The sequence below is a fragment of the Cololabis saira genome, chromosome 13 (assembly GCF_033807715.1).
Source record: "Cololabis saira isolate AMF1-May2022 chromosome 13, fColSai1.1, whole genome shotgun sequence".
NCBI classification, from domain to species: domain Eukaryota; kingdom Metazoa; phylum Chordata; class Actinopteri; order Beloniformes; family Belonidae; genus Cololabis; species Cololabis saira.
Genome location: NC_084599.1, coordinates 36,440,657 through 36,501,604, shown reverse-complemented (window position 1 = coordinate 36,501,604; position 60,948 = coordinate 36,440,657). Strand labels below are relative to the sequence as shown.

The window sequence follows — 60,948 nt, the reverse complement described above, 5'->3', positions numbered from 1 at the left end:
CTGAGGGATGAATAAAGGACAATCTAATCTAATCTAATCTAATCTAATTAAATGTAAGGCACATGTTTGTTTGTTGTTTTGTTTTGTTTTTGTTTCTTTTTATTCTTACGTGCGATGTGTTCTCTTGTTGTATATGTTGTCATTTAAAAGAGGACAGTGAACATCATGTATGTTTATCATTTTGTGATGATTTGTTTTGTTTCCCTCCCCTCCTTTAGTTTTTTGTTGGTGTTTTCTTCTTTAGGGATTGTCACAGCACATCATTGCTTGCATCCATCCATCCATCCATCCATCCATCCATCCATCCATCCATCCATCCATCCGTTTCAGGGTCACCGAGGTCTGCTGGAGCCTATCCCAGCTCTCTCTGGATAAGAGGCAGCAGTGCTGCCTCGACAGGTCACTGGTTCATCTCAGGGCCATGAAGACAAACTTCATCACACTCATTATTCTCACATTCAATTTAAAATCACTAATCTACCGAACATAAATGTTTTTGAATGCAGGAGGAAACTGTGGATGAAACTCCACACGGCACAATCACTAAAGCTAAACTAAACTACTGCTGCCTCCATTATTCCACCATAAAATTGTGGCATTAACTACTCAAGCCACTGGTCTAAATCAAAGCTTTGTTCACTAAATTAATTTTGTCATTTGGTGGAGTTTTATGTTTGTTTTTTTTACCACATGACAATCATCTGACTTCATGCTGCCTTCAAAAAACCTCCTTTTCCTCCATGTGCTTGAAAATGATCATAAAACTGAAGCTTGAATGAAGTGTGTGTGTGTGTGTGTGTGTGTGTGTGTGTGTGTGTGTGTGTGTGTGTGTGTGTGTGTGTGTGTGTGGAGACCCAGTCAATCATCACACAAAATGTCAATTCAAGCAGTTACAAACTTTAATTGTCAAAAGTTAACACCATCAAATATTAGTTTCTGAATTTATGATGTACAATTTACGTTTTGACCACATTTTTAAAAACCTTAATTTTTTATGTTTTCAAAGCTAACTGGTTAAGTAAGTTGTAAAATATATAGTTAATATAACGCCTAAATAAATGACAGTAAAGCTGTTTAAGTGGAGTACAACGTGGAGAAATACCGGTTGTCCTTCACATTGTTATGCCCACGTGAAAGCTGATGACTTTTGGTGATGAACTTTCATTTTTCCAGTTTTCGGTTTGTTTATTTACCTTTTTAAAGAACAGCATAATCTCATTTCATTGAGGATGCATTTAAATCTCCCATCAGTCTTCTACACTCGCTCCATCCTTCGCCAGGCGCCGGACGAGTCGCCAGTTTATCACCGGGACAGACAAGACAGACCATGCACACTCAAATCTATTTACTCATTTAAAAACATTAATACAAACATGAAAAAAAGCAACCGTTGTTAAAGTCACTGCAATGATGCACGGCTGAATGGAGGCTGGGAAAGTGCGTCGTTGCTAAATGCTGAAATGAAAACTCCTGGTTGAATATTTCTCAAATGTCTCCAACCTTTTCACACCCTGCAAGTCCTGCAGGTTTCTCGTTTATGAAGCTTCGACTCTAAAATCCCGCTGTAAATAAAAACTAAAAAATCAAATAGATAGACATAATACAGTAAATATCACTGGCCGGCAAAGCTGGGTAAGAAAATGTGCACAGTGGGACAGTTTTCAAACACATAAATGTGCACGCTGACTGTCTGACAATATGAAAAATAACTAAATGAAATAAAATAACAGATTACATTTCCCTTCGTGTTTCAAAGATTCAACATGAGAGTAGTTACAGGAGTATAGAGAGAGTGTGTAGACAAAATAGCACAAAGCAGTGAATCACACTGCCTCATTTAAAATGTTCAAATCCCAGCATGCATCCTTATGGGTCAAGAACGCAGTGGGATTGAAAGATTGCTTTGTAATCGATATTTACAGTTAAAACTTTATCTATTTATTTTATTTTTTTGCATCTGTGTCAAGTGTAGAGCCTTGGCGTTGACGGGCTCAGACGTCGGCGCTTGTGGACAGGTTTGAGAGACCTTGAACTTCTCTGTCCACGTTTTTCTAAATGCTTTCAAGGGTTGTCTTTGCAGAGGTCGTGATATTCCCCCCCGAACGTTCGTAGCTGATGGGAGGAGGAATACCTCTGAAAGCAGACGGCTGGAGATGAAGAGCTGCAGGAGTTTGCTGGACAGCTTGCATAGAGAACCGCTCCGGGAGTCCTCGCTCCAGCTCCACAAAGTCCCGCAAGATACGCTTCACTTCTCAGTAACTCTTCAGCTCATCGTCACAAGTATAAAGTTTTCATTGGGGATATATGAAGCACAGAATAATCATAAATGATCTAAGATAGTTCTGTCTGTAAAGACAGTTAACAGTCAAAAGGCGCATAAAGGAGCATAAAGAGGCATTCTCTTACAGTTAAAGTTTATCAAACCATCAATCACTGAATTACTTTGATTTGTGTGAACAAGAACATTAAAAATGTAATAGTATGATGTCAGGAATCTTCTCTCATCGCTTCAGACGTTTGGCTGAGGCAGTTCTCCGTTAAATCCCTCAGATCCTTAGTAAAGGTGAAGAGGTCACGTCCACAGGGTCGGGGTTATTTCCTCGGTGGTGCTGGTGTGTACGAGTGGAGGGGGGGGGGTGTCCGTGTGTGGAAACGTGAGGTCACACCTCGGTGCTGATGGCTCGGGTGTTGGTGTAGAAGTCGGGAGGCCGGCCCCGCTGGGCGTCCCTCAGCAGGGAGCCTCGGACGGCGGGCAGCGGCATGGCCAGCGCCCGGTTCTCGTAGTGCGTGGGCATGTAGGCCACACGCTCGCCGCCGTTGCGCATCTCATCGGACGTGCGGATGTAGAAGGGCGAGTCGTGGGGCGAGCAGCCGGGGCAGTAGCCGCGTCGGCCCTCCGGGGGCTTGGCCGGGTGGCAGGACTTGGGCGGCTCCGGCGGGGACAGGGACAGCGGGGTGATGATCGGGCCGTCCAGGCCGGACACGCTGCAGGCGTTGCAGGCGAAGTGTTGCTGGGAGATGGAGCCGTCGTCAGACCCATTCTTCTTACAGCAGTAGTACTGGAAAAAGAAAATGATCACAAATATGAATGGACTGAGCTGAGGAAGCAAACTTCACCTCAAACCAGGGCTGGGCGATATATGGAGATTTTAATATATATCGATATATTTTCAAACGCGATATGGTACGAGACAATATCATTTATATCGATATAGCTTATTCTGTGACGAATTGACTGTACATCAACGCTGACCCCTCGCGCTGGTAAAAAATTACCTTTGTGTGCTGAAACCTGACAGTGTTTTCCTGGCACAAAATCTGTAAAATGTACAGTAGTTGATTTGTTGTAATTAATTCAGATTTGCTCAAAGAGGTGCAATATCTGTTTACATGTTTTATTTGAGATTTGCACAAATGTTTTGTTATTTGCACAACTGTCAACCTCAGTGGAAAAGTCTGCCTATTACTGTCTACATTGTATTAATTGCACAGTGTTTTTTAATTTAATTGTTATGCAGGAAAGGGATATTTGTTTTATTTTATTCAAGAAGCATTTTATTCTATATATGCAGGCAGTTTATCTTTATTTCATTTGTTTTATACATTTTGATATTGCAGACCTCTGTTAATAAAGGTACCTGTGTGACATTTGGCACGAAGCTTTGTATTAAAACTGACTGTTTTTTTAAGGGTTTGCCTCAGAAAAAAATGAAGCTAACAGAGATGCTATGCTATAATGCTTTGGGGGAAACCCCAATTATGTCACAGAAAAAATATCGATATATATCGAGTATCACCATTCAGCTAGAAAATATCGAGATATGACTTTTGGTCCATATCGCCCAGCCTTACCTCAAACCATGTTTCCTTAAGCCAAGTGAAAGCCTCCTTTTGTCACACTAACAGTAAAGGGTTCCTATTATCTTGAGATTAAGGATGGGAATTGATAAAAAGTTTTATTCCAATTCCAATTTCGATTCTGCTTAACAATTCGGTCCTTTATCGACTCCCTTATCGATTCTCATTTGGAAAGAGGGTTAGGGTTGCATGCTGGGAGTGCAATTTTTTTTGCATGTTGGTAGTATTTCCTCCCTTTGACGAAATATCCACTTGGAAAGTATTGCAAGTTGCCCTGTTGTCGTCTTTTTGACTGAAATCCCATCACTTGGGTACCATGTAGTGATGTATGGATCAATACTGAAATATCGATACCTCCGATACCAGATCTGTATGCTCTTAAATCAGTTCTCAAATGAAAATAACGATGCTTTTCAGTCATTTGTGGTAATGTATATCATTAACAGAAATACAGTGGAAAGTAACTAAACTATTCAGATTTTGTCTAAATAACACGCTGCTGGTAGGAACTACGTTTTTATCATTTTTTGATTTTATAGTAGTTCTTATTTTTGTTTATTATTCTTAAACTATCTAAAATACACAATTTTTTTAGATTCACCGGCACATTAGGTGTATTTGCACAAGGTATCGGTATCAAACCGGTATCGCCGATACCAGCTTGAATTTTACTCAATATAGGATCGGAGAGGAAATTGGTGGTATTGATTGCTACGCAACATGCGTGATGTCATTCCTGCCCACTGGACTCGAAAAGAGAATGGTGTGCAAGATTTGCAGATTTCAAAGGACATGAAACACCAGGAACCAGTTCTGAACAAGAACCAGTTTTTTATTCCCATCTCTACTTAAGATACTGGATTTTTGTTTGATTTCTAAATATTTGGAAGATTTTTGGCTGTCTTTGAAAAAAAACATTAATTGAAACAGATATCCGGAGAAGGGCTGGGGTTCTTAATGTGTTTAGTTTTTCTTTTAGGTCCGTTGCTTAAACAGTCGATACTGAGTTTATTGTGAGTATTTATATATAATATATACACTTAGGGCTGGATTTACTAAGATCCTAAATAAAGAGTACTAAATTGCGTGTGCACTGAAAAAGTTTGCACGTGCTGTTGTTGTGTGTTTTGCGGGTGATCAACTAAGAATGCTTGCGCAATTGATAACAGGTGCAAACCGCAGTATTTAAATGAGGTGTTGCGTGTCTTACGGTTTGCGCCATGGAGAGTCTGGATGGAAAGCAGGATAGTCGCAAGCGCAAAATGAAATTTGACGAGTTGGAGTTAGAGATATTAGTGGAAGAGGCAAATAAACACATTCATGAACTACAGCAAAGAAATTTAAACATTACCAAAAGAAACGCAATATGGGAGAAAATCTGCGATAGAATAAATGCAGTTGGTAAAACAAAAAGAACGGCAGATGAGGTTAAAAGAAGGTAGCAAGATATAAGAAGAAGAACTAAAGAAAAAGTGGCCTTTAATAAAACTTGTGCAACCATTTTTAAAATAGCATGCAGCAGAATAAAGACTCTCTCTCTGCGTATTCTTTGATTTTGGCGATGTCGCCTCCTTGCCACAATAACAGCAGCCATCGGTGCGTAATGCTGGGCAGATTAGCACCTTCCTTTCAAACGTATTAAATACAGACGCAATCACAATCCCCGCAATAACTTTCAGGCTTGGTAAATCTCATTGAGGTGGTAAATGAACCTATTTGCATTTTCCCCTCCCAGTATTTAGTGCTTTCTGGCGGGTACGCCCCATATTGATTATTCATCAGGGCAAAAGTACTAAATGAACAGCGTGTGCTATTTTGCTCATTTGAGAGGCGCAGTCCTCTTTGCACGCTGTTAGTAGATCAGCTTGCACTTTGGTTTGCGGGTGATGTCAAGTTTGCACACGTTTTTACGCACGCAAACCTTTAGTAAATCAGGCCCTTAGTTGTCTATACAGTTGGAATAGTTTTGTTTAAAAGAAACATCTGTTTTTATTCTTTCTTTTATTTAATGAAAAGATGTAAAAAGAAAAAAAAAATCAAAATCCATAGCGTGTAAAATGGTTTTGTATGATAATGTCATCATTTTTTCCCCCCATGTGCTTCCTAAAGTGTTTTTTTCATGCTCCGTTAAACTTTGTCACCAGTTCTGATTGTTTCATGATTCAAGCTTTCTTATCTCTTTTGTTTTTGTTTTGTTTTCCCCCTTTTTTTGAACTTGTATTTTCTTGCAATATTAAACTATTTTTCCCTTTTCCGTGGTCCTCGTCGTTGCTTCACTTTTTCTCCTGTATCCTGACGGATCTGCCATCTAAATGAATCTGTGTTTTGGACAGTCTGGGCTTTGGTTTGAGTAACTGAAGCGGAGAAACTGCTGTGAGAACTAAACAAAACAACAGGCGACTGTTTGACGGAGACACGGATGTTGCACCTGGAGTCGACAGTAGCAGAGCACGGCGATGATACACAGAAGTATCACTGTGGCCAGTATTCCTCCGGTTATGACAACAGTTCCAGCTGTCATCCGACCAGCTCTCCATCAAACTCTGCCGCGGACACAGGGAGGGACATTCATGTGTAAAGATGTCTTTAATTATGTTACTGGATCTCACATAGAAAATATACATCATTAATGTCTAGTAACATTTTAAATGTTTTTTTTTTTAAATTTAATGCCATAAATCACAAGATTAATGGTAAAAACATATGAGGAAATTATTATAAATGTGCTCCAAAGCATTTGTCCTGTAGAATAAACCTGTTTGTGACTTTGTGTTTACTGGTGTTCGTTTACTTACGTTCAGCAAATTTGCTTAACACCTGAAAGTAGATAAATAAAGGTATTAAAATGACTAATAGACCAGATCGTGTTGTAGTTAAGCACTTATTACATTTTGTGAAAGTTAAATGACTCCAGACAATGAAAGTTGAAGTGGTTCTGAAAAAAGGGGGTAAAGCACTTGGTCCTAACACATTTTAAGGCACTTTTACAGCCATAATAACACAATAAATTCCAGGCGGATTTTTATTACATAGGTAATAAAAGGTCAAAAAAGTCAAAAAGACCTTTGCAAACTTACATCAGAAGAGTGTTTGAATATTGTAGGGGTGAACGGCGGTCAGAGCGGGTCAAGGGTCATGGTCTGGAGTTCACGCTGCCTGGTAACCGATGCTGATGAACATCTCTGAGGACAGGAGGAGGGAAGGAGAGAAAAGAGAATGATGATATGAAAGGCAGAAAGGAGGTAGTTGAATTTACAGGTTTTCTCCAGAAGATGGAGCCAAAAGAACAGAAAAATCTCCCTCACTTTATGTTTCAAAGACTAGAATAACTGACAGGAGAAGTAAATACATAAAAAGATAGTATTCAAATATAAATGTTTATTTTTACTAAAGCATAAAAACCTTCAACGCCTAAAAAGAAAAATAAAGCCCTTATTGTTGAGCGGTGTCTCTTTCTTCCACACAAGCACACGTCCAGCTCTGCAGGGCCGGGGCAGTAAACGTGATTTAGTAGCCAGGGCCTCCACTTAGTTGGTTTCACTGCAGTCTGCAGTTTGAGACGTCCGTGTGAAGTGAAATCTATTCTGATGAAAACATGTACATCCGCAAGATGGGGAGAACGCTGAAGGACAGTGGTTTAGATATAATTTAGAGTTAATAGAGTTAATTTCTACATTTACATCATAGACTTAAGTGATTGTGAATAAAAGGAAAGAGCTTACTGTTTATTTTTCCAAATATATTTGAAATATATTGGTACCCTTAAAATAATCATAAATTAGCAAAATATGTTTTCATTATTTTCATCATTTAAAATCAACCATTCAGCCCATTTTAAAGAATAAAAACCTGCCACAGTATAGTTTGACATCAATGTTTGCATCACACTGAGCAGAGAGCTTTCTGAAGAGCCCAGAAAGAGATTTATAGACAAGCATGTTGAAGGTAAAGGCTAAAAGATGCTCAGCGAGCAGCATCATGTATCTATGAATACAGTTGCACTTTGACGTGACAGTAACCGGCCTCCCAGCACGACATGAGACATGAGACCCAGAGTTATCAAAGATTTAATAAAATGCCAGACTCAAACCTAGTTGACAAGTTTCTGGGAGGATTTCTTAGACTCAAGACTATCGAGACACAGTGAAGCAGGACACACAGTCTGTAACAGCCAGAAACACGAAGCACCCACGAAGAGCTGCTGAGAAAGAAAATACTGGTCTATTCTTAAAGGCCATTTTTTATCCTGATGAACATATACAGGGGTCATCTGTTGCTTTCCTGCTGACAGAGGCAAACGTCTCCCTGAGAGCTAAAAACATCGCTTCCTGGCAGCAACTGTTACTAAAGATTGTGCAAGAAAATAAGATAAAAGTAGCATCATTTTTTTCCTGTGCCATTTTCATTTGTTTTATCAAAAGCAAAAGCTGATGGAATAAATAATGACATTACCTGTTAGTTAGTTAGTTTCAGTTGACGCTTGAATGGACTGATGTGTGTGTTTGTGTGAAAGCTTTCACGTGAGCTGTAATGGCACACAAAAACCACAAGTGTTTCTTGCTTAATGGTACAATAAGTACACATCAACACATAAATAAAACACAAATTCAGGATATTTGTGACTGCAGCTGGGTCCTGTCGCATTTATGGTACCGTAAAAGCGAGAAGAGAAGCCTTGTTGCTGAATTATAGTTATCAACTCAGCAAAATTCACTCACTTGAATCACTTTAGCAGAGTTTATTTAATCTTTTACATTTGCAGTATGTGATACCATGCAGGCAGAGTCAGAAATGTAAAATCTGATTATCAATTCCAGTGAAACATATACAGCCGTATTAATTTCCCTTCTTTATTTCGAAGGGACATACCGGTATATGGATAACTGCTGGATGCATACTGTACGTAAAAAGAAAAAAAAGGCTATTTGTAAATGACTGCATAATTCAAGAGACTTTTATTTTGAAATCGCACGACCAACGTAACCTTGAAAAACAACAACACAGAAATACAAAACAGATTTCAGCGTAACAGCAACTTTGTTGACATGAAAAACACTTGGTCTCTCATTTATAAACTGTACACTATATTATACAGTAAGTAAACCTTACACTTTCACACCTTTTTATTTACATTTGATGTATATATTTCTTAAACGTGTATATATATATATATATATATATATATATATATATATATATATATATATATATATATATATACACTGTATATGTTAGTGTTCAGTCGGTTGTGAACTGCAAGGATCTAATGGACTGCTAGTTTGCACACTTGGAAAGAGGAGGTATGAAATCCATTAGTGACATTTCAGTTATTATTGTAATGTAAAGTGTTATTGTAGTATTTACAATGTTTCTTGTGTTTAAGTTGGTCAATACAGACTAGCAACTTGTGAATTGGATGTGAATATTTGCTTTATAGTAGCCTGTTGCGTTGACGTGGGCATATTCTTCATTCACATTTGAGCATGTAGTTGATTTCTTGTATAAAACTATGCACCTTTGTTTATTTGTATCATACTTTTAGTTTCACGATGCTGGAAGAGCGGCAATAAACGTGATTGCACCCGTTTTCGAGACTTATCTTCTTTCCAAGGGCTGCTCTTTGGGAGTTATTGATTATGAATGATACTTTCCTTTTAGACACCGAGGCCATCGCACCAAAACAGCACCAGGACGTTTGCAGCGCCAGCTCTTACTTTGCAGAATCGACACCCTCCTTAACAGGGACGTTATGTGCATGTGTGTTGGTAACACTGAATGGCATTTTAACACCATTTATATTTCATAAACTAACCAGCAATATAGTTGTGCCCTCTGGCCAAGCTCAACCTGATAGAAACAAATCTCGGCTTTAGTGCCTGGAACACTTAAACTGCTGTAATTAGTTTTAGGGATTGGCCAACTGACCTTTTGTTACTGCGTTTTTTCACACTGTGCTCCCATTTCAGATTAATTACGTGTGTCCTTGCATGCCCCCGTAAAAATGACATATTACAGTGACAGCAGCCACAAAATTCAGCAGCGGGGGGGTTTCATCTTTATTAGCACTACTTTTTTATCGTGGGCATTCACTTCACAAGAGTTAAGAAGAATAAAAGTCAGAAGTTACTTAGAGAACACTAACTTCACCAACAGGGTCTTTGCATTTCTGCATTAAATAATGATTTGTAATTTTTTTCTAGATCAGAATCCATCTGAATCCATTTGAAGGTATAAATACTTACAAGTTTATTCAATTGGAAATTGAATAATTCCAATTGTAATTCTATTATATACAAATGTATATATGAATATATACAGGACTGTCTCAGAAAATTAGAATATTGTGATAAAGTCCTTTATTTTCTGTAATGCAAAAATGTCATACATTCTGTATTCATTACAAATCAACTGAAATATTGCAAGCCTTTTATTATTTTAATATTGCTGATCATGGCTTACAGCTTAAGAAAACTCAAATATCCTATCTCAAAAAATTAGAATATTCTGGGAATCTTAATCTTAAACTGTAAGCCATAATCAGCAATATTAAAATAATAAAAGGCTTGCAATATTTCAGTTGATTTGTAATTAATCCAGAGTGTATGACATTTTTGTTTTTTTAATTGCATTACAGAAAATAAAGAACTTTATCACAATATTCAAATTTTCTGAGACAGTCCTGTATTGCGACGATGAGCTAATACTGGTGAATATGTATACTGTATGTTGTTTGGGATTGTTCTTTTGTAAATACTGTTTACCAATCACATTTGTGACAGTTGTCTGAAATAAATTCAAATTCATTCATTCAAGACTTGATGCCAAAACTGAACAATTCAGACCAATCAGAATCCAACACTAGTACCTGTGAGCAAGCTTCGGGCGTGACCTCAGTTAAATGTGGTTAATATTTGATATGTCACAGATGATGACAGTTGGGACAAGTCACGATAAAAAAAATCACAACGTCCGTATTTGTTGTTAACTTTAACTTGTCTTAAGACATCGATTGAGAGTTTGGTTCTTATTGACGCGTCACAGGCAGAGCCCCATTAGTCCAATATAAACGTCAATAGCACTCTGCCGTCAATTTTTTTGTAAATGCATATATTTTTTGTCATTGTCTCATTTCTATTTAAGAATATATCGTCCAAAAACTAGTTGTTACCAAATACTGACAGAAAAAAAAGTTGCAGTTTGATTTTTAGGGTGGCCCTGACGTGCAAATCCCAAACAAAAACGGCAATTAAAAACACAAAGGCAGAAGCAAAGTCACAAGGGCTTAATGTCTTAGTGACTTTGCTTTTGCCGTTGTGATTTTTCACCAAACCGGAAAAGCTAGGTTCCCTCGGACATCATGACTCATCGCTGATTGAATGAAAGAAATGTCCATCATTTGAACTTGACTGACGTGTTTAACACGTTTTTGAAGAACGAGCACTGCGGGCGATAGCACATTCACTGCTATTAAGGTGTATTTTGGTGCAGGGTGTATCTACTATGTGGAACTGGAAATGATTTTGACAAGTCACATCATTAATAGCAGGGCGCAAAGTGGCGTCTGTCAAAATTCAAATGATTAGATTAGATCTTTATTGTCATTGTTATATTACAACAAAACTAAAAGTGCTATCAGTCAGTGCTAGAAAATAAATTAAAAAAATACTATAGTATATAAAACATTTACACACAACATACAATAAAACAAATAACTGATTAAAACCAATAAATAATTAAAAAATAGCCTACACGTGCACATGCAAATGATGGACACTTCTTTCGTCCAATAAGCGATGAGTCAATTTTGCTTTTGCCTTTTTGTTTTTTTTAAATATGTTGTTGTGGTTTCTCTTTTGTTCCTTTTTTTCATTTGTTGTTGTGGTTTCTCTTTTGTTCCTTTCTTTCATTTGTTGTTGTGGTTTCTCTTTTGACGTTGTTCTTTTTTCCATTTGTTGTTGTGGTTTTGCATTTGCCATTGTGTTTTTTAATTTGTGGTAATTTTCACTTCAGTGCCACCGTAGGTTTTGGCAACAAACCAAAACAAGTCCTTAAGTAAGCTTCAACCTGCATTTGTTTCTCCAATTTTTCCCCATGATAAACCATCAAAGGATTTTATTATTTTAAACTATAAAACTTTTGTGACATTTTACCAGTTTTTATCTTTTGCCGGTTTGCAGTTTAATGTTTAAATCTCTGCTTAAGCGGTTTGCCGTCGTCCTGGGTTATTTGACTGACAGATGAGCGACAAGGGTTTCTGTGTGATTGTCAAAACCAGCCATATATATAAAATATAGAGGCGCTGAACAAACGTACACAATGGCCCCTGAACATTGGCGTCTAATGATATGCTCCCTCACTGTCAAACTCTGCACGCGGGAGCAGGAAAAGAGATGGTGCTGCTCCCACGAGCTGTAAACTGAACCACCACACCGGCAACAAACTCATAAACCATGTTTCTGTCACAAAGTACGCTGCCTTCAATTACTTTTTGGAGGCCACACAGGATGGCAGCTGACAGATTCTCCTTAAAGTCGTTCATCATAACGCCAGTCCTGTTTGTGCAGTCTCAGGATAGGTGAACTATTCTTCTTAATTAATGCCAGCACAGCAAACTTCCACTGCAAATGGTGAAGGGAGTCAGCGTCGTCATCGCATCATCCTTTACTGCAGCCACAAAATAATACGCAATCTGTTCTTATCTCCTGTTTACATGTCGCTCTGCCAGCATTTTTGAGAGAAACAGGCTGCTGAGATTAATATGAGTTTACCTCACTGGACGGAAATGTCCTCATCAGCCAAATACCTCTCCTACACAGTCCGGGCCGAGCTGGATCTGCTGGTACCGAGTCCAGATTAAACCAGCCATAAAACCCCACTCACGGCTCTCAAACACACTCTCATCTCAGGCAGCGTGCATGCACAGCATTCAAACAGACAATCCTAATAAAACATCCATTAGAGCCGACAGCAGTTTTATTTTGACTCAGCAAAGAGAGCAAAGACATCCAGACTTTCATTTACTAAGTTCAAATTCACTGGAGTAATTATTTTTCAGACGACTTTTTACTTTTACTCCTTACATTTTCACGCAATTGCAGTATCTGTACTTTTTACTCCTTACATTTTAAAAACAGCCTCCTTACTCTATTTCATTTCGGCCTTTAAAAAAAAACTATCCAGTTAAATTGCTCCATCCGGATAGAGTGAATTAGGTTGTGGTTGTTTCAGATGTTCTTGTCCAGTTTTGTTCTTACATCCGTTCCCTCAGATTCCTGCAACTAAACTTGGATGTACATTCCAATAAAGGTTAGGATAAATGATAACATGCCTCTGAAGTTTCACTTTTTGCACCATTACAATACTTATAGGCAACTAGTCATCATATCTCCTGCTCTCTGAAACACATGTTAATGCTCAATAGTACACATATATGGTTTTTTAATATATTTGGATTATACTAAGATGCATTTATTTTCAATGGCTTGTCCTTAATGGCATTTTCCCCCCTTACATTACTTTTACTTTTATACTTTAAGTAGTTTTGAAACCAGTACTTTTATACTTTTACTTGAGTAAAAAACTTATTAAAAACGTATATATAATATAATCTGAAACAGGCGTCAGATGCAGATAAACCCGCTGCAGCTCCATCTACATCCAACCACATGGAAGTGAATAAATAAGTAAAAACTAACACACGTGATAAATCAGGTGAATGCATGCTTGAGGAGATTTGCTCTTTACGCCACCTTTTCAGATATTGGAGCTGCGCTGAAGTCTGAGTGCAGCTCATTCAACATTAGATTAGTTTTGGACAAGTCATTATTTTCTTTCTTAAAGCATGCCACAACAACATTTTTACCTCGAGGCAAACGCTTTTGCACGTGTATTAGTCACCACGACGGGCTGTAAGAATAAGAAATGCTGGTGAGGAGGCCAATGTCAAGATTCTTTATATATATATATATATATATATATATATATATATATATATTTTTTTTTTTTTTTTTTTTTTTTTTTTTGTATAAAGGAGACCTAGTATGCATTTTTATTTAAAAAGGCTTCATGATTTGGTGAAAGTACCAGTGAAACACATTTACAGTTGTTGCATTAATCCGACTGAAACCATAGTTTCAAAATGCATGTAAACATCTTAGTCTGATATTAGTTTCACGCCCAGATTATGCTGCTGAGGTCGAGCTAATCCCTGCACACAAACATTCAACAGGACTGGAGTCTGGAAATGCTCCACGGCTCCCACTTTGGGCTCGGACCCAGAAGAACCGGAGGAAGTCGATCCGGAGCGACGCAGAAAAGGAATAAGAAACTAAAGCAAACATGAGGTACAAACTAAACAGAGCTGTCAGTCTTTCCACTTCATCACTTTCCCAATCTGCATAACCTAAGATTTATCTGTCGTTTTCGTGTGTGGCGTAAAGGCTCGATGAGGAAAGCCCAGTGGAACAGGCCGAGGTGTAAATCAATTCAAGTGCAGGGACAAAGAAAGGAATCGGAGTTGAGCGATATCCATAGGTTAACTACACTGTGCCTAAAAATACAGACTGTACAAAAGTACCTTCTTCAGCAACAACTTTCCAGATCTGTTCACAGCAGCTGCTTTGAGAAGTTGGAGCTACCAGAGGTGAGGGTGGGAACACAAACCGAGGGCTTTGCCTTTCAGCTCAGCTCCTTAAACCTCACGTGCACCCACGTTGGAACTGAAGGAAGTGGTCGTTGTGGATTTCTTTCTCAACATTAATTTGAACGAAATACAGCGACGGCATTGTTTGTCTTTAGTGACGCTGGAGAGAAAGTGGAAGAAACCCCGAAGAGCTAGAAGTGGCAGAGTTGGAGGTGTCGAGGATGAATAGGATTAAGAAATGAGCCCATCAGAGACGCAGCCAGGGTTGGACATGTCAAAGATAAGGGAAGAGAGAATCGATTAAGGTTTTTAGAAAGGATCAGAATGAGGATAAAGAAAGGAGAAGACTGAAGAGGAGACCTGTGTGTGACCGAGGAACATGCAGGAAACGGGATGAGATGGAAATGTATGGGCAGAAATATGTGCCACTAGAAACTGAATTTAATTTTTCTACAAAACAGCAAGATATAAATCTACGCTTTTTACACAGAATGGAGAAAACACAATAGGTTTCGAAATATCTAGCTCCCATTGGTCGTTTATATCGTTGAAAGAAAATAGAGGTTATAGTAGGCTACGTGAAAAGGAGTTCTTTGTATCTGCACTCGATTGCTGTTCCTGCGGAAGACCCAGATGTCGAAATTGAAATTGAATTGCAAGAACTAAATTTGAATTGTGACAACTGAATGTAGATTCAGTTTTTCAATGCAATGATTCAAATGAAACAATACAAATTCAAATTATGTGATTCAGATTCAGTTTTTTTAATGCAATTATTCAAGTTGAGCAATTAAAATTCAAATCTAAATTATTCAAATTCAGTTTCTAGTGGCACATATTTCTGCCCATAGAAATGATCCACTGTGGGAAGAAGAAGAAGAAGTTGACCAAATGACCAAACATGGACGAAGACAAACCAGAACATATAAGAAAATATTACCTACTTAAATATCAATTCACTTATTCACACAGTTTTTAATCCTGTTTTGGGAATAAAAGTGCATAATAGAAGTGTATAAGAGCATAAGACACAAGTCTGAACACATGTTATTGATTTACCGTGCCGTGAATGCACCCACTTGAGCTCTTAAACGTTAAACTGCACTGTTAAACTGTCTTCTGACAGCTTTATGTGTCTTTCCTGCTGAATCCCATCCATCCAGGCAATAATACAGACATCATTTTTAGCAAAAATCCACCATTTTGTTATCCAATCGCTGCAACTCCACGGCTGCTGGAGAAACACACCCCGAACCGGATTCACGGTCACAGTTGAAATGTAATTAGTTTAATCCCGTTATCTGGCGTTCCAACAGCTTCCCTCAATCTGCTTCCCGTCTCTCTGGTCCCACGGACCGGCGTGGGGATCTGTGTTGGTCCGTGGACGTGTGTTGGCGTGCATGTGCCTCCGCGACGTAAACATAGTTGGGGAGGTGGGAGATTATCTGCAGCGCGTAAAATGTCAGAAGTGAAAAGATCAATCGTTTACAGCGTCACTGGAACAGCCGACACACGGATAGCTCCCAGTAAAAACCACAATAAGACTGCTTTGGATGATTTGAGTCCTCGCCTGATAAATTGAGCCGAACGACAATGAGGGATTACAATCTGTGCACCAAATTTAACAGCAACCCATCCTGTGCACGCCAACACCTTTCAGGATAAAGCTGCAGGTGTCGGCGTTACTGCAGAGCTGCAAGAAAAGTCCCAGGATTATCAAAGTCAGCTGGTTTCGTTGTCTGGGGCAATTTCATAGTAAGCCCACCTCGACCTCCTCGCAGACTCTCTTACTTTTGAAATCTTCCCATCATGTCTATTTTATAGGCTTTTGTAGCTTTCTTTAAATATCAGTTTGCAGTTTAAGTTTGCAAAAAGTCTCATGAACTTGTGCAAAAGCAGTCGAGACAGAGCAGATTCTTGCAGAGAGAGTGTTTCAAACTTAAACAAAGAAAAAGGATTATGTTTTCATTATTATTTACTTTTTTATGTGAGAGTGAAGGTAAATGTGCCCGACACCAGGTATCAGATCAGCTGGAGCCACCCAAGCACCCCCAGGTGTCACATTTGGTCACGTTCTTACACTCACCCACTTTTACAGGGTCCTTAGAGGTCTGCTGGAGCCGATCCCAGCTGACTCTGACTCTCCTGTATCAATCCTTAATAAAACCATATATAACATACTGTATAGAAGTATGGGGATACACATTTAAGACAATCACGAAACCAATATTTTTACTCCAAAAAAAAGCAATGCGACTCATAAACAAAGTTGGATACAAGCACCAACCAACCAATTATTTATAGATTCAAATGAGCTTAAATTCAATGAACTGGTGGACTTCAAAACTGCACAGCTTATGTTCAAAATCAACAAGAACATGCTGCCAGACTGTATTCAACATATGTTCAATTTAAGACAGTCAATACAACCTCAGAGGGGAGAGCATATACAGGAAATCAACAAATCAGAACCAACACCAAACTGAGATACACTACAGTGGCAGCGGTGGATGTATGGAATAAATTAGATAGGGATTTGAAATTTATGTAGAACCTTAACCTTATTTAAAAAAACATTGAAAAGAAAGATTATTTCTTTATATCAAATTAATGAGTGGTGATGCTTGCTATGTTGAGTTGGGTATTTATTTAATTAGTGATTTGATTTGATTTTTTAAGGATGAAGGTAACATGTAGACTGCACCTTTATTTTAAATTTTTTTTATTTCTTGAGGAGTTTTTGTTATCCCCATGGAGGCAATTTGTTTTACTGTCAGTCTTTTCTTTTACTTCTTGCTTTCATTTCATTACTTTAATTAATCTTTTTGAGGGTAGGCAATGAATAAGCTTTGCTTCAGCCTACACCTTTTTCGGTCTAGATGGTATTTGTATATTGGAAATTTTTTGTAATGTTTTCTTTGAACAGTGTATTCGTTTTCTTGTTCTTGTCATTTTTATTCTTTTTTTTTTGTGATGTCATGACCGAAATAAACTAACTAACTAACTAACTAACTCTGGTTTTAAGGGGGGGGCTACACCTGTATGGGTCGCCAGTTCATCACAGGGCCACATACAACATCCACTTCAAATTTATGGATTGACTTAATACACATTTTTGGAATATTGTGCAGGGAAAACATGCAAACGCCACACAGAAAGGCCTCTAGCCGGGATCTGAACCATTTGGATGTCACAGTGTGTGAACACCACAAAGACCTCAAGACCTCAGGTCGCAGCAGGTCACGTGGCCTGAAAAACATAGCAATCTGCTGACGATTAGGGTCAGGCAGTGTGAAAGTGTCCCTGTATTCACAGCTTGGTTTGGTGCTGGGCCTATTTCGTTATCGTATCACTGCTATGCAGAGGACACCAAGCTTTGATCTGCCAGATGACCCCACCGTCTCAGCAAGGACATCCGTAGCAACAACGCCTTCAGCCAAACCTCTCCATCACTGAGGTCTTGGTCGGTTTACGTTAAGATCCACCAGGATCTTTAAGGTCCTCCAGGATCTTTAAGGTCCACCAGGATCTTTAAGATCCACCAGGATGTTTAAGGTCCACCAGGATCTTTAAGGTCCACCAGGATCTTTAAGGTCCACCAGGATCTTTAAGATCCACCTGGATCTTTAAGGTCCACCAGGATCTTTAAGATCCACCTGGATCTTTAAGATCCACCAGGATCTTTAAGATCCACCTGGATCTTTAAGATCCACCAGGATCTTTAAGGTCCACCAGGATCTTTAAGATCCACCTGGATCTTTAAGATCCACCAGGATGTTTAAGATCCACCAGGATGTTTAAGATCCACCAGGATCTTAGAGGCAGCCATTCAAATATGCACCTTAGCTTTTGTTCGTGGTTCTGTTTTCACTTCCAGGCATGAAAATGATTGATGAGATGAATGAAACTCTGGATATAAAGATGAATCCTTCCTGCAGAAGATTATCTGTAAAACTAAAGACATGCAGATTGATTTTAGAAGCGAACTGACTATAAAAGGTGGGATAGCAGAGTGTGTTGATACGTACAAATATCTTGGTACAGTTATTGACAGTAAAATGACATCTGAGGCTTTTCATATCAACAAAACACTGTTGACCCTTTTTAATCGAGCTTTTATTGAATCTGTTTCATCCTTTTGCCTGATGTCTTGGTTTGGAAATCTGTCTCTTAGAAATAAGAACTGTCTGAACCAGATAGTGAAGTGGAACAGTAAGATAACGAGAGAGCAACAGATAAGTCCGGACAGATACAAAGATGTCTGGATCTATTTTAAAAGACTCCTCTCATCTACTACACAGCCACTTCCAGGCAGAACAAAGATATAGAGAACCACAATGCAAAACCAAACTTTTTTAATATAGTTTTATACCTACTGCTATAACCCTCCTAAATAAATAGATAAGGTTTTAGTCTTTTATGTTGTGATTATGGTTTATGTTCATGTTGTATGTCGTGCTGGACTCGCTAGACCAGGGGTCGGCAACCCAAAATGTTGAAAGAGCCACATTGGACCAAAAACACAAAAAACAAATATGTCTGGAGCCGCAAAAAATGAAAAGTCTTGTATAAGCCTTAGAATGAAGACAACACATGCTGCATGTATCTATATTAGTTATAACTGGGTCCTCGGCTGCAAATTTAGCAAACTAATGTCTTTCCACATGACTCTTTTTGTTACGCGAATCTATGGAAGAGTATTAAGGGCCAGGAAGGAGAAAAATAAAAATAATTTTTTAGAGGAAAATGTTTTTGTCATTATGCACTTCGAGAAAAAGTTGAAATGTCGAGAAAAAAGTCAAAATTTCGAGAAAAAATTCGAAATGTCAAGGTTATTGTTGAAATACAATCTTGAGAAAAAAGTCAAATTTCGAGAAAAAAGTGGAAATGTTGAGAAAAAAGTCGAAATGTTGAGAAAAAAAGTCAAAATTTCGAGAGAAAAAAAGTCGAAATGTCAAGATTATTGTTGAAATACAATCTTGAGAAAAAAGTCAAAATTTCGAGAAAAAAGTCAAAATTTCGAAAAAAAAAAAAAAGTCGAAATGTCGAGATTAATGTTGAAGTACAATCTGGAGAAAAAAGTCGAAATATCGAGAAAAAAGTAAAGAAAAAAAGGAAGAAAAAAAGAGAAAGAAAGAAGAAAAGAAAGGAAAAAAAGAAGAAAAAAGAAAAAAGGGAAAAAAAAGGAAAAAAAAAGAGAAAAAAAAAGAAAACAAAGAAAAAAGAAGAAAAAAAGGTCAAACATTTGTGAAAAAGCTCCAGGGAGCCACTAGGGCGGCGCTAAAGAGCCGCATGCGGCTCTAGAGCCGCGGGTTGCCGACCCCTGCGCTAGACCAACTTATTGCAAGGCAAATTCACCTTCGGGTACAATAAAGTTGGACTGAACTGAACATAAACACACTGATGGATGAATGAAATCTCAAGAATATCGCCGTTGAGCCTCTGAAGGCACGTGAAACCGCCTGGTCCGTGTGAAGGCGTTGGGGATCAGGATAACAGCGAGTCAGAGCCCAGTTCAGGCCTTTTTCTCAGGACGATCTGAACCAAGGCCTAAATCCAGCTCCGCCGCTGGCAGATTTATAGCTGATGAGCGCTGTGCTCTCATCCGGCTCTCCAGGCGACCGTACTGTACTCCAGCCTGCCAGCTCCATGATTCAGCCTTTTTTCTTATTTAAGCGCTTGCTGTGACTCAGAATGTGGTAAATTATTTTTACTTAACTTGTAACATAACTAATCTGATTAAAAGAGTTACGTTTCCTCCATTTTCATGGGAGAACAACCCCAGATATCCCGCTCAGTGCTTTTCCATCCAGCTTCAGGCGTCTTTACCACCTCAGCACAGTTTCTGTGGAACGGCTCCTCTAATAGCTCCATTATGGTGATTAATGCCTCTTGGCTGCCTGCGTTAGTTTTATTAAGCGTCATACACATTTCTAAAGTCATTACAAAGGAACATTCCTTCACTGCTTCTTACCTAATCTTATTTTAAATCTCTAAATACTTGATCAGTCTGGATTTGATGGTGATGTGTACGAGAGAGAACAGATATGAACCCAAATTCAGTGTTATTGCTTCTCTCTTCTATCGACGAGGTTCCTCTCAAAGCTTTGTCAGCATTATTTCTTGCTTTATGGATACCCTACTGCGAACAGCATTTTTTAGTCAACATAAATAAATAAATTAAAGTTATTGTCCAACTACTACTTCTGAGCTCCTGTATGTTGGTCTGCAATAGGGATGGGCGGAATGGACTAAAAACTGTATCACGATAATTTCTGCATTTATCCCTATAACGACAAAAATGACGATAAAAAAAATACCAATTCAACTCCACCTTTTTACGGTAACTATAAATCTATCACCACATTCAGTCTTTGGAGCCCCCAAAACACTGCTCTAAAAGAATACTAAATACTACTAAACTACACCAGTTACATTGAATTAATCTTTCTTTCTTTCTTTCTTTCTTTCTTTCTTTCTTTCTTTCTTTCTTTCTTTCTTTCTTTCTTTCTTTCTTTCTTTCTTTCTTTCTTTCTTTCTTTCTTTCTTTCTTTCTTTCTTTCTTTCTTTCTTTCTTTCTTTCTTTCTTTCTTTCTTTCTTGCTCGCTCATATCCTTCCTTCCTTCCTTCCTTCCTTCCTTCCTTCCTTCCTTCCTTCCTTCCTTCCTTCCTTCCTTCCTTCCTTCCTTCCTTCCTTCCTTCCTTCCTTCCTTCCTTCCTTCCTTCCTTCCTTCCTTCCTTCCTTCCTTCCTTCCTTCCCGTACGTTGTGCGTCGTTTTAACGCAGAACCATAAATCAGCTTTACACAAAAATGTAATCAATAGGAATTTATCTTTTTTTTTTTTTTTTTTTTTTTTTAACTGTTGAGTAACGTCTGATTTATTTTTTTAACACAACCATTCAAACAGACAAAAGTACAAAATAATCATCATCAGGCAAATTAAATCAATAAAATAATAAAATAAATTAAAATTAATTTAAAAAAAATAAAATATAGCTTAAATGAAAATAGGCTTAAAGTAAATTCAAGTACTTTAATAAATAATAAAATAAATAAAATAACAGAATAAAAAAATAAATTAAGCACAAGTAGCACTAAATTTCAAGCCTTTGTACTTTTCTTTTTTTTTTTTTTTTTTTTATTGATCTTTTTATAGGAAACAACATACAATGAAAACATGGAAATCTGTAGTCAAACACACTGTCAAACCCCTGGCTCAGGTATGGGTTTAAAACATAAAGATGGCAAGGCACGCAAGTGGGCAAGGTTTACAATGGTTTTATTCCCCCAAGTGATAGTATGTGAACGATACAAAAGAGGACCAAAATCTGAAAATATAACATAAAAGCCATTTTAACTTCATAATAATATACTGTATACAATGTAAATCAAATTAATTTTAAGCTATTTTTAATCTATTTATAATCACTCATTTTAAATACATAATATATTTATATTATTATATTAAATTATTATCTATATATATATACTTATTTATTATAAGTATTAAATAGCACATTATATTCATTAGCTCTTAGTCTTAGCTTTTCATTTCATAAATCAGGCCTTTTGAATAAACCAAAATCATTTAACCAAACAAAAAGATCTAGATCAAACCATCAAACAAACAAACAGAATGCATGCAAGCCGTTGTTTCAGTAAACTCGGACTCGGGTTAACTGAGTTTAGTCTGTCTGTGTCCTGAATTTTAGATGTGAGCTCCTGTAATTTAGCCCTGCGGATTTTACTGGCGTATGCTGAATAAGAGATAATCTGTCCTCGCAAATATGCTTTGAGTGATTCCCATACTAGCGAAAAACTGGTAGAATCTGTTTTGTTTAATGAAATGAAATCATCTATTGAAGCAGATATAGAAACATTAAATGCATCGTCGGATAAAAGCAATGGATTAAACCTCCAGGGAGAAGAAAAACGGGGGCGCTCAGACCATGTTATATTCAAAGTTAGAGGGGCGTGATCCGAAATAACAATTGGGTGGTATACGACAGAAGTAACTTTGGGGAGAAGAGAGCCATCAACAAAAAAATAGTCAATACGTGAATATGACTGATGTACTTGTGAAAAAAAAGAGAATTCCTTATCTCCAGGATGTGAGACCCTCCACGGATCAACAAGCCCGTTCTTGACTGTAAAATCGGTAATAGATTTTGACATAGAGGATTGAGTCAAAGTACGAGGATTCGAACGGTCCAAAGAAGGATTAATAACACAATTCAGATCACCGCCCAGTATTGTAATATGCGTATTTAAGAAAGGGAGGTTGCCAAACAGCCTATCCGTAAAATTGGGGTCATCAAAATTAGGGGCATATATATTCACCAACAATACAGGGTTACAGTATAGAGTGCCCGCAACAATAAGATATCTACCAATCTTATCGGATATTGTCCTGGAGACGGAGAAATTGACTCTTTTGTTGATCAAAATTGCTACTCCTCTAGACCTAGAATCAAAATTTGAATGAAAAATATCACCCACCCAAGCTCGTTTGAGTCTGAAATGATCTTTATTTCGCAAATGAGTTTCCTGAAGGAAAGCTATGTCAGTGTCCAGGCGTTTCAAATGTGAAAAAATCTTTGATCGCTTAATTGGATTATTCACACCTTTCACATTCCAGCTAGTGAATGTAATGTTTGATCCAGTATCAGGCTTGCGCAGATTACGATCGTTCATAGGCATTCTCTGAGAGAAAATAAGACCGACTCACCCACCACCAGAGGAGATATAAGGAAAAGAGGTAAAAGGGAAAACCAAAACAAACAAAACTCAGGAGTATATACATACCTACAGAGACAAAAAGCCAACATCCCATAACCCCCGCCCACCCACCCAACGCACATTAGATGATCCCATCCCCAAACGATGGAAACAGCCGTGCTGGCTTCAAAGGAAGCCATTCTCGAAAAGAGATGCTTTCGACTATAAAGCTAAATACAAAAACAAAAACAAAATTAGCTCCTGCAGAGTTAAAACCTTAAAAAAAAAAAAAAAAAAAATATGAGGCATATGAAACCATCAATCTGAGGCATTCTGACGATCGCTGTCTTGTCAGGGTAACAACAAACGTAAATTAAGGAGATCTTTGGCCTATAGAACAATAATATATACATATATGCACTCACACACCCACACAGACACGCACACACATGCACACAATTTAAGCAAAGACAGGGGTGTGTGCATATTTTCTAATCAAGGCATCATACCAGAGAAATGATTAGGCCATCAATTTAAAACGGTGTTGTTCCCATTGATAGTTAGAAGAGAAAAGAAAAAAAAATTAATAAATAAATAAAAAATAAAAAATAAAAAATTACGACATAAAGTCCCATTTTCTGAATTGACTCAGTCACTCACCCCGGGCCAGAGTCCCGCACGGACATCAAGCTGGATAAATCGTCCCAGAAAACTAGCTGGTAGTCACTTTTTTTATTTTCCTGATGAATGCCAGGGCTTCATCTGGCGACGTGAAGTCCCGCTGCTGGCCGTCATGGGTTACACGCAGCCGTGCGGGGTACAGCAATCCATACCGGACTCCTTCAATCTCCCGCAGCTGACGGCGCACGTCATTAAAGGCAGCGCGCGCCCGCGCTGTCTTGGCTGTGTGATCCGGGAACACGGAGATGCTCATACCCCGGACCTTGATCTGCTGCCGCTCTCTCGCCTTTCTCAGGATGTCAGCGCAGTCGGTGTAATAATGGAGCCTTGCCACTATTGCGCGGGGCCGCTCCCCGGGCTTCGGTCTCGGCATGAGGGTGCGGTGGGCTCTATCCACCACCGGCTCTGCGTCGAGGGAGAAGGCTTCCGCCAATAGCCTGGAAACACCGGCTGCAGATGAAGAGTCAGGATCCTCCTCCGGGACGCCAATAATCCGTACGTTCTGCCGACGAGACCTTGACTCCAAATCCTCGCATCTGTCCTCCAGCCTCACATATTCTTTCGACAAGTGATCCCCTTTTTTCTGGAGAGCAACGATGTCGTCTGAGCAGCTTGAGAGCGAGAGCTCGATCCCAGCGACCGTGGTCGCGAGACCCGCGACGTCCGCCTTCATGGAGGAAATACTGCCAGAAAGATCGGCTTTAAGAGAAAGCAGCTCGGACTTAATGGACGTTAAATTCTCGGTAAGTGCTGCCTGAAGCTCTGACCTAAATACAGCTGCAACATCATTGCGGAGAGCGGAGAGGAGTTCGGTTTTAAGCCGGCTGAACTCCGCAGCTGGAACCTGCGCAGCGCAGGTGCTCTCCGGAGGAGGGGAATCACCGCGGGGCGAGGAGACGGCATGAGCAGCAGGCCGCGGGTTTGCTGGAGGGTTATTCCCCGCTTTAATGGACTTTGGAGGCATTTCCGTGGTAAGTTGTCGAAGTAACCGCGTTGAAAATAATTTAGTTAAAACCAAAGCCGTGGGAGTGATGCAAAAAGTGCCTATAAATGTTGAATTAAAATTAACTCTGCAGGAGCTCCGCTAATCACGTCTCACCCCATGTACAGCTAAGCCGGAAGCCGGAATTTATCATTTTTACCGCAAGATGACAAATTCTTACCGTGGGGAATTTTTTTGACGGTTTATTGTGAACGGTAAAATATCGCCCATTCCTAGTCTGCAATGCCTCGCTGGGACAAATACGTTCCGATATATTCAATAAACCTTTGCTTTACAAAATCATTGTAATGTTTCATTCATTTATTCAGTAATCCTACCGTATATTTTCAACATACTACTACGGTGGTTATATTTTCCAGACAAGATGAGATTGAAATGATTTTACAAACATTTCATTTACTTTTTAGTCATGTTTTGGACACATTTAGAATATGAATCATAGAAGTGTTAGGATTTGATGAAATTGTTTAATGGTTTGAAGGGTTTTCCTACAAGATTCTGCACTGGTGGTTGCTCTTAAGACAAGATCACCTCCTGGTTTTTATGACTGTTAAGACTGTTTAGTTATAGGAAAGAAATCAAGATGGACCCCTCTATGGAAGTGAATGGTGTGATACAAGCAGTGATTAATATTTACAAGGACACCAAATGTAGAATAATATCAACACTGTACCAAAAACTGACAATAAACAAGAATACGACGGACTATGTAAAAGAAAAGTGGGAGTCAGAGCTTAATATAAACATTTCCGACCAAGATTGGCTAAATATGTGGAAAATACATCAAACATCCACCAATTTGCGGATATGGAGGGAGTTTTCTTGGAAAAACTTGATCAGATTCTTCATAACACCCAAGGTCAAGAGTAAATATTTGAATGCGAATCTTCCCTGCTGGAGAGAATGTGGAGCAGTAAGCCCAGATCATGCTCATGTATTTTGGAAATGTGATAAGGTACAACTGTTTTGGTACATAAAACTCTGCAAGAGGTGTTAAGGTATGAGATCCCTATGTGCAGTAAGGTACTCTATTTGTGTAATTTTACAGACGAAAGTGTGCATGCAGGGGATAGATACCTGGTAAAAATATTGTTAATAGCGGGTAAAAAAGCTATCACCATGAAATGGGGTAGAGTGGACTCTCCGAATCTGGAACAATGGATGGAGATAATAGAGGAAATCTATGTAATGGAAAAACTGACACATCGTTTAAGACTGCAAGAAACGCAGCTGGAGGACAAATGGCTGAAGTGGACATCTTTCAAGACCTGGTACAGCGACAAAGACTGTTGAAGGATCATTAGATACAGAGGACGAAACAGGGAACTAACAAATGACCAAGTAGGAATGCAACTCCCAACAGGACTTTAATTTGTGCGTGTTTTCTTTTGTTTTCGTGTGTGGCTGTTTGGTTTTTGTATTGTGAAGTGATGTTTGCAAAATGTGAAAAATCAATAAAAAACAAAGTAAAAAAAAAAAAAGACTGTTTAGTTGAGTTATCTTCTTTAGGTGAAGACAACGAAGAGAAACATGTTTTATAACTGATGGGTCTCATCCTGTTTTTCTTAAAGTTTTAGTTGTGTTAGATCTTTGCTGGGTTGACACCTCAAGTAGGAAGCAATCAACAGAGATATAACTCTGAAGCTGCTCCAGAGACGGGGTTCACGTATGAAACACCTCCTTTTTCAGTTTAAATACGACTGGATAGATGACCAACGTGTGCATTTCTCTCCTGCCTCTGTGGTTTGAGAAGAGTGTACCTCCGGCCGGAAAATATTGTGCATGATATAATAAAGCTTGTAATAACTTTTGATTCTGTTCTCTGGTTTTCTTACGGTGCACCAGACAAACGAAGACGCGGATCTTTCAGTCAGAATAAAGCTCGTCCTGGTCCTCGGTGCAGAAAACCTCCGCTCATGAAGCTGTACAAGAGTGATTCTGGGTCACAATCCATCTCCTGGACTGTGTATGAGGCCCCGCCATCTGCTACGCAACAACGAGCAGGAGGAAGATTCAGCACAAGCACTTAGCTGCAGCTTAGATTTTTAACAATCTGAAAGATAAAACTGCTGAATCCAGCTTTTTGGGGGGAGCAGCTCTAACCAAAGAGAAGCTGATTCAACAGCACTGCAAACTGCAGGGTTTGAATTGATTTTCTGTTTAATTTATGTTCATTTGGGACAGATTTCTAGTGAAGAACTCGAGTAAGAAAAAAAAAAACAACTGCATCAGTTTACTGTACAAGATGTTTTCATCTCCGACATGCAGACTTCTCTCCATGAGCGCCAACATGGCTGCAGACAGTAACCATTTATCCTGCTGGTAAAGTGATAAGGATGGCGTGATGAAGGCAGGACGGTTTCATTGGGGTTCTGAGATTTTGTGCTCAATATAAACCATGAACTTCCTCTTCACACAAAACATACTATTCTAATCAGGCAGCATTTATTGTGACCAATACTACCACTACCCCTAGTTTTCAGCCCTACCCCTAAATTTTGCGCGTTCCCATGAGGTGAACGTGCAAAATTTGTGTCCCAATTCCTCTTTCCACCTAGGGGTAGTGAAGAAAACTAGTGTAGTGGCTATGAATCTGTCCCTACGGATCAAGGGTTTTCGGTTGCACCCTAGGTGAACTAGGGCCAGAAAAATTTCCCAGAATGCTTTTCCTCGTCATTTGCGGACTGAATCAAAAATAAAAACATGGCGGACATTTCTTTTTTTTTAGTGAATAAAATCAATATTTTGAGTTAGTTTCTGCATAAAAGTGCGTTCTGATTACATTTCTAGCGAGAAATATATATTTTACTTTCATAATATTCACTCAGTGAATGTACATAATCACTCGTTTGCCCGTTGTTGCGAAGATCACGCCAGAATAAAGGCTGATTTATGGTTCCGCGTTACACCAACGCAAGCCTACGGCGTAGGTTACGTACCCTACGCCGTAGGCTCTGCGTCGATTTAACGCAGAACCATAAATCAGCTCCGGAGCCGGCAGGAAGACATCTCAAAATTTTAGATTTCATCTATTAAACCAACATTTATCTTCCTAAATGATTTGTTTCAGCCAGCGGTAATTCTCCACAGAGCTGCAGGTTTCTCCCCCCGTGACGACGGCGCAGGGCGATCATGTCTGTACTCCGGCTGCTGCTGCTGCTCCGAGCCGGCGGCTCTTCTCATCTCCGAAAACATCGGGTCAAATTTTCTTAACTGGCGTTATTTGGATAAACTGAGCCCAGGTTGGGGATCTTAACGGTTACTTTTACACCTGAAAAAATATTAAAACTTAATAAAGTGGCATATTAACAGCGCTACAGCTGAAATTAAAACAGCTTTTGGCTCTCAGCTTCCTGATGTTAGTGGTGGTGCTGAAAGTAGGAGTAGTGGGAGTATGGGGACAGGGCCCTGGGAAGATTTCAACTGCCCTAAAATCTGTGGTTTCTTTTTTAGGGGTAGTGATAGTGAGGGAGGGATAGTGGTAGAAAGTAGGGTTAGTGAAGAAAAGTAGGGGGTGTATTGGGATTGGGCCTTTATTATAGGGATCAGTGGAGACCGACTCCCTCCTGGAGCCTCTAGTGGTTGTTTGGAGAACTGCAGGTCCTGCCACTGTGAAGCGCTTGCTCGTGAAAGTAGATTATCGGTTACTTTTTTGCAGAGATTCAGAAAAGAGTCCTCTGAGGTCTTGGCTGCAAAACACATAAAACTTTGAAGCTTAGTGGCTTGGCCGTGAGCGCGTGTAGAAACTCCACTAATTGATCATTTGCATATAAAAAGATAGAGAACTTCGACCACAACCAAGTAGAACCGACACTGAATGCAACAGAAAAGGAGCCGAACCTCCATCTGAACTTGAGACCCTCATCACTAAAGAGTGAATGAACAGTGTGACTCACAAGAGAATTGAAGAAACACTGACAATAATAAACACCATCACTAACATCGAAAGCACTGAAGTGAAATTCCATCACATTTCTTAGCATTTCCACTCCACAACAGGCTTAAAACAAGTCTGAGGAATGAAGGAGTCCGGCCCAATGAGGCTGTTTATCTAGCTGAGAGTAAATGCAGAGGCAGGGAGAGCAGGCAGGAGACAGATGAGCAGGACGGGAAGCTGCACGAATGTACAACAGATGTAAAGCAGGCAGAGGAGGAGGAAAGACGGACGATGGCTATTTTCAAAACCCACATCCTCTCTCCTGGGTAAACAATGCATAATACAGTACATGACTGGTGGTCATCATTGATACCTGCTGTACCACCATGAAAGTCATCAGGCCTTAGGGGAAACTGGTCAGGTGACTGCTGTCGTGTGCCACTTTGCATTATGGGATGAACCAGCACACACTAGAGCCCTGCGCGGGACTGTTTTCTTCATCCCGCTCCCGCTGCATTTCTGACCATTACTGCCCGCTCCCGCAGTGTTTACATCCGCTCCCCCAAAACTCGCCTTTGCGCACGCATCAATTATGTGATTGTGGTTACAGCAACGAGAGTAGGTTGTGAGTGGCTCAAATAACACGAATAAATAACATAAAATAAACAATGTTAATGAAGGAAACGAATTACTGTAATTTAACAAATGAATCACTTGGCCATTACATTGCTGTGGAGGAAGAGAATGCTGCTGACCGACTGCCTTTCCAATCCCTGCGTCTCTCTTCCAACATGCGTCCACAGACACTAAACGCAGTTTCTCCAAATATCTGACTGGCCTTGCTTTGTCTTTGTTTTGTAAAGACCTTGTTTGAGGTTCTTTTCCACGTCATTGATTTCCATCTGGTCGCTAGACTACATCCCCATCCCGCAGTGTTTTTTTTTGTCCGCCCACTCCCGCTGGCAGCAAAATTCAAACCGCCCGATCCCGCGAGATTTGCGTTGGGTCCCGCGGGACCCGGCGGGACCCAATCCCAATGCAACCCTCTGGCACACACAGAGCTGCCTGGGAGATTTGCGAGGCCCTGTGCGAAATGGCTGGGGGGCCCGCAAAATTTTGGGGGTTTTTCGGGTCGGATCGGGTGTCTATATGCGCAATTTTAACTCTCCAATTAGCAGAATACTGGATACCTTCCCCTGCCTCATCATCATCTCTTGCCTCGACGCGGGGCCCCACGGCTGCTTGAGACCCGGTCGGATCGGTGATTTTTGTAACAAATTTATCAAACGAGCCTTTCAGAGAGGCATTAAAACTCTTCCATTTTCTTTTGTTTTTTTTCTTTTTTCATCCCCTGATCGAAATTTCCTGATTCTGTCTCGTTCTCTCGACATTGTGTGACAGTTTGTTCCAACTCCACCGTCTGGATCAGAGCAGCTTGTGTCTGCGCTTGGTCTGATCAGTTGTATTGAACAACAGACACGCGCATCATTGCACATATATTTATTGATATGCACAGACTAGCACATTTAGGTCTGTAATGGAACGTGACTGTTGATATTTATAAGGGAAAAAAAAAAAAAAAACGGCCCATAGCGCGAGGCCCCTTGGGGCGCGAGGCCCTGTGCGGTCGCACGGTTCGCACACCCCTTGCGGCGGCCCTGAGCACACACTAGTAGTGCAGGATGCTTTTTGAAAAGGACCAATACAAAGACACAGGTGTTTATGAGACACAGGTGGGAACAATCATGAGAGGAAGAGGGCCAGCCAGAAGCTTTTATCCAAAAGATGCATCAAAATCAAACACCGACCATATTGAGAGACATCTGTGAAGCGAGACCTTCAAATCACTGAGCAAAGTCTTTGCACAAAGTCACTCGTTCACCACGGAGCCTCTCCCGCAGCCCCCCCCCCGCCTCACATCAATCTTCAAGAAGGAGCGGACTCCAAAGCTGTTGGCTGACCTTCAGCTGGCTGGACGGTGAGTAAATCCAGCGAGCCATCCTGCCAACAGTTGTGCAGATGCGAAGGAGAGGAAACACTTCCAGGTCACATGCCAGCACCGCCACCCTCTCATCTCTCAGGCAACAGGATTCTCATTCATATCTGCATACATTCATTTCAGTCATATCTGTAGTATTATCATTATTAATAGACTCAGCAAAGCTCAGAAGGGGATTTTAGTAAATGTGGCATGTTTTCAAGGCAGGTTTATAATGAAAGTCTCTGGCGCTTGCGTGTTGCAGCATGTCTTGAAGAGTCGGCAGCGGTTCAAGAAGCAGCAGGTACTGTATGGTTTCCATCTCTCTGAAAGCTTCATTTATCAGTCTGGGAACGTAAAAGCTGCCGTCCCAAAACGCTCCGGTTTCTCGTCAGTTCAAAGATCTGAAACCTTCGCAGCTCGTTGAAATGCATCTCGGCAAAGTTCATAGCAGAGAATCAGAGAAGCTGCAGGACTGGTTCATGCTGGATCTAAACTTTGAAGCTGACAGGGCTTCAGCTCCATGTTGGACTCAGTCCGATATTGTGATGTGAGCTTATTACATCGTTTTTTCTTTTGAAAGAATCACATCGTCTTCATGTCACATTCCAATCAAAACACTCTGTGTCTGACTGTTCAAGTACGTAATAGTGGAGGGGTCGAGGGGGATTGTCTCACTCGAGGGCTGGTTTACTATGTGCATATGTTTATTGTTGTGATCGTGTCTGAAAGTGTGTGTTGTGTGTGTGTTTTTGATGAGTCACCTCAGCACCGGCGCAGCTACGTGAGCAGATGAGAGCGTTTCTTTCCCAGAAGCCCAGGGCTCTGCCGACCACACTTCCTCTCCGTGGCCTCGTCCTCACCCAGCGTGACAGAGCTGTTTACATCCACGCGCTCCACGGGGGGGGGCACACTCTCACACTCGTCTCCCAGCTGACTGAGTACAAGAGGGGCTACATTTCCAGAGCTTCACCTCTCAGTTCAGAGTTTAAAATGAGTGCGATGTAAAGAGTTGTGTCGGAGGAAACGATATTAGTAGTGGAAACTTGAAAGACAGTCGCGTGACGTTGGCGGTCCCGTTCAAAGACGAGGGTCAGGGTCAGGCCCTGTCCCAATACTATCACTACCCCTAGTTTTCATCACTACCCCTAAATTTTGCGCGTTCCCGTGGGTAGTGGTGTCCCAATTCCTCTTTTCACCTAGTGGTAGTGGAGAAAACGAGTGTAGTGGCTATGAATCTGTCCCTACAGATGTAGGGATTTCCGATGCTGACTAGCTGATCTAGGGACAGAAAAATTTCCCAGAATGCTTTTCGTTGTCATTTGCAGACTGAATCAAAAAAAAAAACATGGTGAACATTTCTTATTTTTTTGTGAATAAAATCAATATTTTGAGTTACTGTAGTTTCTGCATAAAAATGCATTTTGATTACATTTCTAGCGAGAAATATATATTTTACTTTCATAATATTCACTCAGTGAATGTACATAATCACTTGTTTGCCCGTTGTTGCGAAGTCTTTTTCAAACCTCGCCAGAATAAAGGCTGATTTATGGTTCCGTTTTACACCAACGCAGAACTTACATCGGCTCTGCGTCGATTTAACGCGGACCCATAAATCAGCTCTGGAGCCGGCAGGCAGAAATCTTAAAATTTTCGGAGCTAATTTCTTAACAGGCATGTTAGATTTCATCTATTAAAGCCACATTTATCTTCCTAAATGATTTATTTCAGCCAGCTGTAATTCTCAACAGAGCTGCAGGTTTCTCCCCCGGGACGACGGTGCAGGGCGATCACGTCTGTACTCGGGCTGTGAGCTGATGCTTCGAGCCGGCAGCTCTTATCCCCGAAAACATCGGGTAAAATTTCTTAACAGGCGTTATTTGACGACCGTCTTCTGCTTTGAATCCCTTGCTGTTCTCCTTTGTTTCTCTCCCCATTTATAATCAATAATTGCCAGTACAGCCACAAAAAAATGTAAAAAGAAATTGATTTTATCATACAGATCGAGCATTATAAGCTAAAATACTTGAATCGTGCAACTGCTGGTGAGAATTTACAGTTAATAGAGAAGCAAAAATGCAAAACCAAACGTATTTTTTATGCAGAGTTAATACGGCAGGACCTGGTGTCGGATGGAGATGAGGATGGGGACACCGGATAATTGTACTTTGTGCTGGTGCTGTGATGTAACAGTACCCTTTAATTAAAGCTAAATTACTACCTGACTTAGGCAGCTAAAAGGATGCAATGCTTTTTTTAGTTGGGACTAATTTATAATAAAGAGAATAAATAAATGCATTTCCTTTTTCACAATGTGTCACTCAAGAGACACATAAACCAAGCTGTTATTTTGGTGTCTTTCATGGATAATAACCTGCAAGGCTCAGCCGATATTATTGGAACAAATGGGATTCTCACGCTTTGAAAACACATTTATTTCACAAAACTAGTTTCCTTGCTAAACGTTTGTGACAGGAAGCAGCCACCAGAGGAACGTTGTGTCTTTTTAACTCACCGACCCCCAAAAACCCTCCAGAGGAGCCGGTGTGAGTGACTGAGGCCGCTATCCTGCCCTGCGACTGCTGCGCTGCCGTAGGGACGCAGCTCGTCTCACCTGCGATGTGCTACTACCGTGCACTTAACTCGCAACTGTACACCAGGAAACGCCACAAAAACCTTAAAGGCTCTTGAATAATTCAAACCCACCGCTGGAAACACTTCCTCTCCCTGCCCGGTCGTTAGGGATGCTCGTCACCACAACATGCACACAGATGCACGTACACCGCTGCACAACCACAAAACACTCTTCCATATTGTTCCAGGGACACTGAGTGGAGCGTCAGGAGACGTGAGACGTCACAACCAGGCAAAGTAAGTAGTCTTGTAGTCAGTACTCGAGTTGTAAAAAAAAAATCAGGGGGGGTGGTGGATTTTATCATATGGGGACAGATAATTTGTGCTGATTACAAATAATATAATATATTACAAATAATAGCACTGACCAAAACACCTGCAGAAATACTGCAGGAATGACATAGCAGCAGTTAAATGCAGCCTTCTGTAAGCTTTAAATATCCACTGGGCTTACATCAAATACATCAAAACACAACAATAAAAAACTGTTTTCTGAATTTATCAATATGACTCTGTCCTTCACAGGATAAGTAAAATGGATCACTGCAAAAACTCAAAATCTTAACAAGAATATTTGTCTTATTTCTGGTTAAATTGTCTCATTTTAGTAAAAAAAATCTCATTACACTTAAAATAAGACTCATCACTGGAAAAAACAACAATTTTCACCTGTTTCAAGTAGATTTTAACTTGAAATAAGTAAAAAAAGATTTTTTTGTTTGTAATGAGAAGATAAATCTTGTCCCACTGGCAGATTTTCCTACTTATTTCAAGTGAAAATTTACTTGAAACAGGTGAAAATTGTCAATTAAGTTATTTTTCTGGTGTTATTTTTGGTGATGACTCTAAATGTTGAAATAGTGAAATAATGAATACCACATTCATTAATGAAATGACATAAGGGATGGAAAGGGGGGATGATTTTGACCGTTTTTTTGACCCCCTCATCCCCCCTCAACTCCAGTACTGCTTGTAGTCCAGACCGTCTAAACCCAGACCAAGACCAGAGAATCAAGACCAAGACTAGTTCAGCTCCAGACCGAAACCAAGACAAAACCTAGTTATTTCCTCATCGTGCGTGATTGTAGAACATCAGTACCATCCTGGTTCAGCTAGTTTCCATATGAGCTTGTTTTCAACTGCAGCACAATAACACAGAGAAGTGGATGATGATGTTGAACTCACTAGAAATGTTTTCATCCATCAGCTGAGATCAGATCTGTGTGGCGACTGCACTACCGCTATTTCTACACTATTGGAGGATTGACTAGTGCTTTTAAGGATTGACACGACTACTAACTACTCCCAAAGTCCTCTAGCAGAATAACCAGCTCCAACACCCCCCTCCACCTCAGAAAAGTCATGAATAGTAAATGTTACTGATTTAAATTTGACTTAATTTGGAGATGAGACGTGAATCTTAAATATTAAAGATACAAACAATTATCGACTTAAATTGCATTATTTACCATTATAGTAATCAGATTACACCGAATATCAGCATCACTGAAATGGACCTGATGCTTAATCAATCACGATATGCAAATATTATTCATACATGTATTCAAACAAGGCCGTTATAAACACAAAACTGTAATCAAGTACAGACACACATGCAGATGCACCAAAACATTAAATCAAATGCAAAATACAAATAGTTTACAAAACTGTACATTAACAAGAGGAAGAACTGCTGATCACCAGATTCTGTCACATCTCAATTATCCGAGTCCGAGACATGTAGAGACCGAGACAAGACCAAGACCAAAAAGAACTACAAGTCCGGCCTCCAGCAAGCATTATAGAGATAAAAGATAAATTTAAAAAATCTGACATAGGAGCCCCCCCCCCCTCTATATAAGATAACAAGGTCTTTACTTTAATTTCAAAATTGGCATAGAGTAGATTTAAGGCTTTCTCTTTGCTGTGATTCCGTTTTGGCAGGAGAAGCTTTCCTTTAATTAGCGCACGGCGTGCATAACTTCCTGCTCAACGCTGACAAACCCTCAGATGTTCGTCTTGTGTGGACATGATGCAAGATTGTGGTTCTGGCTTCATAGTACAGTTCAACCACTTGTGCTTGACTCCACTAATTCATTTGGACCACTTCACTCTTTAATTTGACCCTTGTTAATGTATTTTTTTAAGTTCCTGTGCATGTCAGAGACAGGAAAATGTATCTACAGGGACTGAAAATGAAAAAAAAGCATTGAAAGTATTAGAAGTGTAGGATCAAAGAGACTTAAATACTATGCAGCGTCTGCAGGCTTTGTGTGACCAGTGTTTGCACTCCAGAGAAATCTCAACAGTCCAGCAGGGGTAGAAAAGTCATTCATCAACCTGAAAATGATCTAACACTGCAAAAACCATCTGCTATTTGCCTCCAGAGAGTCTGAGTGTGAGACTTTATCAAGCAGCGAAAGCAAACCATTTCTTAAAATAACGGAAATTGGTTAAATATTCAATTCTCTTCTAAAGCAGGGGTTGTCAACCCGCGGCTCTAGAGCCGGATGCGGCTCTTTAGCGCCGCCCTAGTGGCTCCCTGGAGATTTTTCAAAAATGTTTGACCTTTTTCCTTTTTCGTTTTCCTTTTTAATCTCTAAATTTTGACTTTTTTCTCTAAATTTTGTCTTTTTTCTCGACATTTCGACTTTTTTCCCAAGATTGTACTTCAAAATTAATCTCGACATTTCGAATTTTTTCTCGACATTTCGACTTTTTTCTCAACATTTCAACTTTTTTCTCGAAATTTTGACTTTTTTTTCAACATTTCCACTTTTTTCCCAAGATTGTACTTCAAAATTAATCTCGACATTTCGACTTTTTTCCTGACATTTCAACTTTTTTCTCAACATTTCGACTTTTTTCTCAACATTTCGACTTTTTTCTCAACATTTCGACTTTTTTCTCGACATTTCGCCTTTCGCCATTTGCCTTCATTCTAAGGCTTATACAAGACTTTTCATTTTTTGCGGCTCCAGACATATTTGTTTTTTGTGTTTTTGGTCCAATATGGCTCTTTTAACATTTTGGTTTGCCGACCCCTGGTCTAAAGTAACAGAACTCGCTCCGACAAACCGAATCTAGCTGGCGACGAGTTATAATCCCCATCAGTGTTTTGAACTGAGCGCACAGCGATACGACCTCCGTATCTGATGCTGCTGCTTTAGATGTGACAGCCTTGATTGCAGACTCCTCTGGGAAATCAGGCTGCTTCCTGTCGTATCACGGCCTGCTGGAGGTGCAGGAGTGGAGGGCCGACGGGAGGTGGCGAAGGGGGGAAAAGCAGAGGCTGCTCCACGGTCATTTAGTCCCGCTGCATTTTCCACCCTCTCAGGTGGGAGAAATGGGTCACGGCAGTGCAGCACCTGGTGCTGAATGTCGATGAGGGAGGTCGGCGCGCTGCCCTCCCTGCAAATGAGCTGCCCGAGGCAGAAATTAAAAAAACAATCCACTCTCGAGGTGAAAATCTGACCTCTTCTATCCGATGGATCCGGTACGGGGGCAAGAGAGTGATAGAGTACACAACCACCGCTGCAGTTTATTTGTGTCCTCGTCTGCCAGCAACCACGTAAACAACATTTGGTTTGTCCGTACATTCTGGGAATGTAGAACCTCAAATATGTCCAACTACGACTGAACCAAACACGCCACTTCCACAGGTAACAGGTACCGCCAGTACTCGAGTTGTAAAAAAAAAATCAGGGGGGATGGTGGATTTTATCATATGGGGACAGATCATTTGTGCTGATTACAAATAATATAATATATTACAAATAATAGCACCGACCAAAACACCTGCAGAAATACTGCAGGAATGACATAGCAGCAGTTAAATGCAGCCTTCTGTAAGCTTTAAATATCCACTGGGCTTACATCAAATACATCAAAACACAACAATAAAAACAGTTTTCTGAACTTATCAATATGACTCTGTCCTTCACAGGATAAGTAAAATGGATCACTGCAAAAACTCAAAATCTTAACAAGAATATTTGTCTTATTTCTAGTTAAAATGTCTCATTTTAGTAAAAAAATCTCATTACACTGAAAACAAGACTCATCACTGGAAAAAACAACAATTTTCACCTGTTTCAAGTAGATTTTCACTTAAAATAAGTAGAATTATCTGCATGTGGAACAAGATTTTTTTGCTTGTAATAAGAAGATAAATCTTGTCCCACTGGCAGATTTTTCTACTTATTTCAGGTGAAAATTTACTTGAAACAGGTGAAAATTGTCAAATAAGTTATTTTTCTGGTGTTATTTTTCTGGTGATGACTCTAAATGTTGAAATATCAGTAAAACCACATTAATTGGTGAAATGACATAAGGGATGGAAAGGGGGGATGGCAGTTTTAAAGGGGGGATGATTTTGACCGTTTTTATTTCAGGGGGGATGCCATCACCCCTCATCCCCCCTCAACTCCAGTACTGGGTACCGCCCACCCTGAAATAACCAGTTTAGCAAAAAGGTGGCCAAATGTAGGATTTTGCAGCAACTTCTCAGACTCCTGTGAGACCTGTGAACACACGAGTCACTCGCTTCAGTCGCATTGGGACCTCGTGAGTTACGTGTTTAGAGTTTGCACACGTGTTACTGGAAACTTGATTTAAAATACACTGCAAAAACTAATTTCTTAGAAAAAATAAAAGCCATGTTTCAAGAAAAAATAAGACTGTGTTCAGACTATTCTGCTGGTTTGAAGAGTTCTAGTCAAGACAATCTTTCTTACTCCATTGGCTGAGATAATAAGACAAATTTGACCAGATTTAGGAATATTAGCCTTATTTCTATAGCAGGTCTGTTTTGAGAGAGTACAATATTTGAGGACTTAGAGAGACATTGCCCATGATAAAGAACCTTTGAGCTGTGAAGCTGTTCTTGATCTATTTTCCAGTTCAACCGCACTTCACGGCACTTTTGGGCACACAAACGTTTGCATTTGCAATCTAATGCAGCTTACGAGCGAGGAATATCATTAAAGCTGCTGTACAGTAAAGAAACTGACGTATGCATCCATCCATCCAGTATCTACACCCATATCTTCCTCCTCAGTCCCAATGTGATCTGCTGGAGCCTAATCTTGACTCATATATCCATTTAACTTCATCTAAAAAACAACGTACGATGAGAACAAGTGCAGAAGTGCAAAGGTCAGCGTGTGTGAGGGGTGTTTGGGTGTTTGGGTGTTAAAGCTGTGTGTGAGTGGGTGCCAGAACCAGACAACGCTCTTGAGAGGGACACGGCGGACGAAGAAGGAGCACACGAGCTTGTTTGAGTGAGTTTAAATCACCGAGTGCAGAGCCGGCTGTACCTCTGCTGGCAAGCATTAGTGCCTTTGATTTGATTTGGGCAGCCATGGGCAGCGAGCAGAGCTCACTGAGTAATGGAGTGACATGGGTGCGTTTTGGCTGAGTAAGGAGCAGACATGCCACTTCATCCTGGACCATCTGCAGGGATTTCACAACGATTGCTCCGAGAGCGCTCTAGTAATGAAAACCACGAGGCGTCTCTGGAATCGAGGGTCATAGTGAGATTTCATGATGTTGTAAAGCACAAAGTGACACGATCAAGAGATGGATGCATTTTTTTTAATGTTGCCTGAGAACATATAAGCGCATAATTACTCAAAGTTACTGATCATTCTGCTAGAAAAGGCAGCAGAGCAGTGGTTTTATAAGTTAGTCCACCTTTAACTCACTGCTGCAATCAGACAGGAAGTACAGCTGCTCATGAACAAGGGATGACAAGCAAATATGTTGATTTTAATATAATTATCCGAATTATCTTGAAAGAAATTGATGAGAAAACTAAATATATGAAAATGCACCCTGTTTAATCCACTATCTACTGTATACAAGCAGTCCACATGACCTGCTGTTGAAACTCCAACAGCATTGTCCCAGTGGGACCGGAATATCTGATCCAGCCATGTGGCTGCTTTCTTCACTCACTGGTCATTCTCTTTGTTCTCTCTGTATAAATGCTGCATTTATCTTCAAACCCAGAACCATAACACTCAGTCTCAGCCTCATATCACTCTCTTATGTCAGAAAAATGCCACCTTTTCCTTGTGCAAAGATCTCACAGCTGCAAATGGCACAATCCCAAACCTGGTCCACCTCCACTTTTAAGATCAGCCTATAGATGCACTGAAGATGAAACTTCATCATTCTGCACTGATCTGGGTTGGGAAGGTCACTTCTTCACAACAAATACCCTAAATCACTGATCTTTTCATGGTTACCCACATCAGCCTGCTTTTCCATCACATACCTGATTGAGTTACATGATCCAACAGTCCGTCCTGTGCTCGTCCTGTGGGTTCAGACCGCTAAGAAAAAACTCCAGCATCCTTTTTTCCCCCGTTTCTTCCCCCTGTTCCCTCCTCTCTCACATCAGCATCAGCATCAGCATCAGCTCAGAGAGACGCGGAGCAGGGACTGCGGCGGAGCTGCTGATTCTGAGCTGCTCCAAGGATCCTCCGGAGTGCGCGGCGCGCAGCGGCGACAGGAGAAGAAGGGGGGGCGAGAATGACAGAAAGAAAAAGGAAACGGAAAGAAAAGCCGCAGCCGCGGAGGGAGCAGGTCAGAGAGACGTCTGCAGCAGCAGCGGGAACACTGCCAGGGTGCAGCAACAGAAACACTGGAGACAGTCAGGGGGACGAGGACGGCGCTCCGCTCCGGGCTGAGCGCCTTTTACGCACACGGATTCACCTTGACGCACATGTAGATGTAACCTTGGCAGGAACTCTGAGCGGAGAGAATAACCAGGGAGGAATCACTCACTTAGAGGGAGGAATCCAGACAGGGAGGGACAGGGAGGAGAAATGATGGAGTCCTCTGATGGGCGGACTGGGAGGAGCAGGAGGAGGAACAGGAGGAAGATGAGGAAGAGCAGTAGGAGGAAGAGGAGGATGAGGAGGAGGAAGAGGAGCAGGAGGAGCAGGAAGAGGAGTTAGAGGAGGAGGAGGAGGATGAGGAGGGTGATGAGGAGGAGGAGGAGGAGGAGCAGGAGCAGGAGGAAGAGGGGGATGATGATGATGAGGAGGAAGAAGAGGGGGAGGAGGATGAAGAGGATGGTGATAATAATGAGGAAGAGGATGAGGAAGAGGAGGAGCAGGAGGAAGAGGAGGATGAAGAGGATGGTGATAATAATGAGGAAGAGGAGGAGGAGGAAGAGGAGGAGCAGGAGGAAGAGGAGGGTGATGATGAGGAGGAGGAGGAGGAAGAGGAAGAGGAGGGTGATGATGAGGAAGAGGAGGGTGATGATGAGGAAGAGGAGGGTGATGAGGAGGAGGAGGAGGGTGATGATAATGAATAGGAAGAGGATGAGGAAGAAGATGAGGAAGAGGATGGTGGTGATGATGAGGAGGAGGAAGATGAAGAAGAGGAGGAAGAGGATGGTGATAATGCTGATGATGAGAAGGGGGAGGAAGAGGAGGAGAGCTTCCTGCATCACACACACCTCCCAGCGTTGAATCTAATGAATCTAAGCGCATGTACAGTAAATATAACATATTTAAATCTGTGATATTAACAATTAAAAATGAAGTTTGTTGCTTTACATGAATACATTTAGTTTTGAACTTAATCTGCATTTGTTCAAAAAACAAGACATTGTGCATTTTTTCCTTAACAAGCAGTATTTATGTAATTCCAGGCAATCTTTTCATTTACACACAAACAACAAGCAATGATCTTGTTGTATTTACTTTTCCTTTAACAATTTTAATCTATTGGGAAGATTTACCAACGTTTAGATGAAACATGCTTTATTTGTTTAAGTAGAACACCACAGTAAAATATATCTTGCTTGATCTACTTTTAAAAAACTTTTTGCATGAGATTTTTATGTAGATCAAGAAAGACTAGTCTTTGTATAAACTACTTAATTTTTAGTATGTACAAAATTAATTTGCAAGTAAAGTCAACTTAATTTTGGTAAATAAAGTAAACTCAACACAATTAAGTTGACTGTACTTGCAAAATGTATTATTTACATACAAAAAATTCTATACAAAGACTAGTCTTTCTTGATCTACATAATAATTTCATGCAAAAAGTTGACTTATTTTTTTTAAGTAGATCAAGCACAATATTTGTATCAGTGTACATGGCACATCTCACAGGCAAAGCCTCACTGTGAGGAGCTCTGCACACATGTGGGTTCAAATAAACGACTCGTTCATAGAAAACCTGAAAAACACTGAAGTTAAGTCATATTCGGCATTAAAATAGCTCACGAAACGGACGAGGAAGGATTAAAAAGAGCAACGCAACAAATAATGTTCCTTTAGTCACTTCCTGCTGTTAAGAGACTTCAAATCATGTATTTAGGTTCATTATAATAAGCACCACTGAGCACACAGAAACTGCTGTTGGCTTGAAAATATAAATATTAGTCCAATGTTTGGTTCAGGATGTTCCCATTAGAAAATGAGGCTGTTTAATGTGGTTATGTTCCTGGGACAAATTAAAATAATGCTACAGTAAAATACTCCAAACACAGAGCTCTGAGCTACAGTAATTGATTTGCCTTCAGTCACTGCTCCCTTAATCTACTTACTGTAGCAATCAAGTCAATGCAAATATCAATAGAGAGAGAGAGACGGGGGGGCTGGCTGACTAAGGTTCTGCTGGAAAGTAAGATACTCACATTCATGCCCGCAGTTCCCAGAACTACTGAGAAGACGAGGACTGTGGAGTCAGGGTTTGATACCGGATTAGGAAAGATTCAGCAAAAGATGGGCTAAAGTAAGTTAAAACAAACCAGTTTCAAATTTGAAAGACGAGTGATGAAAACACCAGTTCCTGCTGTTATTTATGAGACTCTGTGCCTTGTAAATTATAATAGATGTGTAACTATTAGACATGTAATCATATTTCATGTATATAAATTCCATTTACTTTATTATATCTTTAATTATTTTGCAGAAGTCGACCAGTGCAGAGGGTGACATTGAACTAAGAGAGACCAGAGGTGGGTAGTAACGAGTTACATTTACTCCGTTACATTTACTTGAGTGAATTTTGGGAAATTTTGTACTTTTAGGAGTAGTTTTGAATCACTATACTTTTTACTTTTACTTGAGTAGATTTTTGAAGAAGAAACTGTTACTCTTACTCCGCTACATTAGGCTACGTTGAGCTGTTATTTTTCTTTTATCCCCTTCGCGTACGCATCAATCTCATGACATCACTGAGTGATTCTTTGGGAAAAATGTTTGTTTTTGCATGTTTTGTCACATTTACACAGACTCAAACACACACAGAGTTTCTATGAGTTCATGGGCTTGTTCTAGTTCTGCCTGGTTAAAAAAGAACAGTACAAAGGCTTGACATTTTGTGCTACTTGTGCTTAATTTATTTTTTTATTTTGTTATTTTATTTATTTTATCATATATTAAAAGCACTTGAATTTACTTTAAGATTATTTAGCTATTTTTTATTAATTTTAATTTTTTATTATTTTATTGATTTAATTTGCCTGAAGATGATTATTTTGTACTTTTGTCTGTTTGAATGGTTGTGTTGTGCAACTCAGGTAGCTTGGCTGTCCAGTTATCGAAGGGTTATTAATAATTTTATTCAAGAATTATTATTAATTAATAAAGTCGACTATTTATCAAATTGAATGACCAATATGATAAATAAAATCCTCGGGGCACCACCCTGTTCCTTAAGCAGAATATCAGTCTCAGAAATTAAAGTTTTTGCCTAGTATACAGTAATTGAAGGGTGAGATTCGAGCACTGGGCTCTGTCAAACAAATCAATTGTGACCAAATTGCATGAAACAACAGAAACCACTCATTAAAAATCAATCAGAATTTATTTACATACAGGTGTCAAAAGATGATAAACGCAACACCCCAAATAAATCCTGATGGCACACTACGTAAACAGGGACAGAAATTATACAATGCAAAAGTTCCAGTCATCTGTGAGGGGTGTGACTTGTGTGTGTGTGTGTGTGTGTGTGATCTCAGAATGGCTCGGGAATTTATGACCGAGGGGAGCGTCTGTGTGTGTGTGTGTGTGTGTGTGTGTGTGTGTGTGTGGGGGGGGGGGGGGGGTTAGTACGAGAGGAAGAGAGAGAGAGACAGAAGAAAAGTAAAATAATAGACACTCTTAAATAATTTCTCACTACCAGAAACCCAAGACCTTCTGATCTTTCCCACACAGAAATGCCCCACGGTGAAACTAAACTTCACACGTGCGTTCTGGTCGGTTGTCGAGAAGCATGTCATAACGATCCAGCAATGTGGATGCAGCAGTAGACAAATGAGAAGATAAACAAAAACACTTAAGTTAATAAACACCACTATGACGGGATCAGCAGTCCAGCTCACAGCGTAAACTAACTTTTAAAGTGTATTACTAAGTTTTCTCTGCCCAGACACCAAAAACAGCCTCTTACGTGAATCTTTGCGTTTGAAGAAAAAAAGGGTGGTCAGTCAGCGGTCCTTGGGGAACAGCTGGGTGTTTACGCTCAGCAGGTGATCCTGATAAAGCGGCTATCACTCCCTCCTGTGTCCTTGCTGCGGATGAGTTGATAGCGGCTGAATGATGGGATAGCAGCTGGGCACAGCACTTGGCTTCCTTCAACTTTGGATCGGCGTTGCGTTCACGTCGAGGCAATGCAGGGTCCCTAGTTCGGCTTTCTGGGCTCGGAACTGCGTGGGTCGCTCGTGCAGAGCTGCCAAACGGACGCTCCTTCGTTCACGAAGGAGAAAGCCGGCCCTTGGCTGGCTCCCTGGTGCTACAGCAGAGACCTGTGGGTGAGAAGGAAGAAGCAGAAAAGGGGAGAAGAGGCCGGAGAGAGGGGGGCCTTCTCTTTTATAGCTGCGCACAGGAAGTTGATGCCCCTTCCTGTAGCTTGGGGTCCCTGTCCAATCAGGGGGGGGGTTCCTTATCACAAAGGGGGTCACATATGCAAATCCTGGTGTCCATGGGGTTTTTCCGTTGTTCTCCAGACCATGCTGGAGGTGTCGTAAACTCACCATGAGGCAGGGATCATGAAACTTTAGCTTGGCTTCGGCCCTTTACTGGTCCAAAAGAAATGTTCACCCAATCACAAATGTTATGAATTCATAATCATATGGACGGTGGTCCAACAGTTGTGTTAAAAAAAAGAAATCAGACGTTACTCAACAGTTACTCAGTACTTGAGTAGTCTTTTCACCAGGTACTTTTTTACTTTTACTCAAGTAATTATTTGGATGACTACTTTTTACTTCTACTTGAGTCATATTATTCTGAAGTAACAGTACTTTTACTTGAGTACAATTTTTGGCTACTTTATCCACCTCTGAGAGAGACATATCTGCTTCTAAAACTTACCTGTTTTCTTGTAAACATATTTATATATCAGTCCAGTTCTATAGAAATATAAACTTTCCTGCTTTCACGTGTATTAACGGTAGTTTGTGCAACATTTGATGGCTGCAGGCAGAAAGGAGCCCCAGTCCTCCTTATACACTGCTGGCAAGTGCTAAAATTATTTGCCATTTTACTGCAAACATATATTCAAATCTCACTAAAAAGTGCTTAAATTTGTGTAATTTTGGTCTCGAATGAAGTTTAATGCCCCTAGCTATCTAATTATACACCTAAAATGATCCTCGTATTGAACGTGTCCCTAAGCTTCCACCACAACCGCCTCATCTTAATGAGCTGTCCTTGGTGCTGAAATCTAAATTGAACATTTCTTGAGACATTCTCCTGCCCAGTGTTACATGGACTTCTTCATCTTTGACCACTGGCCTCCCTTGTTCAGCTGAATCCTTTTGATTTCATTAACTAGAACAACACTTAGGATTGAAGCACCGTATCACAGGCTATGTGAAAGACAGGCTGATTAACCAATAGGTCTAATTTAGGCGTCTGTTAGAGAACGGTCAGAGGTGTCAAATGTATTACATTAAATTCATTACTCAGGTAGAAGTATAGATACTAGAGTTTAAAAATACTCCTGTAGAAGTTGAAGTATCAACTCAAGTTTTTTACTCAAGTATAAAAGTACTGGTTTCAAAACTACTTAAAGTATAAAAGTAAAAGTAATGTAAGGGGGGAAAAAGCCATTAAGGACAAAAGCCATTGAAAATGATGCATCTTAGTATAATGCAAATATATTAAAGAACCATATATGTGTACTATTGAGCATTAACATGTGTTTCAGAGAGCAGGAGATATGATGACTAGTTGCCTATAAGTATTGTAATGGTGCAAAAAGTCAAACTTCATGTTCATGTTATCATTTATCCTAACCTTTATTGGAATGTACATCCAAGTTTAGTTGCAGGAATCTGAGGGAACGGATGTAAGAACAAAACTGGACAAGAACATCTGAAACAACCACAACCAAATTCACTCTATCCGGATGGAGCAATTTAACTGGATAGTTTTTTTTTAAGGCTGAAATGAAATAGAGTAATGAGGCGGTTTTTAAAATGTAAGGAGTAAAAAGTACAGATAATTGTGTGAAAATGTAAGGAGTAAAAGTAAAAAGTCGTCTGAAAAATAATTACTCCAGTGAATTATAGATAACCAAAATTTCTACTTAAGGTAACAAAGTATTTGTACTTTGTTACTTGACACCTCTGAGGACGGTTGCGATGAAACAGAACATTTGTGGTGATCACTGTCAACAGTTGCAGACTTAAAATGAAACTGCGGAGAGAGCTGTCTGCACCGGTCTGCACTTTGTTCACTCAGCTGGAAAATGGCCTTTACTGCTGCACAGAGTAATTTGACCTTTAGTCGCCCAATACACAGGTGCAGATTGGTTTGATGAAAAGAAATAGACCTTTTGCAGCTGAAAATGTTAAGTCAGCTGAAAACCTATAGGGAGGAATGTAAATACAACACAGTCTCCTGTACTTACCTTCATAACATACCATCCCTTTTCTCTCTTTTCCTTTAACTTTTGTAATTCGCCAATAACTGGTTGGACAGTCTGAGAATGTTTTGAAATAGCACCAGAGACACAACAAAATCCAATTATTTAACTGTTGCAACAGTTTCAAAAACCAGGCGTTAACATTTCACACATCCTTGTGACAGCTCTCGCCAGTAAAGAAATTTGTGGGAAACCAGTTTGGCATTCAGGATCTCACCGACGTATTGAGAGGTGCACGAGCAGCTTGGTTTTCTGGTTGCACATTTATGCTCGAGTACTCAAAAAGCAGGTCAGCTGAATTTTTCATAAAGATTAGAAACGGGCGTAAACAACTGGCTTGACTTTACAATAAGCGCACATAAAAGTTTGATGTCTCGCATGTTTTGAGAAGACCAGATTCTTACCTTTCATATCATCTCTGGTAGCCAGAAATGATGCAGTCATATCCAGTACTGGAGTCGAGGGGGGATGAGGGGGGATGGCATCCCCCCTGAAATAAAAACAGTCAAAATCATCCCCCCTGTAAAACTGCCATCCCCCCTTTCCATCCCTTATGTCATTTCATCAATGAATGTGGTTTTACTGCTATTTCAACATTTAGAGTGATCACCATAAAAATAACACCGGAAATTAACTTATTTGACAATTTTCACCTGTTTCAAGTAAATTTTCACTTGAAATAAGTAGAAAAATCTGCCAGTGGGACAAGATTTATCTTCTCATTACAAGCAAAAAAATCTTGTTCCACTGGCAGATTTTTCTACTTATTTTAAGTGAAAATCTACTTGAAACAGGTGAAATTTTTTGTTTTTTCCAATGATGAGTCTTGTTTTAAGTGTAATGAGATTTTTTTTACTAAAATGAGACATTTTAACTAGAAATAAGACAAATATTCTTGTTAAGATTTTGAGTTTTTGCAGTGATCCATTTTACTTATCCTGTGAAGGACAGAGTCATATTGATAAGTTCAGAAAACTGTTTTTTATTGTTGTGTTTTGATGTATTTGATGTAAGCCCAGTGGATATTTAAAGCTTACAGAAGGCTGCATTTAACTGCTGCTATGTCATTCCTGCAGTATTTCTGCAGGTGTTTTGGTCACTGCTATTATTTGTAATATATTATATTATTTGTAATCAGCACAAATTATCTGTCCCCATATGATAAAATCCACCATCCCCCCCCTGATTTCTTTTTACAAATCGAGTACTGGTCATATCTGCTTCAACTATAAAGAAGAGCATTGTACATACAAAAAAGGTATTTAACTTTACAGATGGTGTTGACCCTCTGGGGACGGGCAGACACTAGATCTGGGCCTCAGATTGCTGGATCAGTCAGCAGTGACCTTCTCTTTTTACATACTGAACCGCTCTCAGTGTCATTTCAGTCAGACTGGATCAGGCTTACGCTGGAGCAGATGAAACCCAGAAAGTGAAAAAGCTTCTGAAAAAGCTCAAGGGAACCTTGTGAAAGACAGAAGTGCCTTTTTCTTTTCATTTTCACTTTTTATTTTTACAACATGCTAAGAAGCAGGATGGCGGTTTCTGATGAGCTTTGCTGAATCACGTATTATAACGAGATTAAATCGCAGGTGCAGTTGTCTGATATCCATTACAGTGATGAGTTCAAGCCCGGGCTTTGAGTCTCACTGTCAAGTTCAATACAGAGACGGATGAAGAGAGGCGGGAGATGCCGTTACCACAAAAGATGAAGTGAAATCCTCTTCTGCGTGTCTCGGGTCATGTTTGTATTTATTTGTATTTATTTATTCATTTGACAGGGACTATGCAGTCAAACATAGATACAAGTTTGCAGCTGATGTGATGCACGTAGAGTTTATAGCTAATGCTAATTCTCAACTGCAGTCCCCAGTTGGGTTCTTCCACAACATTGCAGTACAATATAAAATTCATATACAGGACTGTCTCAGACAATTAGAATATTGTGATAAAGTTCTTTATTTTCTGTAATGCAATTAAAAAAACTAAAATGTCATACATTCTGGATTCATTACAAATCAACTGAAATATTGCAAGCCTTTTATCATTTTAATATTGCTGATTATGGCTTACAGTTTAAGATTAAGATTCCCAGAATATTCTAATTTTTTGAGATAGGATATTTGAGTTTTCTTAAACTGTAAATCATGATCAGCAATATTAAAATAATAAAAGGCTTGCAATATTTCAATTGATTTGCAATGAATCCAGAATGTATGACATTTTTGTTTTTGTAATTGCATTACAGAAAATCACAATATTCTAATTTTCTGATAGTCCTGTACATCAATGAAAAAGACCATACAATTCAATAATACAATAATGTAAAATTGCATTTACATGATATAAAACCTTCCTTTGTTTTGATTTTTCTTTAACCAGGTTTTAGTTTTGGTGAACATGTTAAACTCTGAGATTGATTTAATTTCTGAAGGCAGTGAGTTCCAGAGTTTACATCTCTTATAGGAGAAGGCTGACTGTCCGAAGGTTGTCCTGCAGAACAGGATTTTGCAATTGTGGTTTGAGGAGGTTCTGGTGACTCTTGCTGTTTTGTCTCTCAACCAATCGACAAAGTGGCTCACTGTTTACAATTACATGGAGAAAAAAATGCAGTTCATCATGAGCGGCTTCATATCTCTTAGCTTTTGCTTGTCCAGCTGTTCGGGAGGATGCAGAGAGGAGTGGTGTCACTATGGCAACCTGGGGAGTAAGAGCTTGCTGTGTGTGTGTGTGTGTGTGTGAGAGAGAGAGACAATAAATGTAATTTTATTTCCTGTGCTTAGAGGCAGCCCTGACTTGATAAGCATCAAGTCAGAGTTGCACTTCCCCGCTGCTTCAATAACGACTCTGTTGTCTTTCAGACCAGCGGCAATCGAGTTAGTAGAAGGAAGCGTGCACGTCAGACATTTCCAATAAAATCCCCTGGTTACATCTCTTCTGTTACAAACGGTAGAGCTACACTACTAGAATATTCAAGGTGACGTGGTTGGGAACGTATGCACAGAGGTGTCAAAAGTATTCACATTCATTACTCAGGTAGAAGTATAGATACTAGAGTTTAAAAATACTCCTGTAGAAGTTGAAGTATCAACTCAATTTTTTTACTCAAGTATAAAAGTACTGGTTTCAAAACTACTTAAAGTATAAAAGTAAAAGTAATGTAAGGGGGGAAAAAAGCCATTGAAAATGAATGCATCTTAGTATAATGCAAATATATTAAAGAACCATATATGTGTACTATTGAGCATTAACATGTGTTTCAGAGAGCAGAAGATATGATGACTAGTTGCCTATAAGTATTGTAATGGTGCAAAAATTAAAACTTCAGAGGTATGTTATCATTTATCTTAACCTTTATTGGAATGTACATCCAAGTTTAGTTGCAGGAATCTGATGTCAGAACAAAACTGGACAAGAACATCTGAAACAACCACAACCACATTCACTCTATCCGGACGGAGCAATTTAACTGGATAGTTTTTTTTTTAAAGGCCGAAATGAAATAGAGTAACGAGGCTGTTTTTAAAATGTAAGGAGTAAAAAGTACAGATAATTGCGTGAAAATGTAAGGAGTAAAAGTAAAAAGTCGTCTGAAAAATAGTTACTCCAGTGAAGTATAGATAACCAAAATTTCTACTTAAGTAAGGTAACTAAAGTATTTGTAGTTCGTTACTTGACACCTCTGCGTATGCAGACCTGCATGTTAGCCGTGACGAGCTCACACATGAGGTGAAGCAGGGCGGAGGATCTGCAGGTGGGTTTTTTCTCTTCTGCAGAGAGGATTTGACAGCTTGGACGTTGGGTGAATTCCCCTTCTTTATTGTCACGCTGGTCATTTACCAGCTGCAGCACATTTCTTCCAGCAAGTTGCAAAAGAAGCAGCTGTGTATATTGAGGAGCCCTGTACCCATAAATGAGGAGCCCAAGACCAAGACACGTTCTTCAAGTGGTGAAAAAAATAAAAAGGTTTCCACATTTCCATAGAAAGGGGGAAAACATTCTCACGTTTCTTTTCTCTTCTGACATCAGAGTAGAAATGTGAAACGTTGGACTATCAAATGAGTGAAATGTGAATACTTCTGTCCTCCTTCATTTGGAAAGTCAGGTGTCCTCTTTTTGAGCCTGTTGGAGATTAAAGTTCAGCAGTTTGTTTGATGATCAGGTGATAATATGTGTACTCAGTACTCGAGTTGTAAAAGAAATTCAGGGGGGATGGTGGATTTTATCATATGGGGACAGATAATTTGTGCTGATTACAAATAATATATTACAAATAATAGCACTGACCAAAACACCTGCAGAAATAATGCAGGAATGACATAGCAGCAGTTAAATGCAGCCTTCTGTAAGCTTTAAATATCCACTGGGCTTACATCAAATACATCAAAACACAACAATAAAAAACTGTTTTCTGAACTTATCAATATGACTCTGTCCTTCACAGGATAAGTAAAATGGATCACTGCAAAAACTCAAAATAAGAATATTTGTCCTATTTCTAGTTAAAATGTCTCATTTTAGTAAAAAAAATCTTATTACACTTAAAACAAGACTCATCACTGGAAAAAACAACAAGTAGATTTTAGATTAGTAGATTCTCACTTGAAATAAGTAGAAAAAGTAAATCTTGTCCCACTGGCAGATTTTTCTACTTATTTCAAGTGAAAATTTACTTGAAACAGGAGAAAATTGTGAAAATAAGTAATTTTTCTGGTGATGACTCTAAATGTTGAAATAGCAGTAAAACCACATTCATTGATGAAATGACATAAGGGATGGAAAGGGGGAGGGCAGTTTTACAGGGGGGATGATTTTGACCGTTTTTATTAATTCCGAGTTTTTCAAGCACGCTGGTTCTTATCGCCATGGTTTCGACTGATCCTGAGCTGTTACCTTCATCATTTAGCTCATAAAAGGAGACTTTCCTCTCAGCGAGGAGGATGAGCTATCATTTCTATCCGGGCATGTTTTCTTTCCCTTCACGTCTACCTTTGCCTGAGTTTGCTTGCTTGGTTTACGACAGGCCAGTGTTGCATTATTCAGCATCATTTTGCTACATAGTGCTTTTGGCTGCTTTTGCAGATGCGGGTTGCAGTCTGGTCCCGTCGTCCTGAATTTATGTCAGAACACTGTCCTGTATCTTATTTGGTCACAGTCGTGGTAGGACAGCTGTGTTTTCCAGTTCAGTGGTAAGAGCCACAGTTCTGGATCCATGAGCATTAACCTGGCTATGATTCTGACGTTGTTTCACAAAATGTTGATTAAATGTCTTGTGACTTGTTTTTGGTCAAAATACTACAGAGATTTAGTATGGAGGCTGCATTCAGTTTAACCTGGGGTCTGATGCTTTTGTGGCATAGGAAAGTTTCTCTGTCGTTTGTTTTCTTATTTAATCTGTAGCTGAGGAATTTAAAAGTTTGAAATACGAGCTCAAACCACTGGAGGTCTTGTTACATGTGTCTGCTTAAACCTGATACTTTTTTGTCTCCAGTAATTTACCAACATTTAGATGAATGACAGAGAAAATTATCATTTTAAAAGTTTTCAGTGATTATCATATATTGAAATAAAAAACTCCCAAATCCTGTCTTTAACAGTTTTCAAAAATGTTTGTACCTTTATGAATAAATTAGGTGCAATAAATAGAAAAATAAATAAAATTACCTATTTTTTTTATAATTTTTTAGACACATTTTTTAGACACAGTTTACTGATAAAAGCATCGTCATATGTCTTATAGTTTTGTGAACTGAGTATGATAGATGAAACAGTTAATTAACATCTTGACATTGTAGGTAGTTTAGTTTACAGCCAGACTGAGCCACCATTAGGTGATCTGGGTCTGTGATGTCACAGAACCCTGCAGATCTGAATAACTCTTCAGACCAAAGCTGATCAATAAGTAAAATCAGGATGGTGCTTTGTAGATTTAGGATCCTCAGTAAGTTTCCTTTAAGGCTGATTATCTTTCATACAGGATTGTCCAGATTTGCTGTGTTTGTTTGGCTTCAGCTGTATTTATTTATTCATTTATTTTCAGGAAGCATTAGTCTTAGAAGGTATAAACCTGCGATGCAAAATTTCATGTAACCGCTAAATATCTTACTGGGATTTTTGCACATGTAAATATTATTCATTTTTCAGGTTTAGTATTTCTTTTGTACATTGTTCATTTTTTATATTGCTCTTTTTTTAACTATTTAGCTATTTATTTGGTTATTTTTATGATATACTCTTTTTTATATACCTTTTCATACTTCGTGTGTTTTTTGTAAAATTGTTGAGTGTGTGTATGTTTGCTGCTGCACAAGCAAATTTCTACTCTGGGGGATTAACAAAGTTTTATTCTATTCTATTCTTCTATTCTAAGTAACAAAGGCTTTTATGAACAGCAGGAATTTATACAACTCTTATATGAACCTAAACTCCGAATCTGTTTAGTGAAAAACGCTTACCGGCAACATGACAGTTTCTCTTTATAAATATAAACAAGGAAAAACAGGAAATGATGAAAGTGAATAAAAAAACAAGAGGCGGGACTTTAAAAGTGTTTTTTTCTTAATAGAAAGGTAATGAGGGAGAATAGCAGGGAGGAAGAACTTGGTTGATGAAACATCAGGATGTGAGTGAAGCCTTTTATCAGGTGACCTGAAGCTCTCGTACCACATTTCACCACTTCAGCGAGGAGGACATACCTCACCTAAACGTCTCTTTACATGCATCAATAGTCATCTTTAAAAACATGGTGTACCATGAATAGATGTTTAGCAGCATTACCTATCTGCCTCTGAAGGTCAAATATCTTCCCATACTTTTGTGAGGAAAAGCAGACATTACCAGAACCCATAAATAAAGCCAAAAGTTGTAGTAATGACTCTACTTTCAGCTTTAAGAGAGGAAACCTTGAGCCGGACCTGGCGGGGAGGGCGTCCTGCTGAAGGCCGCCCAGGTACAGCAGTAAAAGGATGCTTTGAGTTGAGATGGGGGATATAAATTGATGGGAGAGTTAAAATTTAGAAATCCTCGGGTGCTTACAACTTAAAAGAGTGTTTGTTGAGTTTTTGAAGACATATTTTTAGGTAAAAGGTAGTTATATTAATAAAGTAGCATTAGTTTGCTCTGATACTGAAAATAAATCTATTTCATAGAAGGAAACTTCTTTACATGTTTGAAGTATTTTCATTTTCTCAATGACATTGATGTTAACACCATCACCATAAAGGTTGATAAACGAGGCTCCGTGACACTGGATTTGTTCTTCCTCATTCCTGTACCATAATACGACAGACAGAAAGACAGACTGTACACATATCACTCTTGTTTCTGTCCCATATTTCTATGATAGTACCGGCACTTACTTTTTTTTCCACTTAAAGCACTGCTTTTACTGTTTTTACTACTTCCTTTCCATAACCACTGATGGCTGCTTGGAGCTGCATCACGTTCGACCCCCTGTTCGTCCTCCGTTCCTCTCAGACATGATGATGTGGGACGATCTGCACCAGGCTCACCTTGGAAACAACCAGCACGTAAAAATGAATACACTTTAAAGCTTTCCGACTCCCCAGATAGCAAAATACAAGTGAATCCACGTTGAAATATGGTCAGGCAGGAGACGTTTATGTTGCACAGCTGCAAGTTGCACACCTGAACTTCACTATCAATAACGAAATCTCACTTTACGGGAAGCCTGTATACTGTAGAGCATTAAAAATGTTGTCCCTGGATGCAACCAAATACTTCTGTGGGTTATTTATTGTCAATATCCTTCGAAGGATGACAGTTATATAGTGAAAAAGCCTTAAGTGATGGATGAGTCCGGCTATTAGTGCCGTTAACAGCACGGGAGCTGTTCTCCGGGGCACCCTGGGGGTCTGTTGTCATCTGTATGAATGGGCTTAAGCCTGTCCCTCCCTGATATGTTATATAGCTCACTGTCTTTTGTTGTACAAATCCTTTCTAATGCACAAGAGGCGCAGACTGCAGAACGAGAAGCAGGGGTTTAATCACAGCTCAGAGATTAGCAATACTTACTAAAGGGCAAAATAACCTACCGAAGGACAAATACATACACATCCATGTTTCTTCCTCACATTTGAATTGGGAATTTTTCATCACTTTTAATAAAATGAGAGTTTCAAACAGTAAGAAGAGGTGAGGGCAGCTTGAGGGGAAGAGGATAAGCAACAGAGGGAGAGAGGAATGAGGTCTGTGGACACAAACAATACCCGGCGATGTTGCACATCGTCCCCGTTGTCAGTAAAGCGTGACAGTTTGACGCACGGCGTTGCTGGACCGAGCACGGCTCGGCCGACGTAACGAGCTGGCATATCTGCATATCAGTTATTTGTGGCTGCCATAAATATGGCTTAATGGAACTGTCGAGTCTCTGCTGTAAAATACGAAGCGAGGCCGCGGCGCCGCTGCAGCTGGTTACTGCTGGCAACTGAGACCGGCCACATCTGCACCCAGCTGGAGAGCAGCGGGAGGTTTGAGGGACTGGTATTGACTTGTGTTGGGATTAGTAGCCGGGCATCCCCACTGGTCTTCTCTCCACACTTCCACATTTCTTAATATCAAGAACTACTTTGAGCTTTTCCACCAAACTGAATGTGAGAAAACAGATAGATGCGTTTAATTTGCTGTGAAAACATCAGCCACTGTGTGTTTAGTTTAGTTTATTTCGGTCATGACATCACTAAAAAAAAAAGAATAAAAATGACAACAAGAAAACTAATACACTGTTCAAAGAAAACATTACAAAAAAATTCCAATATACAAATACCATCTAGACCGAAAAAGGTGTAGGCTGAAGCAAAGCTTATCATTTGCCTACCCTCAAAAAGATTAATTAAAGTAATGAAATGAAAGCAAGAAGTAAGAGAAAAGACTGACAGTAAAACAAATTGCCTCCATGGGGATAACAAAATTTCCTCAAGAAATAAAAAAATTTAAAAATAAAAGGTGCAGTCTGCATGTTACCTTCATCTTTAAAAAATCAAATCAAATCACTAATTAAATAAATACCCAACTCAACATAGCAAGCATCACCACTCATTAATTTGATATAAAGAAATCATCCTTCTTTTCAATGTTTTTTTAAATAAGGTTAAGGTTCTACATAATTTCAAATCCGTATCTAAATTATTTCATACATCCACCACTTTTGAAGGTTTATTGTCAAAACTCGGCAGATTTGTTCGATAAAGCAGTTGTTTTTACAGAATAACTGTCTTTTTAATTGACTATGGATGTTTCAAATATTCACGACACACTTTCATTTTCAGAGCTTAAAGCACATAAGCTGCTGCAAGGTTTCTGCCTGTAACCGGCGTGAGACGATGATGCAGCGGAGCTCTGGGATGCTTGACGGGTGCCAAGCAGCACTTTTCCTTTTGTTGGAGCAACTTCATTACTATTATTGACATTAACACAGCAGCTTACGGAGATCTGATTTGTTTTTATTACAAAGGCTATAATACAATTATTGTGACAAGCAAACGTGTCTGTTTCCCATCATTTAGTCAAGTCCAGATCTAATTTCTTCTTCATTTCTGCATAAACAGTGAGGGCTAGTTAGTTCTTTTAAACACACTACTTCTGTATTTTGGCTTAGTTTTTGTTCAATTTTATTTTGGTAAAGAATTATAATGCATTATGATATAATATATTATGTGCTGCTGTTTATATGAGATTTTAAGACCTGATGGGAACCAAATTATAATTCTGAAAAGCTTAGAAATTAAAAGAAGATGTGTATCCAGTCATGAAAACACCTTCAAATAATCAAATACTTCTGAGGAGGCGATGCCTCAATAAAACTTTCCGATTGTTCAGCAAGAGTCAGTAAAGTAGTTATTTATACACACACACACAATATATATATATATATATATATATATATATATATATATATATATATATACACACATATACATACATACACACACACACGTTTTAAAATGTCATTAAAAAAAAAGGTGTGAAAGTGTAAGGTTTACTTACTGTATAATATAGTGTACAGTTTATAAATGAGACCAATTTTTCATGTCAACAAAGTTGCCGTTACGCTGAAATCTGTTTTGTATTTCTGTTTTTTTTTTTTTAAGGTTACGTTGGTCGTGCGATTTCAAAATAAAAGTCTCTTGAATTATGCAGTCATTTAGAAATAGCCTTTTTTTTTCTTTTTACATATGCATCCAGCAGTTATCCATATATTTCCCCTCTAAATAAAGAAGGGAAATTAATATGGCTGTATATGTTTCATATATATATATATATATATATATATATATGATGTGCTAATATAATAAGTTATCCAAGGCCATTTCTGTATGACCGTCTACTGAGAGGTTATCAAACTATCTAGCTTCAGTATAGGAACATCAAGGTTTAATTAAAGACATTTGATGGGTGAATGAAATGTCTTCTGTTTTTATGGTAAAAAACAAGCAAACAAACTTCTCTCACACTTACACCATGATGCTATGAGTAGTCCACCCTGACGAGCATGGAGCAAACTGTAAACGAGTGGCACGACGATTGAGACCGGCATTATAAAAGACAGCTTTCCATAGGCTTTTTATCTATTACTTTAGCTCCCCTCTGGAGGGCATGTGTATCACCATCATGTTTAGTTTTCAGAGGCTGATGTTGTCAGTTATATATATTAGAAGATTAGATTTTGCCATCGGAGAAACATCAACGGTCAAACTTGTTTGGACATTCAACCAAAACAGCAGTCAAAACGTTTGGCATCAAGGTCGACGTAAAAAAAATTAGATGCCCTATTGAATACACACATGTAATAAAAGAGATCGCACAATCAACGGTTTCAATATCCTGGACCTTACGGGTCTATAACGTGCACGGCCCTCGGCCTCTGTTAGACTCACCTAGTTTCTACAATGTGTCTTGCAGTATTTTTCCTCATTCACAGACAGAAGAAGGTGTTTATATTCCATCAGGAGCAACTAGTAGCTCTGTATTGTGTTTTATCACATTCTTGGAGCAGACTGGAAAATATGATGAGCTTAACTATAACTTTATAACTATACAATAACTTTGCATTGCAAAAACATAAACACGGGTATTTATTCACCTTATTTCTTACTGGGTCACACCGGTGAATCCTCCGTTGTTTACAGATCCCAGGAAAGGTCGGCGTCTGCTGCATTCGGGTACCGTGCAAAAGTCCAAAGGCCCGTGGGAAGAATTCTGAAAAGTAAAAAAGCTTTCAGGAAAACCAAACATGTTTGTTTACTTTTATCAATCTACAAAATGAAAAAGAAAAATGAGGGAACAGACCTGGATGTGACCACTATTATCTGCAGAGGTGTCAAAAGTATTCACATTCATTACTCAGGTAGAAGTATAGATACTAGAGTTTAAAAATACTCCTGTAGAAGTTGAAGTATCAACTCAAGTTTTTTACTCAAGTAAAAGTATAAAAGTACTGTTTTCAAAACTACTTAAAGTATAAAAGTAAAAGTAATGTAAGGGGAAAAAAGCCATTAAGGACAAAAGCCATTGAAAATGAATGTATCTTAGTATAATGCAAATATATTAAAGAACCATATATGTGTACTATTGAGCATTAACATGTGTTTCAGAGAGCAGGAGATATGATGACTAGTTGCCTATAAGTATTGTAATGGTGTAAAAAGTCAAACTTCAGAGGCATGTTATCATTTATCCTATCCTAAAATGTAAGGAGTAAAAAGTACAGATAATTGCGTGAAAATGTAAGGAGTAAAAGTAAAAAGTCGTCTGAAAAATAATTACTCCAGTGAAGTATAGATAACCAAAATTTCTACTTAAGTAAGGTAACGAAGTATTTGTACTTCGTTACTTGACACCTCTGATTATCTGAAACACAAGACACAAAAGCCACCAACAGACGAGTGAAAATCTGCTGCCAGGGTGAGGTTTGCTCCAACACTGTGGCACCAGCGAGCACGGCGACCATGGTCAAGGTAGCAACCCTGCGTCAGGTCGGTTTTTGCAACGCGACAACGCAGGTGAGGGTCTCAAGGTGAGCCGTTCAAACTCTTAAAAAAGTACAAGGTTGAGAACCGAAGGGAGAAACCAGTGGGCTTCAGAAACACCTGAACTTGGTCTTCATGAGTGAGCTGTGGGCAGAAGGCCGTTCCTCTAATCCAGTGTCTCCCAACCTGGGGTCCTCCCCCCCTGGGGGGGCGCAAAACTTTGTCTGCTCTGAGGATATGCAGTTGTAAAAATTATATTTACACATGTTAAATAAATAAAAAATCATAATAACACACCTAATGGAATCCAAGTCTGTATAAACCCACTTAGAAATATATTTTGGGCATTTTAAAATACTAAGTTATTTATCAGGATAAAAACATTTAATCATACTACTACTCCGACAGGTTGTTAAAGGAAAAATGTAAAAAAATGTTGCTCTCGTATTAAAAGAGACATTTTTCAGAAATATTTTTATGTCCTTGCAGTTATTTGTGTGTATTTTATACATTGGTGACACAAAAGGAAGGTGAGAAAAACAAAGTACAGGGTAAACCAAAGAGAAATGTATCAAAAAACATAATTAATGTTCATTTTTTCAATTTAAGGTTTGTAATGAATAACTTTACTCTTTTGCTGCTAGTACGTACTGGTCGGGGGGCCCGGCTGGTCTTAGACACAAGTAGTGGGGGCTCCAAGAAAAAAGGTTGGGAACCACTGCTCTAATCAGTAAACAAAGCAAAGGGACTGTACCGTCCTGAAAGACGAGGAGTGAGCTGCAGATAAATATCAGGGGTTGGAGATATCGGGCCGAAGCAGAAGGGAAGAGGATGTGGACACAAATGCTGGAAATCAGTGCAGTAACGAGTGTTTTCAGACAGCAGTGAAGCAGTGGAGGTGGTTTCCTTAGATGTCTGGAGATTCCTCAAAAACATTTAACTCATCCAGGATCGCTGGTGTCCTCCATGCTGAGAAACACAAGCAGATACTCATCAGTCATGAGATAGGTGCCACATTTATTCTGGAACAGGACGTTGACCCTGAACACGCAGCTAAAGTCATCAAACCATCTGCAGTGTCTTGTATTGGATTACTGAAATCAAATATTGTTAAGCTTTATGATTATATTCTTTCCATTAAAGCTAAAGAAAAACTCAAGAGGACGAAGCTTCACTAAAATAAGTCCTCTGCTGGTTTGTATAAAAACAGCAAAACGAGAGGCCCGAGGCGCCGGCAGGGAAATGAAGCTTCGTCCAAATCATCTTCACACTGTCCTAAATTTAATACACGAGATAAGAACTCACGGGAATAAAAATAAAAACCAATTTCCTCTTGAATGCATCGTTCAAGCCCACGAGTGACTCACACTTTCATTTAACACGTGTGATTCAACGCGGAGCAGCAATATTCAGACTTGTGTTGACGTCCACTGTAACGCCACAAACCTGCGGAAAAAAACAACAATCCAACTGGATCTCTTTCGTTAGGAAAACAAGATTATATCATCTTTCCAGGTGATTATCAACAATTTGCAAAAAAAAAAAAAACAAATAAAAGACCTTTTAACTAATATAACTCCATAATGTAGAGCAGCATGGCACTCATCATCTTTTCAGATATTTTAAAGAAACAAATATGCTCCCATTTCACTTTGATTTTAAGCATTAGTCGTTATAACTTACATGAGTTTAAAAAAAACACTAAAAAAAAAAGTATTCCTCCCAACTACATTAGTTATGGATTCAACTTTTAATTGAAAAGTACCCACAAGTATCTAAATATCAACTTAGTTTTAAACATTTCATTATAAACCAAAGCAGAAATTGTTAAATGAAACTTTAACTAGAGCAGTTGAGGGCACAAACATCTAAATTATCATTTTTACTTAATCTTTTCAGGTAATCAGGGAACCAAAAGTCTGTTAAAAGGCCTTTTTCCAACAAGCTGGTTTCAGGTTTTCGCTGCAATTCAAAAGCAGCAGATCTTCATGTTTCATTCAGCACACAGACCCTCTGCGGCTGCTGGCTGATAATTCAGCTGCAACCACATTACTCTCCTCCTTAATACGGTTTACGGAGCATCTGCCTTCCCCAGCTTCACCCTCCTCCACCCACACAAACGCACTAATAGAGCTTGCTGCAAGAAATGGTTTTCCAGTGGGTGTTTGAGTTCAGAACAGACTTTTTCAGTCAATTTAAAACGTGCCTGGTGTGATGTATTTTAAGAAATGCCTACTAAAATAAAACCTCGTCTGTGCGTCTGTTTGGACTTGGGCGGCATTAAAATCCACAATTTACATACGACACATACTGTATGACGCAGGCCAGCAGTTGCAGAACAGCGTGATGAACCAGAAGAGGCCTGTATGTGTGCGTACGTCACTAAGCAGCAGCTGCTTTCCTCCATCCAGCCAAATTGAGGCGCTGAGGCGGCGCCGGGTCGGTAACTTTCACATTTAAACATCGATGGTTTATTTTTTCAGCTCTTCCTCTGAGCTCTGTTCATGACACGATTGAATCAGTTTGCCACCAATATGCTAAATTCAGAATTAGTCCATTTTCAGTTGTTTACTGCAAATATCCTACCAGATTAAAGACGTGAGCAGCGTGATGTTTCCGTGGGAACAGGGATGTGTAAGAACTGAGGCCCGGTTTGGTTC

General features: G+C 39.4%; 1 protein-coding gene across 1 annotated transcript; it reads right to left on the bottom strand.

The window, feature by feature from the left end:
* Window positions 1–973: 973 nt before the first annotated feature.
* On the bottom strand, window positions 974–39,832 carry fam163ab (family with sequence similarity 163 member Ab). The gene is made up of 5 exons (XM_061737261.1): window positions 39,676–39,832; window positions 6,936–7,040; window positions 6,654–6,675; window positions 6,287–6,401; window positions 974–3,059 (listed from the first exon to the last, which is right to left on the bottom strand). The coding sequence occupies exons 4-5, from the start codon at window positions 6,377–6,379 to the stop codon at window positions 2,661–2,663; spliced, it is 492 nt and encodes a 163-aa protein (XP_061593245.1). The 5' UTR covers window positions 6,380–6,401; window positions 6,654–6,675; window positions 6,936–7,040; window positions 39,676–39,832; the 3' UTR covers window positions 974–2,660.
* Between the last annotated feature and the right edge of the window lie 21,116 nt (window positions 39,833–60,948).

Excerpts from the sequence above, each read along its gene's own strand:
- fam163ab (XM_061737261.1), bottom strand. The coding sequence starts at position 6,379 with ATGACAGCTGGAACTGTTGTCATAACCGGAGGAATACTGGCCACAGTG. Across the intron at positions 3,060-6,286 it reads TCTGCTACTGTCGACTCCAG|TACTACTGCTGTAAGAAGAA; the intron begins GTGCAACATCCG and ends TTCTTTTTCCAG.